Raw genomic sequence first — 60,948 nt, 5'->3', positions numbered from 1 at the left:
GAGTCTTAAAACAAATTTGGTTAAAAAAAAGGATTTAATGTGTGTGTGTAAAAGATCTGTATCGGAATCGGTCTATACAAAAATATACACCTCTTTGCAGTGGAACAGGCTCACTGAAGAAAATAACAACATTGCACAATATAACCATCAAAGTGTTCAACAACATCAATGCAGATATTCCCATAGAGATGGATAATCCCCATAATACAAGCCAGGTGTTTTGGGAAAAATAACACTATCTTTGGGGATGCCATCATAAAATAAAAATCCTCTTTACTCAGTACAGCAACAAGCATATGTCCATTGTCCCAACAACACCCAGTTTGAGAGGACAGCCTCGGACTTCTTCGAGGCCAACAAAGACCACTGGACGGTTCTGTAGGGAGCCATTTTGTCCCAGGCGAGCAGAAGGCACTTGGTTCGGGGGGGCTGCTGTGCCCCTAGTGGTGGATCCCAGGCACTGCAGGCCTGGTCCTCACCGGCACGGGACACAACAGCAGAGCCCCAGTAGGTGTCCACTCGTGAAGGCAACGCTCCTCTCTGTGCTGCACCCAGCCAGCTCTGGTCCAAGTCAAACTGGCTCCCTGTCCAGTGTGGTTTGAGCTGGCGGTGAGTGAGTTTCAGCCTCAACACAATCTCCTGGCCTCTGAGAAGTTATGGTGATTTCGGAGGAGAGGGTGAGGTTTACTGTCTGCATGGGCAGGTCTGCCACCGTGGGCACCGTTGGCAGCACTGCCTCGACTGGCAAGGTGGACGACACCGGCTCTTCCGGTGATGTGGTTGGCACTGATTCCGTGGGCTCTGTGTTTGCTACTGGCACTGATGACTGTGTGGGTTCTGTGGTGGACAGTGGCTGAGGCGACGCCCCTTCCTCCGACTGTGAGGAGGGTGGCGGCGATGTGTGCGTTGGCAAGGGTTGTGTGTGTGGCTCGTCTTGTCTTTGCAGGCCAGTGTGTGTGGAAGGGGCCTGTGTCCTGGCGAGCTGATCTGCACTGGGGTAGTAAGGCAAGAAGGGCCTCTTGTGGGCACAGGTGCGCATGGCCAGGTAGATGTGCTTCAGCAGGTGGGGAAAGCGGGAGGTGAAGTAGGAGACAAAGTCGTCGGGGATGGAGCCCAGCGTCTCCTGGACATCCGCAGGCAGCTCCCGGTAATGGTGTTTCTGTTGGGAGGCACATGGGTACAGGGTTGGAGAGGTTACTTCTTAGGCCCATGGGGGGGGCGGGGGGGGGGGAGAGACATGTTGCGATCCTTTTGACCGCAATTACAATATAATTGATGATATTAACTCAATCAGTGCCATCCACGTAATATTACGTGTTTGCTCGCCATGCGTTGGGTGCCAATCACGTTTTTGGATCATTTGATCTTTTTACTTTGATCCCCGCTCTACAGACTTGCCCGGAGCGATCTGCATCACGTTGGCACATCCACATACACTAGAACTGCAATGCCGATCGACTATCACCAAGTGGCAGTGTCGTCTCTGTCTGAACTGGAATGGCTTGGTGTTGATACGCGGCCTCTTTTTTTTTTCTTGGTAGGGGCCCCTCCTCCTGCTTGAACATGGATTCACATTGATCGCCCCGAAATTCCGTTGCCTAAGCGTATTTTACCATCGAAACGTGTATAGACATATACACTGGTAATTGCGATGGATTGGATTGGAATTATTGTTATTGAAATACCTTCTGGCTAAGGTAAGGTATATACTATGTCTATTTGACCGAATCTGAGACGTGTTTTTCTAACTACCGGTATCACAGTTATGTGTTTCACTGGATGAAAAACATGCTCGGAAAACACGATCACAGTTTTGATGATTTTGTGAAGGCACATATATACATGTTATATACCTTTGATTTGGGGTTTCAGGGGACCAACCAGAACGGTTTGGGCTTATTGCATATAACACGCTTTATCTCGCGATCTACGGAAAAAGACTGGATTATCTTGGAAATGCGCAATGTTTAGCGTGTAATAAACTACAAACTACAGCGTGTAGAAACAAACAATTTTTCCCATGTTGCACTACAAGTAATGTCTGTCAAAATGAGTCACACCATGGGCTAGATCCACAAAGAATGGATCACCGCGCATGTGATTGATTGAATGAAAATGTTATTAACAGATTGGAGAATGGGTACAATACAGTACGGCTCAATACACACAATTGTTAAGGGGATGCAGACCAGAGAAAGACTTTCGTCTTGTTTACATCAGGGTCCCCCATTTTCAATTCATAATGAATTGTAAGTAAGGGTGCAATTAGCACCGTGCAATCCATTCTTTGTGGATCTAGCCCCATGTCTCCACAGCTATAATACAGAGAACACACACAGCTTCAAAAACATAGTGAAACAACCGCGGAAACGACTATCAAGCTGGCAATCTAGCGGTAAAGATAAGAGATATGTGCGGCACTGAAAGAGTTAAGAGGAAATGGTTTTCGTCACGTCATTATTATCATAAAAAAAATAAGAGTAAACAAAGAGGCCTTTACTGAACAGAATGTGTCATCTTACGTCATGGCAACTCTGTAGCACCACAATACTTTTAGAATGGTAGTTTGACGACTTCCGGTTTGACCGCGGAAGAACATGGCTGCTTAACTCGCGAGCTCCCCGACAGCAAAATGATTTAGCCCCGGGAAACATTTATTAACAACACCAGGGTATATATTTAATAGGGATGACAGAAGGGGCTATCACGAGACGTAGGGCGACCACGATTACAACTGAAAAGGACGACGGAATGGCAGAGAATGACGAAGTAACGGGAGGAAAAGATGGCGACGATGACTGTGAACAAGAAGCCACGCTGTTGAACATATACAACGAGCTCAAAGACTTCAGAAAAGACAATGAGCGTCAGTTTCGGGAGATAAGGAATGACATGAACAAAATGAACGACAGGCTCGGTGAAACGGAGGGGAGAATTGGAGAAAATGAAAATGTGCTTGATGCGGCGACGGTTTTAATAAGAAAACTGATACAGAGGCAGGCCGACATGGAGGCTAAACTGCTCGACCAAGAGGGCAGAACGAGGAGAGAGAACCTGCGGGTGTATGGTATCCCGGAGGAGAAAGAGGGAAAAGACATGCATGGATTTCTAGAAGGCTTGTTTAAGGACGCACTCGGACTGCCTCATGACATGGACCTTCGTATCGAACGAGCACACCGGGCACTGGCCCCAAGGCCTAACAACCCACAGCTGAAGCCACGGTCAATCGTGGTTAAGTTTGGGAGTTACAAAATGAAGGAAGAGATAATACGCCGAACATGGCAGAAGAAGAACGTCTCATGTGGCAACGATCGCTTCTATGTCGACCATGACTTCCCCACTGAAATACTGAAGAAACGAGGAGAATATGCCGAGGCCAAGAGAATAATGAAGGAGAAGAATCTCAAGTTCCAGACACCGTATCCAGCGAAGATGAGGGTATTCTACGAGGATGGCACCCGCCTGTACCAGAGCGCGGCGGAGGCGACGGCGGATATGGCAAAACGTGGATTCAAGATCACCGTGGTGAACCCGACTACCGACCCGGACCGAGAGGAGATAATGCGGCTGTCTACCTGGCAGACAGTGGGAAGAAAACGGGGACCGGGGGACGACATGCAGGCAACGGGGACTGAACGCCCCACACAGCAGGGCAATGGTCATCACGGATACCGGGAGAAACTACAGGGATTCAGACGGGGACAGTCGGAGGCGGACAATTGAGCTAAAGTTCATGAAGCGCATGGAAACAGATAAGTCACGGGGGCATCGTCATAGAATAAATAACATCACAAAATGCCAATATGTATATAAAAGAAAAGACCAAAAAAAAAAAAAAAGGGATTGAAAAAAAAAAGAAATATAAAAAAAAAAGATGTGTAATGAGAATAGAGGGCAATAGATAGGAGAATATGATAAAACTGTGGGAGGGGAAATATCCCGGATGGATACAGGAAAAGTATAACGAAATGAACCACAGGCCATTATGGCTATGTCATAGAAGTTACAATATACCAATATATATCTGAGAGATATACAAATGTTAATTGTTGGAAACGTTACCGTTTTGTCAAGTTCAGTTGAATTGATCGCACTGTATATAGATTACAGTGTGAGCCATACGTTACATCAGGGTATACAAGATAGTAGGGGCACAGTTTTGGGCAACCTGCCTTGTGCCATATGCACTCCTCTGTTAGTCGAGGGGGACCAAGGTGCATGGGTGAGTATCGATCTCACACTCGGTACGACTGTTCTATCTGGGGTCATATCGAACGTAGCTTGGGTAAATGTGGGGGGGGGAAATGTATTTATGTTTTTTTTATATGTTCTTTTTTATTTCATTGTATGCTATACTATTGTATATATATCTTCACAGTCTCAGGCACTAGAATACGTCCTGGATTGCACAGGGGAGATGCATTACGAGGAATATGGGGCTGATTAAAATAATATCGTGGAATATAGACGGATGTCATCATCCCATTAAGAGAAAAAAGATATTGACGTTCTTGAAACAAAAAAAGACAGATATTGCACTAATTCAGGAATCACACCTGGATGAGGAGGAGTCGGCCAAGCTTAAAAGGGATTGGGTGGGACAAATATACTATAGTACGTTCTCTTCTAGGAAGAGGGGGGTGGCAATATTGGTGAGAAAAAACTTAGACCTAAAGGTGCACAATAGTTTCTCACATGATGAGGGAAGATGGGTTATACTGGATGCTGATTTAGAGGGACAGAGGACTACTTTAGCTAATATATATGCGCCCAACGGGTCATCCTCAGACTTTTTCCATGAGGTATGTGAGGTGATCAGGAAAATAGGGAATAGCAACGTAATCATAGGGGGGGACTTCAACTTGGTTGGAAACACCTTAATGGACAGATCGTATCAACCCAGGACCGCTGACAACACAGGGAGACTGGCGGTTGGTGTTCTGATAGAGGAATTGGGTCTAGTGGATATTTGGAGGGTTATGAACCCACAAGAAAGAGACTACACGTTTTACTCTCACCCGCATTCCTCATACTCTAGAATAGATTATTTCCTGATCTCTAGCGCACTGGTAGAACAGGTGGCAAGTACTGGGATAGGGAACATTGTAATATCTGACCATGCTCCGGTTGATTTAGTGATCACATCCATGGAAGAAGGGCAACGATCTCGGAGATGGCGATTCAATAACCTGATGTTAAATGATGAAGGATCGTGTGCGTACATTAGAACTATATTTAAGGAATTTTGGGAACTTAATGAAGGGTCAATAGATGATAGTGGCATAATGTGGGACACATGTAAAGCTTACATGAGAGGACGACTCATACAATACGGTGCGATACTAAAAAGGGCAGAGAAACAAAAAATGACAGCGTTAGATGAGGAAATTAAAATACTCTCGAAACAGCACAGTCAGAGACCAGACCCAGAAACGTGGAGAAACCTAAGCAAATCCAAATACGAATTGAACAACATATATCAAAAGAAGGCTGAATATGCGTTATTTAGGACCAACCAAAGATACTATGAACAAGGGGAGAGAGCGGGTAAAATACTAGCGAATCGGGTTAAACAAATGCATAATCAAAATATTATATCCTCGATTCGTAATAAAGATGACAAGATCATTACAGACAAAAAGGAAATTAATAATGTTTTCAGGTGCTTCTACCAGGACTTGTATACCCCACAGAAGGCGGTGGATCAGCTAAAAATGGACGCGTTCTTCGACAGAATCAAATTACCGTCATTATCGAAACAACAGGTAAAATCAATGGAGGGGGGGGTCTCGATAGAAGAAATACACGCGGCAATCAACAGCCTTAAATTGGGTAAAGCACCAGGAGACGACGGGTTTACTCCCGATTTCTACAAACAATTCAATGATATAATCGCTCCGAGACTATTAAAAGTATATGAGGATTCATTGTTAAAGGGGGGCTTGCCCACTAGCTTGAGATCTGCCACTATTACATTACTACAGAAAAAGGGCAAAGACCCTCAATGCTGTGGAAGCTATAGACCTATATCCCTGAGCAATTTGGAAGAAAAAGTATTGGCAAAGATATTTGCGAATAGAATAGAAGATGTATTACCAACTCTGGTACATTCAGATCAAGTGGGCTTTGTGAAGGGGAGAAACTCAGCTGATAATATCCGCAGACTCCTACACATAATGTGGAAGGTCAGGAATGATGTAGAACCTACAGTGGCCTTCTCATTGGATGCCGAAAAGGCCTTTGATAAGGTGGAATTTGCATTCTTATTTCACACACTAGAGCGCTTCGGGTTCGGACCATCGTTTACCGGGTGGGTAAAACTGTTATACACAAATCCGATGGCATCAGTATTGACCAACGGGATCGTATCCTCGCCCTTTAACCTAGGGCGGGGGACGAGACAAGGTTCTCCGCTTTCTCCCCAAATGTTTGCGCTCTTCCTCGAACCACTTGCTATCGCACTAAGGACTAATCAGGACATCAAAGGGATAATAGCGGGACAGGTAGAACATAAATTATTTTTGTATGCGGACGATATCTTATTGGTATCCAGCAATCCCCGAACAGCAGCTGGGGTCATTGGAACTATTATCGAGTCCTTCTCCGAAATATCTGGGTACACAATCAACTGGAGCAAGTCAGAAGCAATGCCTCTCTCTAAATGTTGTCCCCCTGATATCAGAAGGGGGTGGCAATACAGATGGATGCCGTCAGGGTTGATATACCTAGGAATAAAGCTGATCCCAGGTCTGAAAGAGTTGATGCAAACCAATATTGCCCCTATAATCGAACACATTAGTGCTCTGACCCAGAATTGGGCCAAAATGAATATGTCCCTCCTGGGAAAGATAAACCTAGTAAAAATGATATTGGCTCCCAAATTAAATTATATCCTATATATGTTGCCGCTGACTCTCCCGACCCAATTACTCAAACAGTATGACAAAGTCATTAATGTTTATCTGTGGGGGGGGCAAAAGGCCGCTATTTGGACGGGCCAAAATGTATGCAGCAAAGGAAAATGGCGGCTTATCCCTGCCTAAACTAGACTGGTATCACTATGCATTCTCGCTCTCCCAGCTCTCCAAACTGAATCACTCGTCTGAGGAGGCACCTGCTTGGGTCAAGATGGAGGAGGAAATGATATATCCCTCATCTCTGGAATCCTTCCTGACACAATCAGACAGACCTATACCTTTTAAAAACCCTTTAATGGCATTTATCAGGGAAACTTGGAATCAATCGCACAAAATGACTGGTGATAGCCCATATTTAACTACGAGAGCCTCTATATGGTATAATAAGAAACTAAAGATTGGTAAGAAATCAGTCATATGGGACGATTGGATTAAAAGGGGGATACATGTACTAGGGGATATAGCCGGGGAGGATGGGGTCTTGCCTTTTGAGGATATTAAAGAGGATTTTGATATAGATAATAAAAACTTTTATAAATTCCTACAGATTAGACATTGTATATCGTCATCAATAGGAGGACCAAAGTGTGGCCCGATTACTGCAATTCAAGAAATATTCTATAAAGGATGGCGTAGGAAAGGCGGTGCGTCAAGATTTTATGATGTTATAAGAGAATACAATGCACCCAAATTGGCGGGTCTGAGATTGAGCTGGGAGAACGATGTACGTGAGGATATTACTGAGGAAATGTGGGAAAAACTGGTGTCCAAATGGAGTAAATTCTCTAGGGAGGCGCAATCACAACTTATTTTTTACAAAGTGTTGAACAGAAGCTATTGGACGCCTAGTAAACTGGCCAGACTGAAATTAAGGGACAGTGACATCTGCTGGAGATGTGAGAAGGAGACAGGCACTTTACTGCACATGTTGTACGAATGTGAGAAGGTCCGGAAAATGTGGGATCAAATTGTGATATTCCTAAGTAAGGTCTTGAATGTGAAGATAAATAACGCCCCAATGGCATGTGTTTTGGGTATAGTACCGAAAGGGATTAAACTGCCTAAATACCGGGGAATGTGGTATAGAATGGCCATGATATCAGGATGTAGAATTGCATTACGACATTGGAAATCACCTGTTGATATTACTTTTAAAGAATGGATGGAACTAATGTTCCGGACAGCATCATATGAAAGGGTGACGTATAGAGTCGCAGGGAGAGAGGATATTTTCGCTGAGGTATGGGACAGTTTTCTACACCTGACTGAACGGTCTGGGGACAAATGATTAAGATGGGATTACAATATTATCAAGGATGAATATGAAAAAGGGGATTTGATCTGATGGTACTTGTGCTTTATAATGTATTGTGTATATATGTACATATATTTTATGTCCGGATGGTGTGTCTATGGAACGGTCACTGTCTCTATCACACTCACATGTGCGCAGGTATAGCCGCATACAAGTATCTAGGATACACATATTCATATGTGTACATAATAGGTTTACACACACTCATATACACAAGGATAAGGTATACACGTCAGGGGCACACATACATGCACATACTCATTTATAGGAAATAGGCATACACATACCTACATATACACATAGTTGAAATATAAGCTTTCACTGACACATAAGGGGGATACACATGTATATAGGAGACACACACATACGTAGCTGAGACGCACATATATATACACATCTGAGATATACACTCACATAGGGGGCAGAGGCACACATGGATACGAAACACACACAAGAGATAGGAGTACAGTCACATACCAGGAAGATGCACACACACACATATGAGGCATGTACACATGCTTACGTGATACACGTACCCACATACATGTGTCGGAGACATGCGTGCATGCATGTTATCATGCACAACTGCATATGTCTGGGGCGCTTTCTCTCACATGCAATATGGAGAAGGGTGGCATCCCGATAGAGGATGCAGCACATACCTGCTCGAAGGTAGTTCGGTCTACATGCAAGGTATATATATCAGGAATGTATACGCATAATGTATAGTATAGTATGTTTCTTTTTTCGTAAGTCTTTTTTTATTTTCCATGTCAGTTATTAATGTATTTGTATGAGTCCTTTACATGTTTTGTATGTTCTTACAAAAAAGAAAAAGGCAAATCCTGGAAATTGAATATGATGATGTGGAAAGAGATGTTTGGAATGTTGGAGAGATTTGTGCAAAAAAAAAAAATATAAAAAAAAAAAAAATTGTAGTTTGACACACATTTTGCCTTTATCGAATATCGCAGCCTCCTGAGATTTGGATATTTCACTAGGCCATATTGCGATTTCGATAAAACTTCCCAGTAATTGTTCACCCCATAGTAGGCACGCTCAGTTCAGCATCATCATCATATTAGACACAAACACTAGCAAGACAGACAATCACGAGACTGACACAACTGCTTGAGTGTAGGTATGACATCTGCGTTTGTTGTAATTGCAAGGTTGTCATATCAATTTGCTGTTGTCCCATTATGTCTACTATTGTTGTTGTAGTCGTTGTTGTTGATGCTGCTGCTTAGCCTCAATACATAGAACCATGGCAACCAAATACAAAGGGTTAGTATGGCATGAGGGAGTTTAGCATAGAAACCAAATTAGTAAAACAATTATAAACGCCTACAGACAGACTAGAATACACAACTGAACCACTGAACTATACAACACATCTGAACACAGCAGAAATCAAATTACCTTTAAACCAAATTACCTCTCAATATGTTAAATAAAAAAAGGGATAGCCCATTCTATCAGGCTCTCAAACAGCCCACATTCATGGGGATGTTTTAGATAATACGTATATGTTTTTGTAGATTTTTATTGGTTTGTACTACCGGGCAGTCCGGTAGAGAGAGAGGGAGAGGAGGAAATGGGAGACAGAGCAGGGGAAGACATTCGGCAAAGGACGCCGGGTCCAGGAGTCGAACCCGGGTCGGCCGTTTCGCGACACCGCGCGTTACATGGTGTGCTACTAGAGCGCCCCTAGATAATAAGTTTGCTGGACGGTTGAAGCTCAGTGAAGAGTTGAAACATTTCATGTTAATGTAATGTATGATGACTTTTGTGTTCTCATTATCAGAATGACTTTTCCCCTTTCAAAAATGCTTCAAAGATTTGTAATCCAACGAGTAATCAATAGTTTTCAAAAATTAAGTCTGTGTTTTTCCTCGGTAATTGATTACAGTTAACAAAATGTAATTACTGTAACATACTGTATATGACCATCAATCATGTTCAGGCTGTGTTGTCTGACTGTGTGTGTCTGTTTTCAGGCTGTGTTGTCTGACAGTGTCTGTTTTCAGGCTGTGTTGTCTGACTGCGTGTGTCTGTTTTCAGACTGTGTTGTCTGACTGAGTGTGTCCTGTCCGTTTTTCTTGCAGTTGGGAACATGTGCGTACCTTGTTTCTCATCGCACGGAGCAGGTCTCTGACGGAGCCACCCTTATAGGAGCGGAATTTACGAAGATCTGCCAAAGAAACAAACCAGAGAATACATTATCTACATGGAGCAGACACCACCCCAACACGGTATGCAGAGCAGACCAATCATTAACCAACACCACCCCAACACGGTATGCAACCACTTACATCAAGGCTCTCATCCACATTCATTCATTTGCTCCCCCCGCAATCTCCTCCATGATTTCAGAAGCCCGGAAGAGCTGGTTTAACTGGCTGGGGATCAACACTTTCATAATAGAGGCCTTGCATGGAATGTTTGTGTAGTTCTACGTCTTCCACCATAGCTGCCTGTAACACAGCAACCATTGGAAGCAATGGAAGAGACAACAATGCCATGTGTTGATATGAGAAATATATCAATAAATACATAATAATGTGGAGTCTTATTACTGGATCTTGTAAACAAGTCACAGTAATATACATTTCCAATGTTCTACCTACTCTACCATATTCCTTTTGAAAGTGTTTATCAATGGTTACAGGCAAGGCAGCCATGTTGGAAGAGACAGCTACATGGCTCAGTGGGGGCTATCAGGCTCACGTGTCTTGGCATTGTGCCCTCATCAGAGAAGCATTAAAAACATGACTTTGTGCCTTTTCCCTATCCGATTGCTCCATTGCCTTCCATAGTGAAAGTTGACACCAAAACCAAACAAAAAGAAAAAGTCTAAGAAATTGCACCCATATTAGTCTCTGCTTTGTTTGCAGGGAAGACTAACGTTAAATGTTACATTTTGTACATATTTTATTAATGAATGTTGTATTTTACTTTTTAATTATATTTTGAGCAATATACTGTTGGCTGATAATAATGTGTAATACATGTTTATGTAAATACCATGTGCTGCTGAGACTAAGGACCACAATGGAAATAACTAAGTCAAGACCACTTATGATTGCAAAGGAAAGGCGGGGACGACTATACTGACTTAAAGGGTCGGTTCAGAATTGTTTAAACCTAGCCCCATTTCTTATTTACCAACAATGTTGTTGATTATAATATTGAATGTAGATTCTCAGTAGAATCCATACTGTTCTTCATACTGGATGCCGGCAGCTCCGGCTAGGTACCCACATTTCTTTTTTGTGGCTTGTACTAATTGGAGCGTGACCCCATTGACTATTAATTTGTGGATAACTATCCTGAACTGCAGATTTCCATCCGGTGTGAAGAATAGCCGAGAAAGGATTCCATCTGTGGTTAAATAGGAAATAGGGGCTATGGTTCTTTAAAGTCATGTTCTTGTGGAGCAGTACTCCGTGGTGTCTGGTTACAGGACACAATGGTAGAGAGATTATCTGGTAATCGGAAGGTTCCCGGGTTCGATTTCGAGCAAGACACTCAACCCCTAACTGCTCCAGATGAGCAGGTTGGCACCTTGCATGGTTGCCTCTGCCATCTGTGTTTGTGTGAGACATATGTTGTAAAGCACTTTGGATAAAAGCGCTATATAAATGCAGTCCATTTACCATTTACAAACATACTATCTCTCTCTCTCCCTCTCTCTCTCGCTTACTATCACATATACACACACACACAATCACGTCACTCCCAGACATATCTATCTACACACACTACCCCCCTCTCACTCTACACATAGCCTTCAACTTGTACACCCCCACCCCCCTCTCTCTCTATCTCTCTTCACAGGCAAAGTTGTGTGTGGCCAGAAGATGCTGATTCTGCAAACACACACACAAAAAAAGACGATAACCGTCTGGACCGTCTGGTGACAGCTGTGGCCAGACTGGAAGTCTCCCACATGGAACTTGTAAAATCACTGTCCATCAATCTGACGAACAATTGAGAAATCAAGTCATGCTGGGGGTCACGCAGGACATTAAAAGCGCGACAACTCGAATTGAAATCAAATTGGAGCATTCAGGAATCATTGTCTGCCCTGATGCACCCCCCCCCCCCCCCCCACTCTCAAGTCTGCTGGAGCATGTGGAATGCACAAGGTCACGTCGGAGACACAGCGTTCCTTTACCCAACACCTGGCTCGTGCACTCCCCCCCACCTTTCCCCCCCCCCCCCCCCCCCCCGGTCCCATCCCCTGGCGCTGCTTGACGGCTGCCTCGGGTGAGGGATCACTCCCACCCCCCTTCAACCCTGTAACAACCCCATCCGACCCCCCCTCCTCCCGTTCATGGCGCCGCCTAGGCCGGCTGCCAGTCTGTTTGCGGTGGTGAATATGCATTATGTTTGTCTCAAGGCTAGCCCTACATGCGTCATCAAAGCGCATGTAGGTGTTTTTATGCTCTGTACCATTATTACTATCTAAACTGTAATAATTGTGGAATATTACTGTAATGAGCTGTATGTGTATGATCCAAGCGCCCTATGATCCTCATAGGAGGCAAAACAGAAAAAAGCATTCCATCCATGTGAAAGTATTCTGTATTCTTGCATGTCAAATAATAAAGAACCTTGAAATAGACATTGTGAACTACCTCTCATTAGTCTAGTCTCACAGATTATTTCTTTATTATGTACAATGACAATGTTCTTTATCGATTCCCTTATCGATTCCTGATACATTTATAATTTAAATAAATAATTGTAATAATAAAAGTAAATTGGAAATGCAACTGAACTAAGCTGGTTAGAATAACAATATGCAACTTGACATTTCTGATTGTCATTTATTGTTGAGCCCCCATGTCAGAAAAATACAAAAACTGTAAAAATGTTTTTATTAACTATACACTTAAATAAAATAATGTATTTGAGAACTAATTTAATCTATTGAACTGTAGTTGCATTCAACAGGTCGTTATTGCAAAAGAGAATTCGTTAGCAATAACCTACCTGTATAAATAAAAGGTTAAAAGTAAAAACATAACTGACGCATAAGTAACATCTAGGAAAGCAATTCACCTACCGAAATTCCGAGGCTTCTACCTCCTCTGTCACTCACACACACACACACACACACACACACACACACACACACACACACACACACACACACACACACACACACACACACACACACACACACACACACACATATCATGTACATCAATGCTCCACTTGTTTAGTCTACTCTCCTGTATAAATACTTTGTTAGCTCGCCATTCTACAGAGATCTAGGCTAGACAGTAACCTAGGTCTCTCCATGTTGCAAGTTCTTTCAACATGTCATTCTGTCAGTAAACTCTTATCTTTAATAAAGACTCTTGTCCACCTTCGTGAATAATATCTGGTCAAATTATTCCACATCAACTATCTTCGCACGTTATTTTCAGTGTCATCATATTTCTTGGCAGCGCTGGAAATCATCCACGATTCAGCTTCATTAATCAATAATCTTAAAAACAGTCATTATATTTCCAGCTGCTTCCCTGCCTTTATTTTTAACCACTCCTCTCCAGGTGATCATCAGGTTTCTCCTCTGCCCATATGAGACATCTGCGTGTGGGACTGAGTCAACTCAACATAGGCCTTTATTTAAGTCAGCAAGGGAACTCTCTATCGCCATCTACTGTGATGTGAAATGTAATTCTCCATGTCTCATCTTTGGAGTGTGGGCCACTTCCCCCAGCACTCTTTCCTTCATTAACACATCCAGTGCCGTTCAGAGGGCGCTGTGGGCCGTGAGTGCCAGCGCTTTGTTCAATGGGGATAAATGCCGGTGTTTGCAGTGCTAAAACTATATTAAACATTATAGCTATGGATCTAATAACATAGTCGATTGTCAGTGAGTTTCTTCCGGTCAACATCCAAAAAACAGATAATCTTTTCATCCATACATTTCCGTTTTATACCGTGGTGATTGGTGAATATGAGTATAGTTTTAGAGTGATTCTGTGTAATCCCAGGAAACGCAGCCAAACAGCGTTTTACTGCATTTCACTATAAATCGTGCCATTACTCGCCTGGATAAATAAATAAAAAATAAAACTCTTGACTTGACTGGATCAATAATCAATCTGAGATCAACGCTAGATTATCGGTATTATGTTTCATCATGGATGCATGAAAGGAGGGGGGGAGGGGGAAGCCGCCCCTCCGTGCTTTGATCGCAACCAACGGGACACCCCACACACACACGCTCTGATCGTGGGAGAAGAATTATCGGATCAACGCAAGATTGATAATATATAGCCCTTACCTTGTCTATGATGTACTGGAAAAAGAAGAATCCAATTATCTGATTGCCATTCCAAGTACTCATTGCGATCATGTTTCCAACGTAATCCAGCATTGAACATGAACGGGGGGGGGGGGGCCTCGTTGATGCAACTGTGGTAACCGCTTTTCTTGCCCGAGTGTTTAGACCCCGCCCCTACGCCGCAGCTCGGTCCAGACACCAAGCCACATCGTTTCAAATGGAGTGCAATAGCGGCCGCAAGGCGTTAGGCAGCGGTATTGGACGTTTGCGATCTCAGATACATTCAGGACAGCCTGCACAAGGTGCCTCGATGGATTATGAATGGCAATAGTGAATAAAAGAAATAACGACCCAAAAACGAGAATCTTCGTTTTTCGGCACTGAACCGTTGGGCCACAGAAACGAGAATTCTCGTGAACGGCAATTAATGTGTTAAGGCCGTGTTCACATCTGAAAGTCCACGGATAGTGCAGACTTTCTGGTGGACCAAATGTGAGAATGATACATTGTTTGATTTTGGTTTGCGTTCACACTGAAATTTTTTGAGCGAACCTAATTTGTAGTTGAGTTGAGAGCGAGAGAGATAGATACTGTCATTATGCGCGCGGCGCGACTACGGAGCGCACACTGCAATGCACTGTAAGGTACTTTGCTTCCTAGATTAGGTACTATAGTTCGATTGCGTTCACACCAACAGAAAAACGCACCATGCTCCACTTTGAAACAGACCAAGTCCCAACTTTTCAAGAGGACCATGGTTCGGTTGTTTGGTCCTCACAATAGTTTGGTTTGTGTTCACACCTCTCCAAACAAAACGGACTATTGATTTAACACTTTGAGTGCCACTCACGGCTTTTCTCGGGTTTACCCCCCGTTGAATGCCACGTCACGAGTATTCTCTGGTATTTTTAGCGATCTGAAATCATATTGCATCACGCGAGCCTACCGTTGGAGATCCAGGGACCGCCGGCGCTCAGATGTGAAAAAAGCGCCCCTATCGTCTCCCAGATGGTAAATCACCCTTTTGGAATGGACTCAATGAAAGTGAATGGGAGAACGGATGTCTGACTCCACATTTTACTTCTCACTGATGCAGCCGGGGTCTACCAGAGTTCATTCAGGAGCCTCTGAGCCACGGCGAATATGGGTTATACTGTACACACGATGGATCAATACAATTATCGATTTTTTCGAATGGCGATCGGAAATTGGAATAAACCATTTGGATACCATCTGACCTCAGGTAAGGAATCTATGTTATCAGTGTTAGGATAATCAGACTCGTTTTCACGGATATATAAGCGTTTATGTGATATGTGATATGGCTGTTTTGACTGTAAAAGCCATGAGGAAATAAGAGCAGCGATTATCAGCGTGCGGCACGAGCGTGCATGCGCACACATATACTATCGATCATCTAGCATTTATTTGAAAACGATTCATAAATAGGCAGACAAATGACAACGTTCTGGAATATTCCAGTAAAAGGCGATTATCATAGGCATGGGTTGTTTTTTCCGCGAAAACGGGTGATTTTCAAAATGCTATCAAACGGAAATGAAGCGATAAAAAAACAATCTGCCTTGACAATGTTGACTGGAAAATTATTCTTTGATAAGCGACGGGCAGATTAGACACATAGCCATAATTTAAAACATAGATTAGGCGATATTAACGTTAACATTGGAGTGGATGGTGGCATGCAAGGGGGTAAAAAGGAAAACACGGCGTGGCAGTGAAAGTGTTAAAGGGACCATGGTTCACTTAAAACGGACCAAACAGGGTAGGTGTGAACGCGCCCTAAGACACAGTACTAAGGCAGAGAGGTGGACAGAGCAGGGGGACACACAGGAGGTGAGGTCCCAGGGAGACCTGATCCCAGGCCAGCAGAGGCAGATCTCCAGACATCATTTCCCAAGTCATATTATATTATAATAATTTTTCCAGGCAACATTTTTGGGGAATAAACATAGTCTTATATTCTGGTTAATATGGTACTTACACTGTCCGACAACAAAAAGCAAAACAAGCTAGAATTTAACAGCAGGTGTGTAACATTGCACTAGTCTCATACCTGTCTGTAGAGGCACTGTGATGTGTTCTCTCCAGTCACTCTTGACAACGGCCCGCCCCCCTCTCTCCAGCTGTCTCACAATTGGTCCATCCAGCGGCTCCTTTTCTATTCTGTCACTAACATCCTGAAAGTGAACACAGATAATACTACATGTGAGTCAGTTGCCAGGCAACCTACTAGGCAGCCTACTGTTTCCTATTTTTAATACAACTAAAAACACACTTAAGATTAATCATTTTATACATTAATATTAAACCATCTACTTTTAGTATAATATATACAGTATGTAGCATGTATTACATAAAACATATACCCCAAAAGCAGTAAGCATACACATTATCCCAAAAAACACACCAGTCTAAATATAAGTTTTAGTAGCATATATATTTTACATTAGCTCCCAATCAATTTCTTGAGAATAACTTCCTTTTTATATATATATATATATATATATATATATATATATATAATAATAATAATAATAATAATATCTTAGATTTATATAGCGCCTTTCAGGAAACCCAAGGCACTTAAAGGCCAACTTGCAGGTTGTATTTTTGTTCAATAAACAATGTGACTAGGCCAACGGTGACTTTCATGAAGAGGGAAAAAAAATTATCGAAATTGACCCAGTTTTAGCGTTTTTAATCATACATTTTGTCGACCCAACCACAACCACCACGCACATGGATATCTTAATCCATGGTTCATAACGTGCGTGTGTCATCTTAATGATGACGTCACAGCAGGTGCAGGGCAGCGAGGGGCTCTGAGAGTCACAAGTAGGTAGTGGCAGGAAGCAGAGAGCCTTGCTACTACTAGCCGAGGAGTGAATGAATGAAAATGTATCTGTTTCACCTAACACTATTGCTCCGTGATCATAGCCATTAATCTCTAAAGCTAACCACTATTTGTAAAAGCCACAACCACGTTACCATATTTGTAATAATGTAAACCATTGTGTCGTTGTACATAGTGTATATAACGTTAGTAGCTAAGTTAGCTAGCTTGGTAGCCAGCATTCTCGAAACTCCTAACATGCCCCGATTTAAAATGGTTCTCTCCTCTTTGTATACCTTTGTCCTCACAAGTATTCTGCCAGGGAACTTATGGACACGACAATAGTAGTAGTTATAAGGTGTTTTAGCTTGTAACGTTAACGTTAGTTAGCTAATAGCTATCGTAGTAGCCCGTTTCGTGACTGTGATGCACCGAGTGGGGCTACTAGGGGGCTACTATCGTATCAACATGCCGTGACGTGTAGCTTGCTAGCCGGCATGATGCGTGCAGTGCTTTGCCCCACAGGTCTGAGAAGAGGACCTGCACATTTTACTCGTTCCCAAAACTCTTTTACATGCCCCGATTTAAAATGGTTCACGACAGTAGACATAATGCTAACGTTAGTGGGGTAACGTTAGCCAAAGCCATATAGCCAGTAGTACTATGACCCGGACGGGCATAAGGTATAAGTTGCCTGAAGTGACGTCACAGCCCTGCTAGCGTCTGATAAGCTTTTTCATTTGCTCCGTACATGTTATTCGTGCGTGGACCTTTTTAACCCTTTCTGAGTGGCATTTCCGGCGTCAAATGGAAATAAATAAATAATGAAATTAGATACCAATGATGTAAACTACCCATAATTGAAGAGTAGGGTTTAACCTGCAAGTGGCACTTTAAGAGGAGGGGGCAGCTAGGGGAAGGGGATCAGGGAACAACAAAGTAAAAAAGAAAAAATATATATATATATTTTTTTTTATTATATATAAATGCGGAAGACATTTATAAATGATAGAGAAATAAAGAAACCTACCTAAAATGATCTCCTGTTCGTGCTAACAAAGAGATAACTCCTTAGAAAGGACCTTTCTGGTCCAATGTGTGCATCGATTTCTTTGATAAGAGACTACCTCTTTGTTAGCCCGACCAAAAATAGATTAGATTAGGGTTAGGTTAAAGGACCACACAGGTATGGTGATAAACTTATACCAGGAGATAGATTTAAGCCAGGTTTATCACCAGCGTGGTATTGTCCTTTAACCAGATGAAGTCTTGAGTGTCCAAACACCCTTTGTCCAAATAAACTTCTGTAGTTTCTTCTAAGGGCATGGAGTAGGACACGTCCTCTCTGACCTGGAAGAACTGGAGCTCCCTCTCAAGGCTCCAGAAGAAGGGGTGTTTGAGAACGCTCTCTGCCGAAGGCCTCCTCTGGGGCTCCATGCTCAGCATCTGCTCCATCAGGGCCCCGTTCCATGTACCGGGATAACCGAGTTAGCCGGATAACTTTAGCTGGATAACTGGGTTAGCCTGACTTTCCGATTTCATGTACCTGGATTTTCCAAATCACCATGACAACATATCCAAAAGTTTGAGCCTGGTCGAAAGCAGAGTTCAAGTTCAAGTTAGCCTGAACTATCGCCACGCCCCCGCAAAGAAGTGACAGCCCGTTTCCTGAAACTATTCCCACAGTCTACGATCTGCATTATACCATTCTGAATTACGTTTTTGTGCTCCATTCTTCCAGAGGGGGCTTTTGAAATGTAAAATAGACCCAAAATGCTGATATTAAATTCACTTTGTCCTAAATAATGCACGTTATATATACCGTGGCGACGGTGGCGCTCGCTCGTGCGATGTACACATGATGTGGTTATTTTAATTGTAACTGGGATTAAGATGTCTGATGAGATGCGCTGTTTGACGGATTTGAGAAATTGAATGAGCCGTTGACGTCACATTAATGAATGAGGATAAAGAGATAAACTTCATTCAAAACAACGGATATTCTAAACACGGGTCTCTCGTTCATTAATGTATAAACAATGAATTTATCCCATCTGGCCCAGTGGCCCAGCGGTAGTGCTCATGCCTGCCAATTCAGCGACCGGGGTTCAAATCCCCGTGTTTCCAATATAATTTTTTTGAATATAATATTAATGATTATACGCCAAAGTAGCCTGGTTTTAAGTTAAAATATTATAAATCTACATGCATTGAGGATGTCATTCTTTATATAGCTCTCAACGTGCACCAAATTGAATTATTCCTATATTGCAAAAAGAAGGAAAAGACTAGGGCCTTGAACCCCGGTCGTCCGTGTGAAAGTCAAAAGAAGAACCCGTTACACCACAGAGAAGATAAGTAAAAGATTGACTATACATCAATCAATGGGTAAGAGAGCCGTATCGTAATTCTGTATAACAGTTAACTAATAACTTTCGCTAGCAAGATCTCATTTGATTATTCAATCCAGCAGGCAAGTTTAAAGAAATATAATCTGATTGATTGAGGTAATGAGGGACTTAGAATTAGCCTATAGATAACGCATTTAACTTGTCGGCGAGGCGATTGAGCCTATTGCAATCTGTCAATAAAGTCTTAAATCAATTAATCAATCAATGCCGTTGAGAATCAGGGTCTCTGCCATCGATACGTGCTGGCTTTCCACCTAAAACGGGAGCGCGCATCTAGCCTGACTTGAGCCTGACTCTCAAGTCTGGCTTGAGTTAACGAGACTGAATCCTCCTTTGTGAAACAGGAAAATCCCGGCTTTGAACATCGGGTTAACTGAAGCTGGATAATGGACATGTTGATCGACTTAGTTGAACCACGTACATGAAACAGGGCCCAGGTCTCTGGCCACAATGTCGTCTGGTGAGGAGAAAGGAAACGTAAGGCCTAGGGATGGGTACCGAATTAGGTACTTTTAAGGGTACCGACCGAATCACGTCGGTACTACCGAGTACCGATTCACGGAAGATATGCCGGTGCCACATTTCGGTACTATTTAAAAAAAAAATTGGCCCGACAACGTCAATGTTTCGTTTACCGCGAAACGAAACCTATGAAGTGTGCCGCACGTTCACGTCAACATTCACAATATACGCTTAGGCCTAAAATTAAAAAAATCCGGTTGCCGACCGACCCTGCCGATTTAGGTGCGACCCAATTTATTTTATGAGGTAAAAAGAATTAAGAATTTTATTCTTTTTTGAAATAATTACTTCTTTTTTTTTCAATAAAGTTCCATAGAAATCTTAGTCAAACCTTTAGTATTATGGATATTAAACACACTGGCAGAGTACATGCATCCATGTTGTTGTGAACATTTTAATTACCGGTAAATAAATAAATTCCCTATCCATAGTCGCCGTGGGAAAGAATAAAATAAAAAATAAAATAAAATAAATTCCCTACGGCCATGGCCTTAAAGGGGACATAGTCATAGCATCAAATTAGTATTTAGATAAACCACAGAAAAAAATCACGTTATAAAAATAAGGCGTTTCTAAGAAAAAACGATTTGTTATGTCCATTTATGTAGCATAAATCAACATGGGCGCCGCCATTTTGTTGCTGACGTCACGGAGATGGTTTCGCCCGGAGGCGGAGCCTCCCACCTCAGAGAATTGCACGCTGTAGCAATATTATTAGGCTCCTCAACTATCGTTATTCATAAAAACTAATTTATGTAATATTTTACAGCATTGAGCAACCCCAACAGGGGGGTGCTGCATATGTATGCTCTGTCATCTTTGAGATGGCGAGACATGCAGTTGGCACCTGAGATGGCGAGACCTGCAGTTGGCACCTGAGATGGCGAGACCTGTAGTTGGCACTGTGTGAGGCCACGACATTTGAGCAAATTAATAATACTGCATGTTCTGAAGGTCCAGATTAATAATTAGAATGAGTTCAACAGAAAGGTATAGATTAGGCTATCACTATCACCTAAAGTCTGTTGGTTGCTATATGAGTTCAGCCTCAACCGAACTCAGTCTAAAGGTCTATTCTGTCGCCGTTATCCCTTGCCCGTCGCCGTCGGCAGATCGATGCGGGAGTATGGTATTCCTCCTCTCCCTTGGCAACACCACAACACCAACGTTACACAGCGCTGTAGCAAAACACCGCTCTCTCCTCACTTTGATTCTCCAACTAACGCTTATCTTTTTCTCCATCCAATGCGCGCTGTAAGCATCGGCGATACAAGGAGCATATACGGGCGAACAATAAAACAATATCAGGTCAACAGTAAATATATATCTTACAAATAAAACAATATATATATATAGAGAGAAAATAATAATAGGGCTCGACGACCGCGTTACACTCTCCCAGGTCACACGTATTTTTCAGACGTTGCCCTGTACCCGAGCTCTACCAGGCAGTGTATTCGCACATTGATAGCCTTCTGAAAGAAGAAGTTTTTTCAATTAGCTTTACCAGTGATATTTGGAGCTCTGATGTCAGCCCCATGTCAATGCTGAGTTTGACAGCTCAGTGGGTTGACGCAGACTTCCAACTCCGTAAAGCGCTCCTGCATTCCCAAGAGTTCTCCGGCTCCCATACTGCTGCAGCGCTGGCATGGCAACAGCATTCGAGAATATGTTCCAAACGTGGCATATTCCGGAAGAAAATATTCATGTCATACTCCGAGATAATGCCCGAAACGTGGTCAAGACGCAGGATTACAACGTTTGGGATGTATGGCCCATGGCGCGCTTCAGCTGGCTGTCCAGTGTCCCCGCCAATGTTCCGAGACATATTTATATATTTGTATAATTGTTAGGCTATTTGAATCCACCATTTAGGGCTGGTGTATTCAAATAGCCTAACAAATACGCCAAAACGAAGTTTAGCCTGTTTTAAAAGGCTATAGCCTAAAAAAGAAAGTTGCCTTTTACCAACGCTTAGCCTATATTTTACGCAGTGTTTAGCCTATTAAATAGGCTAATTGTTTTTTTATTCGTTTTAACTTTCAGCCTGTTAATAAATGTGTCGTTAATTCAGTATTTAACTTCTTGAATTCATATTTATTTAGGCTATGCTAATTAAAAACACAAATGTTATGGACATCTAATTTAATTATCTGCTTATTTATTAATGCTTCAATTCATTCAGAAACGTTGCAGCAAACAATCCATATGTGCATTTGTTTACATAATGATAACGTACATAAATAACATTATTGAGGGGGGGGGGGGGTGTCTCGCAGATAATACAATAGTATAATTATATAATACATATTTTTTCTGTAGGTAACGTTACATTTGGTTGACAATTTACTGACTGACTTTCACGACACTCCATATTTACGTAGCTATCTAACCAGCACTGTAAACCGGACCCAGCCCAAACCATCACCATGACGTCACCATCCAGCTAAATCTAAAATGGCGGCGCACATGGCAAAAACGGGGAAATTGCATTTGAGTTTTCAGACAAATAAGCAGGATTTCACATTTGATTATAGGACCATGTCTTACCCAAGGTACACAACAAACAAACTAGGCTCATATTGTTTAACGCTTCATCTCCCCTTTAACACATTGTCGGCTATGCATTGTACCCATCCTTGGGCCCAGTCTGCCAGTGCTGTAACCCTATGCAGATGTTTACCTTCTTTGCAGGGCTATAACTTTTTAAATATTATAGCTTTATCGACATTACTATGGCCCTTTCAACATCGGGTATCTATCGTTCCGGATGTGGGAACGTTATATTTTTTCATTCATACATTGTCGTGTTAATACCGTTGTGAATATAAGTATGCTTTTAAGGTTTTCTGCAGTAATTCCTAAAACGTGAGTTATAGGCCCTGACGCATATGATAGATTATCAATTGGCGTTTCTTTCCTATACACGCTATATTAAAAAATTCAAATATATATGATCGGTATACATTATGCTTCATCATGCGTGAAGGAAAGGGGGGGGGGGGGTCGTTTATAATTACTTGATCGTCAGTAGCGTCTTTTTTTTTTACTATGGGTCGATACGTTGATCAGATGGATTGCCGTGAAATGAATAAACAATCGGGCTGAAAATAACGTTATATTCCTCTTACCGTTCGCCGATGAGACTGGAGGAAAAATATTCCAATTATTTGACGTCGATCTGCTAGATCCATTTCCCGTTTGTATGACGCAATAAACGCCGAAATCATATTGATTATTGCGTTTCGAAAGAGATCCCATGCACTCAAGTGTGTATCTAGACCCACGCTACAAGATATTACTGCCGGAGGAATTTCCTTGATGCACCGAGCGCCACTTCCGGTTTGGCTTGGAGTGTAACACGCCCGACATCCACCAGGCGGCGGTATTGAGGCGTTGCAATATCAGACAGGGTCCAGCTGCAGCAGCGGAGGGAGGCTGGATGAATTATGAATGCCATGGTGAAAAAATGAAATATTGATCCCAAAAACTAGTTAACTCGTTTCTGGTGCACAACGCATGGCGGGCAATAACGAGTATACTCGTTTTTGGCGTCCAATGTGTTAACTGACAACCAACAAACAATATCTTCTTTTATGCCCTACCTAGGATTTGACTCGATTCAACAACAAAGCAGTCGGGGCAATGGCAAGCCGAAAACAGTCGCAAGTGTAGTTACACTTTACAAAGCTAGCTGCAATATTATGATAATAAATTATTTTAAGTTTGGATTTTTATTTTATTTTTTTTAACAACTGAGGTAGGTAGATTACAATTTTAGAGACTAAAATACAGAAACAAGGTACCGTTGGCGTTGGGTACCGGTATCGATTCACAGGTACCGGTTCAAATGTGAAAGGTAACCAAACCCTAGTAAGGCCTAAAGTCGCTTTGAAACTTCTTGGTTAAAGTCTTGCAAATACATTTCTTGGTTTTGCCTACATGGTGTTTGGCACGGTCTGTAGACCTTTCCTCTTGTTTTAAGTTATTCTCCCACACAGTTTTAATCTGCATTCCTTTCAGACGACACAGAACCACTACTGACTAAGTATCTGCAGATGATCCATTGCCTCTTCCTGTTGACTCTTCCTCACCGTGTTTGTCTAGCTGAAGCTGGTCCAGGCTGTACGCTCCTAGCAGGATGTTGGCCTGCCTCTGTAGAGACTTGCCAAAGGGGTGGCTACCCTGGGACACCACATAGTAGAACACACAGCCGGCGGAGAAGATGTCAACGGTGCACGTCTACATGAGAGACACAAGGGAGGGAGTTCATGATCTGACATAGGGAGGACACTTTGAAAACAGTTCAGTGTTGGTTTAGAGATCGGCTTTGGGAATTAAAATGTTGTAAGGTAACCGCTGTCATGGATGAAGTATATTCCTAGTCGACCAACAGTCAAGGACTTTATTTGTTTATTTAATTGGCATATTTGCAAAAGTGTTTTTCCCCACATGCAGACATTTAGAACCTCTGTAAATGTAGTGCTTGTAAAAAATTAGCTTATGATTTTGTAAAAAAAATAAAATTGCCATCAAGCAACTTTTTAAAGCAAAACAAAACTTCACCAAAGACCATTATAGAGAAATGTTAAGGACAAATGTAGGCTTGCCCTCTCTTTTAGTAATTATGTTTTTCATGTTGAATGGTTTATTTGGTCAATTGTAAGCATATCTTAACCATAACAGATATCCATAAACGGGACTGTTTGAATAATAGTATTTTTCTAACTAATCAATTAAAATGTTCTTTAGAGTTCTTTAGTCGACGACAGTCCTGGAGTTTCATCATGTTACGGTGAAGGCCATGAAACTCCAGACCCCTGGTCAAAGACCCTAGAGCAGGGCTTCTCAAACTTTTTTATACCAACAAATTGAAATTACAGCACTATATTATCAATGAAATTAATGATTATTATAAAAAAAATTGTATAGCAAAATACAGGCTCTGCTGAAGTTTTTCCACAACTTTGTCCTTAACACTTTCCGTGCCGGAGCTCGGTGCCCCGGAAGCGTGTAGCATAATGACAAGCAAGCAGTGCAAAAATGCGGAAGCATTCGTCACCGCACGCCACTACGGTAAAGCGCCTTTCTTTTCAGGCCCGCTTTGGGAGCTGTCGCGCGGAAATAGGCTGTCTATTGCCATTCTCTTTGACAAACTCTAACCTTAACCAGCTCCTTAACAGCGCCTAAACTTAACCGTTCTAACCTTAACCAACTCCGAAACAATGCCTAACCTTAACCTTAACCTTAACCATGCCTAACCTTAACCATAGAAAGAATATTGCCATTCTCTTTGACAAACTCTAACCTTAACCAGCTCCTTAACAGCGCCTAAACTTAACCGTTCTAACCTTAACCAACTCCGAAACAATGCCTAACCTTAACCTTAACCATGCCTAACCTTAACCATAGAAAGAATATTGCCATTCTCTTTGACAAACTCTAACCTTAACCAGCTCCTTAACAGCGCCTAAACTTAACCGTTCTAACCTTAACCAACTCCGAAACAATGCCTAACCTTAACCTTAACCTTAACCATGCCTAACCTTAACCGGCGAAAGAATACACGTTAAAAAAAAAATCACGTTAAAAAAAAAATATTAGATGGGATTCGAACTCGCCAGCAACAAGCCATAGGATCCACAGCAATGCAGTCTTGCCAATTGAGCTATTTCTGGATACTGAATAAGGGGCGGTGACTTATATATATTGAGCATGCGCGGGCACCTCGCGCGAGCACGCCGGCGCACGCACGCACCTGGGCACTGGGCGAAGGAAAATGAAAGGCGCATTACCGCAAGCCACTACGGTAGAATGCTTCCGCATTCTTGCACTGCTTGCTTGACGTTAAGGAACAGGCGCCCCGGAACCTCCTTGAATGCCGCGACCCACTTCAATGTTGGCATTAAAAACGCCTAATCTATGTTTTAAATTATGGCTATGTGTCTAATCTGCCCGTCGCTTATCAATGACTCGTTTTCCAGTCAACATTGTCGAAGCGGATTGTTTTTTTATCGGTTCATTTTCGTTTTATAGCATTTTGAAAAGCCCTCGTTTTCAAGGAAAATATAAAAATTCCATGATAAGACATTTACTGGAATATTCTAGAATACACAAAAACTTGTCATTTTTCGGCCTATTTATGAATCGTTTTCAAATAAACGCTAGATTATCGATAGTATATGTGTACGTATGCACGCTATAGAGGCGATCTGAAAAATCGATTCTCTTATTTCCTCATCAGCGATCGTGCACAAACAGACACATCACACATAGGGCAAACGCTGAGATATCAGCGAATACAACTCTGATTATCCCAAGACTGGTAAAATAGATTCCTTACCTCAGATCAGATGTTCTCCAAAAAGATCATTCCAATTCCTGATCGCCATTCCAAATATCGATCACGCTTATTGATTGAGTATTGTCTGCTGTAAATATATATTCCAGGCTGATTCCTGTCCCGCGATGACTTCCATGTTGATCAGACTGCTCGCCAGCACAAGGAACCAGCTGGCTCCGCCCCTACATATCTACAGATCCCAGTTCAGTCTAAGCGACTGACCTGCAGTTACACAGGGATAGACGATAGGGGGCGCTTTTTTCCCATTCTGAGCTCCTGTAGGGGCTGCTGTACCAACGGGAGACTCGGTTGATGAAATATGATTTCAGATCGCTAATAAAACAATAAAACTATAATTGTCGTCATCGGCACTCAGTGGGGGGGCTAATAAAACGAGTTATGACGTCCCTGGCACTGAAAGTGTTAACACTTTGAGTGCCAGCGACGTCAAGCTAGTTTTATTAGCCCCCCCATTGAGTGCAGATGACGACAATTCTGCTAACGATTGCATGAGCAGCTGGCTAACGTGAGCTAACGGTAGCTACCTACCGTAGCTACCTAGCTACCAGACCCTGTTAGCTCAGAGCTCCTCTTTCAATCTTAACAAGCATTAAACAAAATGGCCCAGTCATCTATTCACCTTTGTTTAATACATGAGGCGTTGTCTAATGTTATCTAGCTACTGATAGCTCCTGATATCATCAGTTGGGTGCTGGCTGGCTAACGTGAGCTAACGTTAGCTACTTCCAAACCCTGTTAGTTGTTATAAGGAGCCCAGTCCAAGCTACAACAGTCTGCATACCCTTACAATTGTGTGTATTTAGCCGTATTGTATTGTACCCATTCTGCAATCTGTTAAATAAAGTTTACATCCATTCATTCTGCTAGCATTAACATTACCAAGCTGCTAGCCACAATGCTATACTGTTGTACTGGCATATTCCATTCACGTTAGCATGTAGCTAACAACATCGGAGATCTTTTTGAGAGACTAAACTATCCTCTCTTGGTGGTCAATTGTGTTGATGTTAGTTTAGTTTCATCAACAAATGAGGCAGAACACACAGTGAATGTATCCGTTTTGTTTATTGCACTTTTATTGCACTTTCTTTGCTGAAAAATAAATGCTACATTGGCTAAATGGCTCACGCGAGGCATTTAAAGATGGTGTTTTTTTTTTTTTTTTTGCAGGAAGTGTATTGGCACATTCAACTTCTGATTGGTTGAAAATTGCCTTCATGTTCGCCACCTACTGCCACCTACTGCTTTGGCATTGTACTACATCACTGTGCTCAGGAGGCAAAACCAATGTCTAACTTGCCTGCCATTACGTTGCGTTCTCAAAAGCTAAACGGACCCTGAAAACGAAACGAAAATACCCCTGTGTGTAACCGCAGCCTTAGGATAATCAGACCTGTTTTCACAGAGATTTCAGCTTTTGCCCTATGTGTGATGTGGCTGTTTGGCTGTGATCGCTGATGAGGAAATAAGAGAATAGACTTTTCAGCTTGCGTCTATAGCGTGCATACATACACATATACTATCGATACACATATACACATATACTTCCCTACTCTCTCTTCCCAGGAGCAGTCGCATTTTTATCTCCTCTCCCTCCTCCAGAGAAAACACCTCAAGGCCTCTCTCTTATCCGCTTGGAGACGTCCGTACCAGCCCTTACAGCTCGTTTTCACCGGAGCCTAGATCTGCACTCGCTGGAGAACGCTCAGACGTTTTGGCCTTTTTCTTCTTTCTTTTTACAGCAGAATCCTCAACTCAACTCGACTTTTGACCGTAATATGGATCTAATAAGCTGGGCTTTTACAGCGATTGATCGCATATTCTCTACAAGGAAGCAGAATGCGGATGACCCATTATGCCCTCTTGGGAGCTATCAGGCGGGATACACCATAAATTCTTACGGGACCTGGCTCGCAATATGCTTTTTCCCACTGGAGATAAACGACGTTGAGGACGTATATCTTCTAATTGTCATGCTGCTCGGCCTGGGCACCGTCAGCTGCTGGATCTGGTACTGTCTGAAGCTAATTCGGAAGAAGTTGATTTCCCTGGCCAGGGATCTGGCCGGGATCAAGGAAAACCTGATGGAACTGTTTAAGAAGATCGCTGATCTAAGTACCCTGCGCGGTGATGAACAATTGAGCTCCAAGACCATGTTGGAAAGAGGCGAACTCTATCATGTAGACGAACAGTCATGCTTGAAGACAATTCTTGAGAGACTTGCTTCTAACCATGCGGAGGAACTTTCGCGGTCACAGGCCATACTGGACATCACGTCGGAAATCAGGGACGTGAAAATAAAGATGCCACCGTACCGTAATAGGGGATACGACGATGGTGACGATGATTAGACAAAATTGACCTGATTTTAACTATATGCGGCATATCTGCCTCAAGCTGCATCTGTTATCACCCCCCCCCCCCTCCCCCTTCCCACACCCTCCTTATCCTTTCTGCTGTGGAACGGACCGAGGCCAGGGTCAACGCGGAGGAGTTGACTCGCCGGCGATGTGTGATTCTGGGAAAGAGGGGACGGTCTGTACTAGCTGAAAGCGATAAGATTGATGAGGCCCCCCCCTACCCCCACCCCACCACCCACCCCCCCCACCCCATCCGCACCTGCTGTTGTGACTCATCTGGCGCCACAGCCATACGTAGGCTGCCTCTGATGCTCGACGGTGGGGGCCCACCCCCCCCTTGACTGCTCCACAACCAAATTCCTTAACCGCCCCCCCCCCCCCCCCCCCCACTCCGCCCTCCCTCCAGTTCACCAGGCGCCACAGCCATACGTAGGCTGCCGGCTATCGCATACAGTGTCTCAGGCCTCCTGTAATGCTGACATGTGTCAACAAATGTACATGTCTGTTGAATTTATGCTGTGCCATTGTTACTGTAAAAATGTAATGATTGTGTTGTTGTTAATATCATTTATGAGACGTTGAGCTGTATGTGTGTGTCATGAATTTCCCCAAGGGGATTAATAAAGGAATATCTTATCTTATCTTATCTTATCTTATCTTATAATCTAGCGTTTATTTGAAAACGATTCATAAATAGGCAGAAAAATTTCAGTTTTTGTGTATTCTAGAATATTCCAGTAATGTCTTTTATCATGGAATCTTTATATTTTCCTTGAAAACTAGGGCTTTTCAAAATGCTATAAAACGAAAATGAACCGATAAAAAAACAATCAGTTTCGACAATGTTGACTGCAAACGAGTCATTGATAAACGACGGCAGATTAGACACATAATTTACAACATAGATTAGGCGTTTTTAACGCTAACATTGAAGTGAATGGTGGCATTCAACGGGGTAAATCAACGTTAATCAAAGGCACTGAAAGTGTTAAGCAGACTTAAAGGGGACATGCATTGCTATTCCTAGCACTATTTGGGCAACTTTACACAATTCCTGTGAGTCTATGGAAGACATCTGTAAGGTTTATTTAAAAAATAAATCATTGTTTTATATTTCTAATAGAGTACTCAAAAGCATCATTTTCCAGCCTCAAGATTTCAGCCTGTTATTGGCTGGGCTCCGCCCATAAGCACTTTCAGTGACAGTCATCCACACAGTCTGCGAGTGGCAGAGAGAGAGAGAGAGAGAGCACTGTGTAAACACAGCTGCATGCGAGATACGCAGGTCCCCTTCTCTTTCTCTCTCTCCCTGTCCCGTTTGAGGAAGTCTTCCACTGTGCCGCTCTGCTACAGCTATAGATGGGGCGTTTGTTATGCTCCCGAATCGAGAGAGAGATAGAGAGGGGGAGAGAGCACTGTGTAAACACAGCTGCCTGTGTGAGATACGCAGATCCCCTTCTCTTTCTCTCTCTCCCGTTTGAGGAAGTCTTCCACTGTGCCGCTCGCTACAGCTATAGACGGGGCGTTTGCTATGCTCCCGAATCGAGAGAGAGAGATAGAGAGGGGGAGAGAGAGAGACAGACCGAGAGACGACAGCACGACGCGTGTGTGTGTATGTGTGCTCTGTCGCGAGGGTCTATGTGTGCTCTGTCGCGAGGGTCTATCTGTTACTCCCTCTCTCTCTCGCTCTGTCAAACCCTGTTTGGTGCGCTACAACCACAGAGCCAATCGGATCACTATCCGCTCCATCCTCGCCACGTGACGTCACCATGCGAGTCAAATCAGAACGACCTGATTAAATGGAGCAGGAAATGAATGACCTGAATGACGGCAATCCTCCCAATATGGTATTTAGAGACAGACACATTGATACTAACTCCTATTACTATAATACAATGCTAGACACTGAAAAAAGACATTTATAATGCATGTCCCCTTTAATGATTTTAGAATATCATTAAGTCAACTATTCAGTTCGTTTTTCTAGTGTAACGTTCTACTTGAAGGAGAGAGAGAGACTGTGACTCGTTACACGCGACGCTAGTCAGTGACTTGCGGAGCGCGCACTGCGCTCCTCGTCTCGGAATGGATTTGGTAGCTTTTTTTCTGCGTCACCGTAGACCGTGCCGCGACACTGTTTTAAAGTCAGTGAAGATTGATTTATATGAAAACCGATTTATGTATAATTTAGCTAGCTCGCTAACGTTACTGGGATTAAGTAATAAAAGATAATAATATTTAGATTTTCTTTAAAAAATTTAAGCTTTCAGGAGGGGCGGGGGGTCCCGTTGGCGGGAGGGGTCGCCCCTTCAAGGCAATGGTAGGGGAAACACTGTAGGATCATAACTTATTTTACTCAGTTTCGTTTTAGTAGTGCTACTAATAGATTCTGCCTTTCTTTTGCCAGCATTTGGAACACACGGCCAACCGGCACCGCTCCCGACAACAAACTATCCATTGTGAGCGTCCAGGTTACACACAAAAGACCAGACGTGGCCTCCACGATTATACATGCACAGGATGTATTGAGATGTGTATTGGAATACTGTGTGTCGGCCTCCATTGATGAAGGGGCGAGACATGGCAAATACACACAGCTGCCAGGTGGAAAACTCTATCTGATTTGGACTCGTCGATTTTTCTCTCGATAAAAAAAGAACGAAAGTTAGCTGCCAATGCGCCTGTCACCTACCCGCGACCCCACTTTGGGTCGCGACCTGTAGTTTGAGAACCGCTGCCCTAGAGAAACACCCACCCTCTGGATATTTATCCCCCACCGACTCACCGGGTTGTCTTTGCAGTCTTCGCTCAGGACCTCGGGGGCGATCCAGCCTTCGGTTCCGGGCACACCGGACCTCCTGCTGAAGCTGTGGCGGCCCACTGCCAGCTTCTTACACAGGCCGAAGTCAGAGATCATGGCCTTCACCCGGCCGTGGGCGTTGGGCATGGACACCAGGATGTTGTGGGGCTTCAGGTCCCGGTGGACTGGGAGGTGGACAGATGGGGGAGGAAATGGAATGAAGTTAAGTTACTATGACATTTAGTCATTTTAGCTGACGCTTTTATCCAAAGTTCTGTACAACAGGTCAGCAGGAAGGGTACAACTCTGGCAGCTAAGTAACAATGTTCGTCAAACAGTGTTGAACTTGGGTGCTACAGTCTTGAGTGCATAGTAGTGAAGACATATTAACATAGTAGGTAGTAATATAGGCAAGGTAGATTACTTGGCAGCAAAGTGCATCCTAGTACTATTACAAAAGGTTTTTGTTTTTGAACATGCAGATGATGCAGTGTGTCCTCTGTGGCCATTCAGCAGTGGTGGTGGTGGGTCAAAACGGAAAGGAAATTAACGTTACCAAAACAACTAGAGGAGAGTGTGAATAGAGAAAGACAGAGGAACATTTACTATATATATATTTATTTATTTATATATTATATTTTTTTTATTTATGTTTTTGTAGATTTTTTTATTGTGTTTTTTACTACTGGGCAGTCCGGTAGAGAGAGAGGGAGAGGAGGAAATGGGAGACAGAGCAGGGAAAGACATTCTGCAAAGAACGGCGGGTCCAGGAATCGAACCCGGGTCGGCCATGCCGCGACGCAGCGTGTTACGTGGTTCACCACTTGGGCGCCCCATATTTATTTATTTTTACATTTTTTATTTATTATTCTTTTTTATTTCCATTAGCAAACTTACAGAGTCCCATGGTGTCCCACTGTATTAATATTCCATATTTATACCGCACACACTGTATAGCCTACGTGTGTAATGAATGAACAGTAGGCTTATAATATTCGAATTACTTGTTTTATCAGGAGATCGCAGATACTGTATGCACTGCCCTATAGTAGTAAGTCATACTGTAGAATGTACAGTACACATCTTAGTGTGACATCTTAAGGCCGCCACGAGTCAGGCGTACTGTGAGCGGACCACTCTGCGCAGCATGTCTGCAGTTGTTTGAGGTTTCATAGTCAAGCGTACCATCGCGTACCAATTTCCTACATTTCTCATGCCAGTTTACTACATTTAACGCAGGTCGATGTCAACCAACACGCCGAGCAGCCTTTTGTGTGACACCGGTGCGCAATGCGGACGTCCGCGCGTTAGACATTTTGAGCTTCACGCGGGCCTCTGCGGAGTCCGGTCCGCTCACAGTACGCCCGACTCTGTGGCGGCCTTAAGATGTCACGCTAAGATGTGTATTGTACGTTCTACAGCATGACTTACTGCTATAGGGCAGCACATACAGTATCTGCGATCACCTAATAAAACAAGTCATTAGAATAATATAAGTCTACTGTGCATTCATTACGCACGTAGGCTATACAGTATGTGTGTGTGTGTGTGCTGAGGCAGGTGGCCATTTGCAGTGTTGGTGTTGTGCTTTTATTTATTTTCAGACATCACAATACCTCTTGAGGCATGACTGTAAATGTAGAATGTAATTTTTAATGAGACAAAGATTGTCGTATTTTTTATTATAATTATTGAATTTTGATGATGTCTGTAGAATCTAAGTGAATGCAATCACCATGATTCCTCCCAAATAAAGCCATTGTCGTATATTTCTAAATGAAAACATGAATAAATGCAAGTGAAATGTACAAGGTAATGATTAGAAAAGACAAAATGCTGATTGAGAGAAGGGCCATTTAGGTACACCATGTGAAGTTATTTCTGAGACCCTAGGCTTGAGGCAGGTTGACTCCCCAGAAACAGATGGCTGACCTTAAGACAATAAAACTGACCCCTACCCTAAGTAAGGACTTTAAAGTTACGACATGGCAGAGTGGTCAGGGGACAGAGTGAATCGGACTGTAAAAAGAGCCTCTCAGATAGATGAGTCAGCAGCACTCAAGTGAGGCCAAATGTTCAAAATGCATCAAGGTTTAGCAAATCAGAAAACGGAAGAAACAATAAGAAATGCAGTTAATTGGTAAATATCAGAGGAGAAAGGTGACACAGACTATTTGGAAATCTCCCCTTACACAGTAGAAGGCCACGAGTTACACATTAACTCTAATAGTTAGACTAGACGGTTTTTAGACCTCAAGGATATAGAGAAAACTAATAAAGTTACATGTAGGCATAACTCTTAGAACAATTAGAATAACTTAGTCATAATAAAGAATAGAAACTCTTAAATACTAGAAGGTAAAACTATACAAATATTGGTCACATTATTTAATCAGTAAATAAAGTGTTCTATTAAAGGACGGATATATAGGGTTTGTTGTCAGGACACAAAGTAGTCTGTTTCCTAGTTACACTATGTAAACATTTTGTCACAAGCATAATGATGTATTACTCAGGGAAAAACTAATCCTCTCATTAAGTAATGATTAAAGTGTCAGCAGATTTAAACTGTGAAGCTGTTGTCACAAGACCCAGGAGGTTGTGTCAGCGAAACATGTGGTCACAGGACACCAGCAGACATGTTTCTGCTGGAATGTGACCAAAAATAAGGCAGATCATGGACGTGAATAGGCAGGCAGGGTCTCCCCCTCCCTCTCGCTCTCTGTCTCCCCCTCCCCCTCTCTCTCTCTCTCTCTCTCTGATAAAAAGGGCTGATGGCGACGGACAAGGACACACACACACCCGGTGACGGGAGCGAGGAGACAAGAGAGGATCCCTGGAGAGCCGAGGAAGAGACTCACACCCAGAAGGGACCTGGAGAAGCGCTGACACACCAGAAAGGACCTGAAGACACAGAGCCATGGGGACAGACGATGACAGAGATCGCATCGCAGCTGGAGCGCTGAAAACCTCCACCGACAGAGGGAGACTCGCCACTCAGGCTACTGAAAAGCCGATGGCACAGAGAGCCAATTGAGACCAGATGACCGAGCCGAGGCTCATAGCAGACTCCACCGAGGGTAGACGAAACAAGCGCTCCCAAACCGCAGAGGACCCGGAGGCCAGGTTGCCTTAACAACCAGACCCGCAAACCACTAAGAGAGGACTCGTTGTTGCCATGGACAACCTGAGACAACAACAGCCACATGAAAGAGACAATTAGATTTGAACCAAAGAGACGATGTACTTGTTGATTCCTAAGCTATGGTATTAATAAACAACCGCCGCCCGTTGATCTTGACCACGTTGTCCGTCTCCCCTCACTTGAACCGAACATCTGAGAAAAATACCTAACCAATGCAGAGGAAAAGGGTAATAGAAAACTATACGATCAATGAACTTAGATAGAGATAAATGAAGCTAAGAAAGACACTTCAATTGGTCCGTGACCCGTGCTGCATTCGGCCAGTACCGGCTGAAGACGACAGCAGCCACTTCTCAAGGACACGGAGAGGTTCTCTCCCCCTCATCGAAGCTCTCTACGACTGAAAACTGAAGGATCGTCACCATTTCGACCGAGGCCAGCAGGACTAGGTAAGTAGTGATGGCGTTTAAAATTGGTAAATGGTCGAAGCAGTCTCGCATTTTGGGGTTGCTATTGCATTAGGTAGAAATGAGATGGATCAGGTTATGTTGGTGTTGGAGGAGTACCGGGGTCTGGGGTTCACAACCTGGCTCTGGTCTCAGCCACGCACCGGCGCTGCATTTAGGAAGCGTAAGGGATTAGGGGATGTTCAGTTAGGATGCCTATAGTTGGTACAAGGCCAAGTGAGGAGAGGAAATAGATGTCTGTATTTAGTTATATCAGTTTAGGGGATAGGCTAGGGATTAGGTAAAATATTTGAGGGGACCGGCGTAGGAGCAGTAGAACGGAGATTAGTCACAGATAGCGGGAAGTGGGACTGTGCGTGACGTAGTGGTTCATAAGAAGGGTAAAGAGGAGTAGTCAGATCTTAAAGAGTAGAAAAAGAGTACCGTGGTGAAGTTCAGGGGTAGCCTGGTTCCGCGAAGAGAAACAGAGAACAGGGAGATAAGAAGAAGTTAGGGTTCGGGCTAGAATGCTGTAGAAACCACACTTAGAATCGGTGCGACGGAGTAATGGACTTTGGAAGACGTTCCATAAGCGAATTGCCACTTCTAGTCCGACGTCATTTAGGCTCAGATTGGCTAAGGTCGATATCTGAAGGACATCAGCCGCGTGGAGGAATGCAAGGGGCTCTACGGGTAGCGGGGAGTACGGTCGAACACACGATTTGGCCATATAACACTCCGATACAAGCCAACAAAGAGCGCTGCTGAAACCTCTTCACGGGCTACAATACATGAATGGAGTGGGTTTCTCAGGGGTATAGCAACGCGGACTCAGTAGATATATGAAGCACTTTGGAAGTAGATACTGCACATGGATTTAGAACATAGGAGGATATTGTGTGAAAAAAGCAAGGAAATGCGTTTGGAATGAATGTGTACAAATGAATGGTATGCTTATGAATGAGACATTGTTTTGCTAAGTATATGTGTTTGAATGGGTGAATGTTAGGAGCTCTGAGTGAATGTCAAGGTATTTTTTGTATTATTATGAACCAGGTGGCCAAGGCTGCAGCGGGGAGAAACCACACCCCTGTCCTGCCAGCATTAGCTGAGCGCGACGGGACTAGCGTGTGGTCGCTGTGTTGCGTTTTCGAGTGAATTGAATGAATGGCATGTGTGATGGAACCTAGATGATGTGAAGTGTGCGTTGAAATTTTTCATAACGGTGGTGTGGAAATCTAAAAGTAATGTAGTAAAGATCAAAGAAAACGGGGATTTGGAGCTGATGACGTCACTGGGAACGTCGGAGCTTGAGGTGCGTTTGATATACTGTGTATTTCGGTCAGGCGGGGCCAATCGGGCGAGAGCGCTAGGATAAAGATAATGATATATGTTCTGTGAACGGGGGCTAAATAGGATTAAGGTTGTGTTACGGGGTATAGCTGGGGTTGTGTAAACGTCGCGATGTGTTGTGCCGCTCGGATCAGCAGGAGACTGGGCCGTTTAGGAGGAGTGATGTTGGATGCTGAGCTAAGCTAATAGGAGCTAGCAGCACTGAGCTAACGAAGCTAATATGCTAAGCTACCTGTGCTAACAATATAGCATGATTGAACTCTCGGGGAATCTCGCGTGTTGCTACTCTTTGCTGGGCGGGATCTTAGAGAGGCGGTGGACAGGGACTTCCGGTGTAGAGGGTTCTGGGAATTGTAGTTTTGTGGTTGAGGTAGAACGTCAAGTTGACGTCTTGGGGTGGTTTACGTGATGACGCACTTGCGGGGGAGGCGTGGGCGCCTCCTACAGGAAGTGGTGAGTGCTGTAGTGCAATGGTGGTGATGGACAAGACGTTCCAGCGGAGGGCGCTGTTGCCTCTTTTATAGTTTCACCTTTACAGGTAAAACGAGGTGCAGTAGGCAGTAGAGAAGGGTTTGTGATTATTATAGGTTTGGAGTAGCGACCATTTGTGGGGATTTGTAAATTCTTTATGTTCGGTTTTTTCAGTTGTTGATGATGGATGTAAATACTTGTTTGATTATAAATCTGTATTTGTTATGGGCCAAGTATGGTTGAAGTGAGAGCAGCTGCGTTTTGTGATGGGATTTGGCGTGAACCCCCCCCCCCCCCCCCCTTTTTTCCTCTGTCTCTTCCTCCCTCGTTCACACTCTCTCCCTCCCTCCCTCCCTCCCTCCCTCTCTCCCTCCTTCCCTCCCTCCCTCCCTCCCTCCCTCCCTCCCTCCCTCCTTCCCTCCCTCCCTCCCTCCCTCCCTCCCTCTCTCCCTCCCCCCCCCCTCCACCCCCGCCCCCCTCCGCTCCATCCCTGTCTCCCAGCTTAACTTTGTGGGATGACAGGTGCACAAAGGGAGTTTTGTTTAGGATGGATTGCCTGATTGATTGAGTGATTGAAAATTTTATTAACAGTTTGTAGAGTGGGTACAATACGGTACAGCTCAGTACACACAATTGTTAAGGGGATGCAGACCAGAGAAAGACTTTCGTCTTGTTTACATCAGGGTCCCCCATTTTCAATTCATCATGGGCGTGGAGTATTGGTTATATTAAAATTGGTTATATTGGTTATATTAGAATAATGTTGCTTGCTAAAATAGGATTACATAGGATAAATAGAATATTCATGGTCATTCTTTTGGTCTAATTAAAGTTAAGGTTGATTTAGGCGGTTTTGGTAATAGTTAATGTTGCATTGTGTGCCCCCCCCCCCCCCCCCTTCCTCCCCTCAGTCCCTGTATCCCTGTATCCCTCCCTCCTTTTTTCTTTTCCCTTCGCCCCTTCTCTGTCTCTCCTTGTATTTCGCCATCCCTAGATTGCGGCGTGTGTTGTGGGCATTTGGTTGTAGGTTTATTTGAACTACGTTGTTATTGTGTATGTGAGGTAGGTACCGGATGGGCGCTGGCCTGTCTAGGTGCAGGTGGTGGTAGGATGATTTGTAATATTCTTGGTGTGGTAAAGCTTGGGGTGTTTCCGTTCAGGTTCGAAACTGAAGGGAGGACGCTTTGGGCTGTGAGTTGACGGTTCTTTGTGTATTCAGGGAACTGGGTGAATATTGCAGGTGGCATAGTGCAGGTGTCCGTGAATTTATTAACGTGGCCAGCTGTACTATGTGTCGGTCAGGGTTTTAGTGATTTAAGTTGCTAAAAGTTTATTGTTTTCCCTGATGGGTGGTTGGTAGCAGTAACAACACTGATTGATTTTTATTAAGTGTTGTGAGGGGGTATGGTTGTGTGTAAGGATGAATGAAATTGATGTGGTATAAGGAGTGTGTGAAGCGAAAGCGAATAATACATTTAGTCAATACGCGAATCGGACATTTAAAAGTAAGAAATAAGGTTAGGATGAACAGATTCATCAAGCAAAAAGAGGTTAGAATCAGATGAAGGACCAGGTTTACAAAGGATTATTAGACAATGGATAGAAAGGGGTCTAATGATTATATTTCCCAGAAAATCAGGTGGAGAGAGCACACAGGGGATTGGAAACCTCCAGTGTTCCTGTTGAAGGAACGGACAAAAAACAAGATAAGCTGTATCGTTATTTTTTCAAACAAATCACACTGTGTCTCTCTAAATATTTTAGTATAGTGTTGCCCGACATTTCCAATGCATAACGAATAGTGGGAATAATAGGGAAATGCCACTGTATTAAGTCTGGATGTTTCTGCTTTCTTTCTGTACAGGTGCTCGGCCGGACAGGAGCTCTAACGATTTCCATAACCAACTAGGGGAACGGCTATAATGAGCCTTGGTATAAGTATGAATGATAGGCCAGTTATCAATCCTTGTCTGCACAGTAAAATTTTGACAGTGTGAGTGTTTTAACTCAAGTAAGTAGAAAATAGTGTAAGACGGAGAAATTTGTTTTTTCAAACGGTGATTACAGGAGTGGTTGAAGGTGGAGTGAATGACAGTAACATAGGAAGTTCACCTTAGAGGAACATTAATAGGAACGACTGAAGCGTTAGATGCAAAAACAATAGAATAACAGTGACAACAATATGGAAAAGGGCCTTAGTGATCGGGCCATTGGGGGGAGTAGGCCGAGGGCCTCTGCAGACATTTCCCAGATAGACTTTACCAGTGATAATGATCTGATTGATTGGGACTTCTCTCATGTGACCAGTACGACAGAAGGACTTGATATGTTGACTTTGGTTCCGATACAGGGGAGTGAACCAGTGACAACGGTGTTACTCCAACCAGAACCGATTCAAGCTGGAGTGTCCATTGCAGGCGACTGCGGTTTAACCAAGGGGCAGAAAAAGAGACTGAGGTTACAGCCGTCCCACGAAGTCCACTCTGGCCGGAGGGCTGGAACTGAGACCGACAGCAGGTATGGAATACACGAACAGTTTCTACAGCCCACCCGTTTCCCATATCCACCCTGCCCTCAGCACCAAAGCCAAGATGAGAGGCGGAGCCCAACGATGGGACGTCAAACCGCCAGTGCTGAGATGGGGGAAGAGGCAGCATACTATAGACAACAGAGAGCGTTTGTGACAGCGTTCGAACAACACGAGGCAGTTCATCGAGATCTGATGAAGACACAGCTGGAGATCGGTCAAGCCGCACACGAGACACAGAGATTGGAACGAGAACTGGCAAGAAAGGCTGCGCTGCTAGAAGCGACAGCTGTTGAGATCATGCTTCGAGCGTCTGACCTAGGCCGCCGTGATCAAAGAGTGCCCTGTGCTCCGTTGCCCGGACAGGGAACTGGGCCGCGACAGGGTGAACAGAACCGCAGGAGGGGTGAGTTTCCAGGCCCCTCCCAACAAGAGAAGGCCCGAGGAGAGGCAGCAGAAAAGGACAGGTATGCCCCTCTCTCCTCCAGGCAACAGGACATGCGCCCAGAGGACGGGAGAGGGGTTGACCTGGCGAGGACTGTGGGAGGCCAGCCGAGAGACTGTGGGAGTCCCAGTGGTAAACTGGGTAAACTGGAACCCCTGGGATGGCCGGCGTCGGCTGTGTGCTGGAATTGTGGGGAGGTTGGCCATTTCGCTCGGTCATGTTACAAAGGGTGGCGGACTCAGCGAACGTCCAGTAAGAAGCAAGAGTCCAAACAGGGTTGCTGGGAATGTGGAGAGTTGGGACATTTTCAGAGGGGGTGTCTGCATAGGTCATAGGTTAATTAAGAGCAAAGCGGAAATGCACAAACAAAGCCTTTTGGGTGTTCGAGTAAATAAAGTTATTGATAAATTAAAATGGAAATAAGACTGATTAGAATAAGAATAGAGATGAGGATACATAGATAAGGTTTGATTAGGTGTGCAAGTTACTAAAATGGTTTGGAAGACTAACCAGGGTAAGTTGGGGCTGTTGATGGGATGAAGTAACTGGGAAAATTGCATGGATTAATCTAAACTAACAAAATTTATGGTTTTAGACAGGAACAATGGAACATATAATATTAGACAGAGTTAGAAACAAAGGACTATTTATAGTAGTGATTACAATACTTGATCAAAGGGTGGTCAAAGTTGGATTAAGGAATAAAAAAAAAAAAAAAAAAAAAAACAGAACAACAACAATATTATTATTTCATTACTTATTTTATTTCTTTTTGGATTTTAAATTTTGCTGTCTTAGTTTTTGCGGGGGTATTTATGCCTCTAGATGATAGTTAAGTTCTGTTTGATGGGTGTGTAGCATGTGGGCACTCACAATTTTTGTTTGTTAATTTGTTTGTTTTTGTTTGGTACTCTAATAGTTATAGGAACTGGCTGGCTGGGGGAGTTCTCTCGCCGGTCAGGGATAGCAGGTGGTGGTGACACAGCGGGACTGGTAGGAGGTCTGATATAATGAGCTGGAAACTGGGAATGGACGGGAGCTGGTTCATGGTTTGTTTTCCGCTCATTAAGACTCCAGATGTAGAATCTGGAGGGTTGTGTCACTTTTTGGGTTATGGTAAGTGTTGGGGGAACATATTTCTCTGTCTATAAGAAAGCTCTGTAGGTTTTTGGTCGCAAATTGGCCAGACGGTGTTCGTGTGGAGTGCAGGCATGTGAATTTGATGATTGACTTATGGAAGACTCTGCACCGGCTTGTTGAAAGCTGGCAGAGAGTGTGTGATGTGTGTTTAAAGGGACTGTGGTTTGTTGACCATGCACGTAGGTTCTGTTGGTGATTGGCCTCGTCTAGAGCTGACTGTCCGGACCGAGGAGCTGTCGGGAAACGAGGTATTTGATAGTGAAATAATGGATATTCCACTGTCAAGGGTGGAGGTAGTTGTGTTGATCTTGAGATATTGAATCTAGTAAAACAGTACAGCACAAAAAGAAATGAGACAAAGTTGATTTGATTGAATAAATAACTTAAGAAGCTGTGAAATACATAGATAAATAATTTGGAGAAAAATGTATTGTCAGAACAGTAGAGAATGTATCTGCGAAAATAAATGTTTCCAATCTATTGTGTGTTTTGTAAATAATAATCCAAAATGCAAAAAAGGACAGAGGGAAAATCGTTTCCTTCTGTGGAAAATCGGAGCAGTACCAGAGACCTGCATACAACGAAGAAGAGGCGGTGATTAGCACAAAATACAACAAGAAGAAACAAAACGGTCAAAAACAAGTTAGCAGTAAAGGCCTCAGGAGGTTTAAACAGGGATAACTGACAGGGATGAAAGCGAAGGATAATTGAGGCCTCAGTGGTCTTTTTAAGGAGAAGAAATAATTTATGTTGCTTGTTTGAATTTCCCTCAAATGTTTAGAGAGTTAATCTTTTAGTGGTGTGATGTATTAATCTTTTCTTGCAGAGTCCATTACACAAAATAGACATTTAAGCTAATTACACGGATAAAAAATAGTCTAAACAACAAAGCTATTATTGAAAGAGTGTTTCTTGTAAAAACAGGAACAGCTTTCTTAGACTGGATGTCATAATAATAACTGATAATGTGTATAAACTGCGAAAGGAGGAAAAGGTAGGTGATATGAGGATTTTGTAACTGTACAGATGGAAAAGGTTTTTGTAGTTCGATTTGGGTCAAATTTGGATTTTTTTGAAATTTTGGAAAATATTAGCAAAAATTATGATTATGATTTTTAACATGTTTTAATTTAGAAAATTAATGTTGTATAGTGGGTTATTAAACCCCCTAAGGGTGGATTGTCGTATATTTCTAAATGAAAACATGAATAAATGCAAGTGAAATGTACAAGGTAATGATTAGAAAAGACAAAATGCTGATTGAGAGAAGGGCCATTTAGGTACACCATGTGAAGTTATTTCTGAGACCCTAGGCTTGAGGCAGGTTGACTCCCCAGAAACAGATGGCTGACCTTAAGACAATAAAACTGACCCCTACCCTAAGTAAGGACTTTAAAGTTACGACATGGCAGAGTGGTCAGGGGACAGAGTGAATCGGACTGTAAAAAGAGCCTCTCAGATAGATGAGTCAGCAGCACTCAAGTGAGGCCAAATATTCAAAATGCATCAAGGTTTAGCAAATCAGAAAACGGAAGAAACAATAAGAAATGCAGTTAATTGGTAAATATCAGAGGAGAAAGGTGACACAGACTATTTGGAAATCTCCCCTTACACAGTAGAAGGCCACGAGTTACACATTAACTCTAATAGTTAGACTAGACGGTTTTTAGACCTCAAGGATATAGAGAAAACTAATAAAGTTACATGTAGGCATAGCTCTTAGAACAATTAGAATAACTTAGTCATAATAAAGAATAGAAACTCTTAAATACTAGAAGGTAAAACTATACAAATATTGGTCACATTATTTAATCAGTAAATAAAGTGTTCTATTAAAGGACGGATATATAGGGTTTGTTGTCAGGACACAAAGTAGTCTGTTTCCTAGTTACACTATGTAAACATTTTGTCACAAGCATAATGATGTATTACTCAGGGAAAAACTAATCCTCTCATTAAGTAATGATTAAAGTGTCAGCAGATTTAAACTGTGAAGCTGTTGTCACAAGACCCAGGAGGTTGTGTCAGCGAAACATGTGGTCACAGGACACCAGCAGACATGTTTCTGCTGGAATGTGACCAAAAATAAGGCAGATCATGGACGTGAATAGGCAGGCAGGGTCTCCCCCTCCCTCTCGCTCTCTGTCTCCCCCTCCCCCTCTCTCTCTCTCTCTCTCTCTGATAAAAAGGGCTGATGGCGACGGACAAGGACACACACACACCCGGTGACGGGAGCGAGGAGACAAGAGAGGATCCCTGGAGAGCCGAGGAAGAGACTCACACCCAGAAGGGACCTGGAGAAGCGCTGACACACCAGAAAGGACCTGAAGACACAGAGCCATGGGGACAGACGATGACAGAGATCGCATCGCAGCTGGAGCGCTGAAAACCTCCACCGACAGAGGGAGACTCGCCACTCAGGCTACTGAAAAGCCGATGGCACAGAGAGCCAATTGAGACCAGATGACCGAGCCGAGGCTCATAGCAGACTCCACCGAGGGTAGACGAAACAAGCGCTCCCAAACCGCAGAGGACCCGGAGGCCAGGTTGCCTTAACAAACCAGACCCGCAAACCACTAAGAGAGGACTCGTTGTTGCCATGGACAACCTGAGACAACAACAGCCACATGAAAGAGACAATTAGATTTGAACCAAAGAGACGATGTACTTGTTGATTCCTAAGCTATGGTATTAATAAACAACCGCCGCCCGTTGATCTTGACCACGTTGTCCGTCTCCCCTCACTTGAACCGAACATCTGAGAAAAATACCTAACCAATGCAGAGGAAAAGGGTAATAGAAAACTATACGATCAATGAACTTAGATAGAGATAAATGAAGCTAAGAAAGACACTTCACCCTCAAGAACATGCTGCACACCAGTCTGTCCGACTTATGACTGCTCTTCTGTGCTCGTAAATCCTGCTCTTAGCTACGAGCGAATCCCAGAGAAGGAACCGTTGGTGAAGGCCAAAATCGGCCCGAAAAGGTCTTACGTGGAGCTACGATGAAATTTGCTCTTAACTTTTATCATAAGTCGGTTGGTGAATGAGACCCAATATTTGAAGCCACATCACAACATGGAGGTTTTAACTATCCATAATGGAATACAACAGTACTTGTGCATTTCTGACACTTGATTATTCTCTCAGATCGATGCACGATTTGTCAATGGGCCCCATTTCGTACTAATACACTGCCATACGTTTATCTTATTTTAAAATATTGCGTGGGTCTGAGAGAAGAATAGAGCATCAGAAATACACAAGGACATTTGTTTGCATGTTGTGAGGTGGCTTCAAATATTTAGAGTAATGTCTACACAATACATTGTTTACTCTACTCTTACTTCATACCACTTTATGTATAAAAACATTATATATATATTTTTTTAAAGAAATAAGTCTGAACTATCCCTTTAAGTTAAGAACTAATATTTTTATGAGACCAATTTTTGGGGCTACAGACCTGCACTAAAACATAATCAACCCAAACCACCACAGCTACTAACAACTGTAGTGGAAGCACTGCGATGGGCTCCAACACACAGCCGGTAACCAATCAAAAGGGATGTCAGCATGACTTTGTATGGACTGACTAGGCTGGAAAAGCTATGCCTCCTAAAGTGTGAATCGGAAGTACAGAAATACCGGCTACAGGCTTTCCGTTTTCTGGGCACCCCCAGTTCTGTTTATAGTCCCCAGCGAAACAAAACAAGCAGACGCTCTTAAATCTCGAAAACAAGACAATGGAGTTATCAGCGGACATTTTCTACAAAACAATTATAGAAACGTGTGAATTGCACAATATTTCCTCGTTTAAGCCACTGCAACGGCTTTGCCTGAACAATTTGCTACATGACCGGGACGTTCTCGCTTGTTTGCCAACAGGATTCGGGAAAAGTTTGGATAGAGCAGGGAAAGACATTCTGCAAAGAACGGCGGGTCCAGGAATCTAACCCGGGGCATATTAGCAAAGACTTACGGCTATTCCAAATGGCACGAAGAGCCTATTGTTTTAGTGGTTTGTCCACTAATGTCTATTATTGAGGACCAAGTACGTGCCCTTAATAGTAAAGGGATAGCGGCAGCCTGTGCAGAAGTGGACGACCAAATCTGCTTCAAACCCCAATATTCCAGCAGCGGTTGATTGGAATGGCTATAGATGAAGTACACACTGTGATTAAGTGGTAAGTCAAATGATCTGATCTTGTTTTATATGATTTAACAAGTGGTGGTCACTGCTGTTTTCAAGTCCAATTGTTCTCTAAGATCGTCAAATGAGAGGGGAGCACACAAAATTATAAAGCAAGACATTAACTTTTAATGGGTAACATACTCCGTTATAATCCCATACAAATAGCAAATTGATGATTTATTGATTTTGATTTTGATTGATTTATTGATTGATTTATTGATGAATAGCAAATTTCTAATGACAAAGAAAACAACACATTTGGAGTACAGTCTTCCCTTGTACACATAAACAGTACTGTATATTTGTAGATCTGGTATGTCATAAATGTCTAGATGCTTCTACTGTAGATCCTTTTATTTCTAAAAGAGAGACCATGTTGAGTGGCTTGTATTTTCATTGTAGGCATGCAAGTTAGATTACTGTATCTATGGAGGACAAACATGTCATGTCCAAATGTCATATCTAGCTGTACAGGCTATTTAATGGCACATTTTTATATTATTCCTTGCACAAGGCTTAATATTTCTCTTTTCTAACAGGGGCGAGGGGGAAAAGCAGGAAGCTCAATTCTGGAAGTGGTGTGGACTGGTTGGAGAACTACGCTCAATCCTCCCAAAGTCTGTGCCAGTACTTGCGGTCACTGATGTGTCTGATAGGGATATATTATTAAAAGATTGTATAATTGGCTGATATGAACATAGATGATGTATGTAAAAGCTAAATAGTATATTATGCTGTATTGTATTATGAATTAATTATGAGTAGGTATTATTGTATTGTATTATGAATTCATAAGGCGTATATATATTGTTGTATTGTATTGTGAATTTGATTAGGGTTTTTATTGTTGTTTTAATTGTCTGTATGACATGTGAATGTTGTGAGTGTATAAGTCTGTAACTGTATTTTATGTGTTATGGACCCCAGGAAGAATAGCCCCAGCACTGCTGTGGCTAATTGGGATCCAAATAAACTTAAACTTAAACTGCTACCGCATCAAAGAGGACCAGACAGGACATCATCAAGCACATGGGACTGACCAACTGTGTAGAGATTGTCCAGTCTCCAGATCGGGCCAATATCAGGCTGGCATCAAAGAGGGTGGTGTCAGATCCAGTCAAGACATTCTCATGGCTCTGTAAAGAACTCATGCTTAAGGGACCCAGCACAGAGAAGGTCTTAATATACTGCAAGAGCATTTGACACATTAAGCCTTTAGCATAAAAAAGGAATAGGAATAACTTTGCACCCACTGATGTGTGGCATGTAAAATCAAGATATGTACATACATAAGCTTTCTAATTGACATTTGTCTAGTGTTTTTCTTTTCCTAAATCAAACTGACTTTTCAGGGATATTGATTGAAAATTATATTAACAGATTGCAGAATGGGTACAATACAGTACAGCTCAATACACACAATTGTTAAGGGGATGCAGACCAGAGAAAGACTTTCGTTTTGTTTACATCAGGGTCCCCCATTTTCAATTAATCATAACATATATGACATACAGGTAGACAGTACTGTTGCATCTAGACATTTATGACATACCAGATCTACAAATATACATTACTGTTACTATTTATGTGTACAAAAGGAGTATAAGAAGAGAGTATATACATTTGAGGGGGAAGAAACTATACATTGGAGAAGGTTTGAGTAGTTTAACATGATTTGTGGAGGTCCCTCTGGTGTTGTGGTCGTATAGCTATAATATAGAATATAGTTATAGCTCTACAAACAAGGTGACTCAGTCCTATATTTTAAAGCGTGGCAATGCGACCACAGGGCCATGGCTAATCCCCGGTACTGAATGAGTTAAAGAAGAAGGCTTTTCTCTGTACCTTCCACACAACACAAAAAGCCAGCTCCAAGCCAGCTCCAAGCCAGCTCCAAGCCAGCTCCAAGCCAGCTCCAAGCCAGCTCCAAGCCAGCTCCAAGCCAGCTCCAAGCCAGCTCCAAGCCAGCTCCAAGCCAGCTCCAAGCCAGCTCCAAGCCAGCTCCAAGCCGGCTTCATGGCTCAGTTGGCAGGTAGCTTATTTGATCAAAATACTGGACCGAGGCAGAGCACCAAAAGGCCCGGGACACACCTATGACCTGGAGGTACTGTCGGACCACGCTCTGGGGGTCCGGTCCCAGGAAGATATACAGGTCCAGGATTCCACCGAGGGCCACCCAGGTGAGCGCGGGAGCGGGCTGCAACGACACCTCTACACAACAGTCAAAGTGAAGACAATTAGCTATTACCATACATCAAGACACACTCGATATACAAGTATGCAGGACCAAACGTTGCATGCTGAGATACTATGGGTGCCTGTAAGGAATGGCTATCACAGGCCGTACCCATGGCATTGCTGTTGAGTAGGAACACTCCGTGTGCCAGGCCATCTCCCTCCTGTACCAGGTAGAATGGGTGGGAACCATACAGGTTGGCATTATCCTGGGAAAATACATCAATATTTACAATGGGCTTTGAAGACAAAACGGATGACAGGGACACAGACACATTTTTACAAACAAAGTATTTTTTCTATTTTTCATACGGAAATATTCTACACTCAAATGTTTTTTTTTGCCATGGGTCTCCTTCGTCTTGAATATCAGATGAACTGGATGGGGACTCACGTGGGGCGCAATGTCCCTGTTCCACAGGGTGAGGGAGGTCCAGTTGAGGTCCAGGCTGAGGAGGGTGTAGTGCTCCCCAGGCCAGACACCAGCGGGGCAGCCAGGGAGGTGGAAAGCTGCAGGTACTGGTCGGCATAAAGTAACGGGGCCACGGTGGTGTTCACACTGACGGGACGGATACAGGACACAGGGCCAATGCATATTATGTATTACCGGCTGTGTGAATGAATGAAAATGAATGAATGAATGAATGTCTCTTACCTCTGTGATGTACAGTATTGATTGATTGATTGATTGAAAACTTTATTTAACAGATTGCAGAATGGGTACAATACAGTATGGCTCAATACACACAATTGTTAAGGGGATGCAGACCAGAGAAAAAAACTATAATCAAACCAACCGATGAGGAAACCTATTCGGCTCCGTCAATAGTCTGGCCCGAGCAACTTTAGTAGATGAAGAAGACAACGGATGAGGGCTACCTAACGCTGGAGAGGTTCCCCTCGTGGAGTGGTGGCTTCTTATACCCTGCTCAGAGGGGTCTCAGTGGAGGACATTCACGCTGCAGCATCTTGGTCCTCCCCGGGGCCTTTCATCAGGTTCTATCTGATGGATATGGCTGACAGTTCTGTCTCTAATGCGGTCCTTAGTGCTGGGACCTCATCATCACCATACCACTATTAGTGTAATAGCTGGGATGTGTGATGTAGACTGTGGTTTCATGCACGGTTTACTCACATTTTGTGTGTTTTAGGGAGCTGCGCCCTGTTGCGCATGGTTTCAGTGTTCTATCCTTATGCTCCTCGTTAGGATGAGTGCGGGCCTAGGACCCTCCCTGCTTTTGATGTTCTAGAAGGGACCTCAGGGGGTACATTCATCAGGGCTATGTACTTGCTTTCCGCCCATTAGTCCATTAGGCGAAGCAAGATGCGCAGCCAGTATGAAATATAACAAAGGTTATCCCATAACCCTAGTTATATGATTACTGGCAAAGCGTCTTGCTTTTTTAGCCCTGAGGACCCCAGTCTGTTTTTCGCGTGAACTTCGGGCTCAGAAGGGTGAGCATGGCCACTTCATCTGGTTATATACTAGAGCGGGGGGCGTGGCTGATTGTTGTTGTTTTTCTGTTGAATAACAGCATATTGACCCAAGTGACACAGGACAGCAATTACACAAGACAGGACACAACATGAGTTACTGTTAGTTGTCAAAATATGACAAAAATGTATCAGGGCTCATTTCAATCTTAACCACCTGTAAAATGGTCAAGGAATGTAAAGTATATGGTGACACATGATATCCAATTTGGTATTCATTAGTTTGTCTTGCTCAGGTGGAAATCACACGTCTCTTCCGTTCCGTTTCTCTTCTGTTTAGATGTAACCATCTAAAATGTAAAAATAGGTTATATTTGAATAAGCGGCTCCGTCACGGACTGCGAGCAGCGTGCATACACACACACCATTCCCTTCTGTTATTGTACTGAGAACGTCAAACACCCCCCCATCATTAATTTCCTTTACCGTCAGTAGCACAACCAAGCGTGCACACCTGGGAGTGCTACATTCATTCATATTATCATACATACGTATACATTCATTCATCTTATCAATCATTCATACATACGTTTATTAGGTTATTATGGTTGTGGGTTTTATTGGTGTTGCTGTTTGCTTGGTTTAGGTTAATGAACACATCTAGTGTGTAGGAAATTGTTAATGAATTGATGTGTAGCACCTGTGTAGGTTGTTAATTAATTATGTGAGGTATACTGTACCAGGTGTACATGAGGGCTGCTTTGGCCCAAGGAAGTCGGTCTTCACCTGCTCAGTTACAAAGTAGGTAACATAGTGAAGCTCTGTATGTGTTTTGTTTGTTCTGTTTATTATTGTGAGTTGTTGTGGAACTCATGTTGTAGGTGTAAGTATAATAATAATATAATAATGCAGGACCTCTTTAGGGGGTCTTTAATCGGCATGCAACAAACTGGACATGCAATTGGAGCGGCACACACACACACCGGGATACACACACACACACACACACACATGCATTGTCTTTCCTCAGTCGCCGATGCGATAGAGTCTCTGCGCCTAACCCATCCCGTCGTCCTTCCCCCCATGAGCAGCCGGGAGCAGATAGGGCGTCAACGTGAGCCGCGCCCCGGGGACCAATCCAAGTGCTCCTGTCCGTCTTCGTCAAGGGCGCCACAGCATTAGCGATCTGTTGTTGTACATGTTTTTCCATTGGGTTTATCTTATCGGGGGGGAAACCCTTGCGAGCACGGGGAGAACATGCAAACTCCACACAGAAAGGCCTGGGAGATACGATACCCCACCTGGGTACCTGGCATCATGGAAACCTGGTCCCCAAGCGGGAATCGAACCCTGGACCTTCTTGCTGTGAGGCGACAGTGTTATAACCACTACACCACCGTGCCGCCTTAGTGGCAGTATTGTAGGTATAGTGTATTTTTGTTTTGTTATTGCGCTTGTGTCACTGTTTTTAAAAGAATGTCACCTCTGCACCGTGGGAGGCCGGCAAATAAAACAACACCAAGAAACAATACTACACCATTGTTTGTGGGAGTTTTTTGAGGAGTCTAGAAAGAACCCCGCCACAGCCTCATTGGTCACCACGACCTTATAATTATTCTCCTCCTCAGTCCATGGTTAACCTGGCTTACTTTTAACCCTCTGAGAATGATGGTGGATCATCTGGCATTAACATAATGTATTTTGTACGTTGTTGCAGGCTCAGGTGGTATCATATGAATCTTATATTATATGGGCGGCTACATGGCGTAGTGGGCAAGGCACTCGCCACGAAATGCTGGAGACGCTGGGCTCGTCAGTTCGAGCCCAGCGCTCCACATTTGCTTTCAGTTTAGCTGGTCGTCCACAGTAATACACATTGGCCGTATTACGGGGAGGGAAACTGAAGGGTGTGGACAGCGACTCCTACAGGTCAGTTGGTGCGCCTGCGCAGTAGAATCAGGAAGTGTCGGGGGCAGCGTGAGCCTCCCACGCGTTACTCCTCGCCACTGAGAGATCGAGCTGCGCAGGTGAAAAGATGCGACTGCTGTTACCTCAAGTACCGGAGGGGACTTGTGCTATGTATGACTTAGTCCACATTGCAGCCGGCTTGTGGGAGGCAAGAAACAGCGTCCGTGACAGGGGAGGGTTGAATTGGATGATACGAAATTGGGATGGGAGAAAAATATAGAAAAATGGGAGAAAAAGTGGATAAAAAAAAATGAATCTTATATTATATATATTGCATATTACAAGTGTTAGATTTAGTTGAGTTTCAATTACTGTCACTAACTTATCCTGTATTCCTTCAGGACAGACTCTGCTTGCCCCCTTGAGATAATATACGACACACAGGCTCCCCGGTAATTATTTTCTTCTAGACATTCTAGAAATCCTCCATGACTCCCCAAACTTTACTGATCATAGAAGACTGAACTCGTGAACATAATTTCATGGTGCTGTAATTAACACAACACATTGTAGCTTTCTTGTCAGTCAACATTGAACCATTTTAGTGGTATCCTCATGGTACATTAATGTACACACAACAAGAGGATCTTCTTCTTCTTCTTCTTGTATTTTTCCGGCAGTGTAAACGTAACGTGGCGTATTACCGTAGCCTCTGTTTGCAAAGACGCTTTCTGATTGGCTAGGCCGTGTACAGCGAAGAAGAAAAGACCCTCTCTGACTGGTTCAGCTCCGAAGGGTCTCTTCCGCCTTGTACATATATTCTCTGCTTCGAAGTGGTTATGCTTAGGCATTCTTTCGAAGTGGTTATGCTTAGGCATTCTTTCAAAGTTAAGTGGTTATGCTTAGGCCCTCTTTCGACGTCGTTATGCTTAGGCCCTCTTTCAACGTGGTTATGCTTAGAGTTAGGGTTAGCCAATCGGAGAACGTCTTTTTCTTCTTCGCTGCAATCAAAGAGCGTCTTCGCTCACAGAGGCTATGGAAAAAAAATCACGCTTACTGCCCTCCTTAGTTCTCAAAACGACATGAGTCGCATATTCTTCTTCTTTTGATTTTTATTGGCGGTAGGCACAACCTTTCCGGTGCACCACCGCCACCTTCCCCAGTCCGATGCGGTCCCAATGCTGCACCACCGCCATCCTCTGGCATCCCCTACCTCCTACAATGTCCATTCTGCGTTCGCCATCATGAAGTGCAGCTAATGCTGCTACTTCCTGACTGAGTCCCCCTCTGTGAGACACTCCTTGCCTCCTGTGGGCTGACTCTGGACTTCTTGATTACTCACAATCCCCTTATTTAACTCACTTACTACTTCCTCCCATGTCAGACCCGTCATGCCCATGTGCTGTACTGCCACTTTAACTATTAACTTGATCCTTTCCGTTTTACTCTTAACCATAGCTGTTGCATTAATCACTCCTGCCACAAAGGCCACCACATTCATCTTCTCCTCCCCTCTCTTTATCCTCCTGTACTACATTTACTGACAATTGCCCTTTTTTAAACCCCTGTTCCTTATCTTGCTTTTCCTGTCCTGCCATCCTAGCTGCGTCTGCATATGAGATTTTGCCTTTCATTCTCACCTGTTGAACCACCACCTCACATTTCATCACCTCACAACCCCAATACGCAACATTATGCTCCTTACCACAATTACAGCACTTTGGCTCCACTCCCACTCCACATTCCCCATAAGCACGCTCCCCGCTACATCTAGCACATCTTTTCCTCTTTCTACACGACTTGGCTATATGCCCGAATTCTTGACAGTTATAGCACCTCAGTGGTTTCGGTACGAACTCCCTAACCCTATACAGTACACCATATATCCTAAAAACATCTCCTTTGGAATATCCTCATCTCCAAATTGAATCACAATAGTCTCCGTCTCTTTCTTCTCTGCTCCTCTTTTCATCCTTTCAGCATTTTTATGACTTATACTTTATTGAGTTTTTTTCTCTTTTTGCCCACACAGGACATCAGGACAATAGAAAGTACCGGTAATCGGGGCGGCTAGGTGGTGTAGTGGGCAAGGCACTCGCCACCAGTGTGGAGACGCTAGGATTCGCGTGTTCGAATCCAGCTCTCCACATTGTTTTCAGTTTAGCTGGTCGTCCGCAGTAATACACATTGGCCGTATTACGGGGAGGGAAAACTGAAGGGTGGGGATCGAACGTTGTGAACAAGCGACTCGTACAAGTCGGTTGGTGCGCCTGCGCAGTAGAATCAGGAAGTGTCGGGGGTAGCGTGAGCCTCCCACGCGTTACTCCTCGACACTGAGAGATCGAGCTGCGCAGGTGAAAAGATGCGACTGCTGTTACCTCAAGTACCGGAGGGGACTTGTGCTATGTATGACTTAGTCCACATTGCAGCCGGCTTGTGGGAGGCAAGAAACAGCGTTCGTGACAGGGGAGGGTTGAATTGGATGATACGAAATTGGGATGGGAGGAAATATAGAAAAATGGGAGAAAAAGTGGATAAAAAAAAAAATAAGGTACCGGTAATGATGACATAGCTTGTGAATCAACATGGGTTGGTCCTGAAGGACAACACACACACCTAGATCACTAACATCCAGACTACAAAAAAAATTACTAAACCAAAAAATAAAATAAAGTTATAATAATGGCAAAAAAAAAGAAGAAAAACCAGCACAAAACTAAGAAAAATCTACTACATTAAACAAAAAATAAAGCATTAATACATAGAGCACCTCTTGTCGACATATACATAATACATTTGTCAGGTATTCTTTCACCTAAGTTTCCTTCTCCTTCTCTTGAGCCGTACCCTCCACTCTCACAGGTCCAGTGTGATACAAAATAACTGTACCTTCCCCACCTTTACGCCTCCGAAGCCTGTATGCTCACAGTTGTATTGAGATAATCATGTGCATCGCCGCTGTCTTAGGCCATGGTTACACTGGTGTAAAACAGCAACGTTTAGGCAAGTGTGCCCACCACCCCAGTTATAATGAGTGAAATTCCAGATATTTCCCCCATTTGCTAATGTATTTGTCTCCTTTCTCTCCTAAACTAAAAGATGTCTTCTCATAGGCAGCTACCCTACCCAGTTCGCCACTCCACTTTTGAAATGATCCATCCTCTCATTATTATCTGTCTGCCTATCATAATGCTAGTTTGTATCCAATCAGCTAGGGGCTTTGCGATATGGCTAAGACTGCAGGGATCCCCCAGGATATATAAACCAGAGCAGAACTCATACTCATTCCCGCTGTGACCTCTGTGATGTAGTTGTGGATGTTACTCCAGAAATCTCCGATTTTCGGACATGATCAAAGTGCATGGACTAGGTCCCCCTCCCCTGTCTGGCATTTCCAGCAGTCTGGATTCTCTTTCAGGCCCAGTCTATACATTCTAGAGGGGGTCCAATAGATGCGGTGGAAGATCTTGAATTGTATTAGCCTTGTTCTAATATCCCTGGACACCTGTTTGGGGATCCCCGAGATTCTATCCCAGTCCTCCTCCTCAAATGTGACCACTAAGTCCTTTTCCCAGACTATTTTGAGAGCAGAGGAGATCCCACTGCCCTCCCTGTCGATAAACATGGAGTAATAAACAGAGGCCTCATGTCCAAACCCAGAGATAGCCAAAATCTTTTTAAGCAGATCTGTACCCTGGGGGAGGGTCTGTGGAGAGCCAAATGTGCTTATGAGAAGATGCCTCAATTGTAAATATCTCCAGAATTGATTGTTGGCCAGATGATATTGTTGGATCAGTTTATCAAATGATTTGAATGCATCGTATTTCAGCATTTTTAACATTCCCATTGCGTTCGTCTCTCTTTAAATTTTCCACCAACTGCTCCATACTAACCTCAATTGGTATTCCAGCTATCCCCCCCTTGCACCCACCATCCCTCTTCTCCCCAACTCTTACTACTTTAGAGATATTAACTTTACCAATGCTACTCATTTTCCTTGCCTTCTCCACCTGCTCTAAACTTACACAACCTACAATCAAGTTTCCATCTCCCCATTCTTTTGCATATTTTACCTCTCCTAACTGCGCTCTTATGAATTTCGTTAACTTTAACGGCTCTATTTTCCTAACTCCCCCATCTACCTCAAATCTCACCACTATATTCAACACTTCTGTCAAATCCTTTCCTCTACCCTCATCCTCTGACCCACTTAAGCTACCTCCCCTCTCTTTCTTCCTCTTCCTCTCCTTCCCCTCACTTTCCCTACTCTTCTTCTCCACCTTTTTCCACCCTTCACCCCCGCTCTCCTCACCCTCACTACACTCGATACTGTCACCACCTGTCTCCTTTTCTTTGGCATGGCCGTTCTCAACCCTGTCGGTGTCGCTCTCGCTCAAATCTTGGCAACTGACCGCCCTGGCTCCCGCTCCCTTCCTCTCGAGACGACATACTTGCCATTGCCAAGCCGGCCCGGACTGGCCATCGGGACGAATCCCGATGGGCCGGAAGTAAAGTGGGCTGGTCCAAAAAAATATATAAAATTTTTTGATGGGGGGGTTCAACTGGCCCATTTAGTCCACTCCGATCTGCCCACTTTGGTAGGGTAGGGCTGAAAAAGTTAGATGTAAAAATGAAAATTGCCACAGAAAGATGCTTAAAAATAGCCTACTAGCTCTTGCATCTCCCATGAATTTGTGTCCCCTAGTCTATCTGTGACATAGAACGAGAGAAACTCAATGCCATTTGGAGCATACCGTAGCGTAGCCTAATTCTCCTAATTCTCTGACACTGTAGCCTATTCTCTGACAATATAAGCCTTCAGAGACGTTTTTTGTTGTCCTTTTAATGAAGGAATACTCTCCAAATCAGATAACACGGACGATTGCTTCTACTGTGTGAGCTGCCTGCCATTGCTGTTTGAATGAAGATTTGCTTCTGTGTCGTCAAATGTTGTGCTTAGTGAACAACGTGAGGCTGCCTGGAGATATAGCTCTAAGGTGGAAGAGCTGATCAGCAGAGGGAAGCAGTAATCTAACAACTGTGAGAATTTCAAACAGTAGGCTATCTTTCCTTCTTTCAGATTTTTGATACACTGTTTCTCCATCAAGAATGCTTTTTCATAATTCGGATGGCATTTGACTAACTTCAGTGTCAACCAAGAATGATATGCAATTCGAAATTGGCCCCTGTAAAAAAAAAAGAAACAGTGGAGCTGAAAAAGCTAGAATTAAAAAACAAAAATTGCTAATAAAAGACGCAGAACAATAACAAAAATTACAGACTTGTTTAGTAGAGGAAGGAACAAGTGACTTGCTGCAAAAAACATGCTGGTGATGTCGAGTAGGACAGTTTAATTGGGGGAGAGACAGAGAGTGACAGACAGACACAGAGACAGAAAGACACACACAGAGAGAGACAGAGAGAGAGAGTATGAGAGAGAGACACACACACACAGAGAGAGAGAGACACACACACACAGAGATACACAGAGAGGAAGACACACACAGAGATAGAGAGACACACACAGAGACACACACATAGAGAGAGAGACACACAGAGAGAGAGAGACACACACACACAGAGAGAGACACAGCGAGAGAGACACACAGAGAGAGAGACACACACAGAGAGAGAGACACACACAGAGAGAGACACACACACACAGAGAGACACACACGCACAAAGAGACACACAAAGAGAGAGAAAGAGACACACACAGAGAGAGAGAGACACACACAGAGAGAGAGAGACAGAGAGAGAGACACAGAGAGAGAGAGAGAGACCTGGAAAGCGAACAGGCTCTTGGAATGGGTGTCTGGGAGGAAGTGGGGGGTCTTTCGATGTTGATTAAACGGCAAGCTAATGTCATGAGTGCAAAATTAAAGGACAATAAATAGAATCTAACTGAAATTGTGTAGCACAGACCTTTCTATGGATCAAAACCTCAATATTATTATGGTGTAGTTAATACTTCATGTATCCTGACCTTAATCCCTAGGCTAATGAGGCGCTAAGATGTTAGTAAAAAAAAGAAAACGTATGCCAATGACAGGAAGTAACAGTATATGTGTGTGTGTGTGCACTGTGCACATCTAGGGGCGGGGTGTAGATTTGGTCTCCCTGATGTTGACTCCTTAGCCACAGCCTTGGGTTGTTTAATACTGGACAAGTGTTTCATAACGGCCGCTGTGTGGGCTGGTTTCAGGGCCGGTGCGTCTGAATGTCCCGGGCTGAATTTGTGTCCCAGTCCGCCATTATTTCGGTCCCATACTCATCTACCCAATACCCCTCCAGCACCTCAATGTGTCACACTCGGAATCCCGACCGTTTCGCTAACACGTCTGTCTGTCAAACTTTCATCAAACTTTTTCCTCATCCAAACTGCAGTCTCCCTCCGCATTGAATTGGGCCGAATCCTCTCGTCCCAACCAACCTTCACAAGAGGATCTGTTTAGGACTCTTTATATATAATAAAAATTATATTATTTTTTTAATCATTTTGTTTTTGCAATAGTGATTGTTTTTGTATGTTTTTTTGTGTGTGGACCCCAGGAAGACTAGCTGGTTGCTATCGCACCAGCTAATGGGGATCCCTAATAAAATCAAATCAAATATATATATGGCTGGTATGAGGAGCCACACCTGCCCTGGGTCAAGCTAATCAGACTTGTGAGCAGATGTGGCTGTGCACCTGTTGAAGTAATCAGTGTGCACACAGGTTAAATCAGCAATCCTCACACACACTGTAGAGAGCCTTTGTCATGAATCTGGGGGTACAATATTACACATCGTAAAAACAATGAAACATAGAAAATGGAAGTGTCAAACAGCAACCTCTGATGTGTGGGTTGGAATTTAGTGACTTCTTATATTGTGAGTTTCTCCAGACCGCCCTTGGCAGTCTTAGGTGTGGCCAGCAATAGCAACCCCTCAACTTCAGCCCAAAACAAAAAATCTAAATGCTAACAAAATGCAATACCCGGCAGATCTCTTTTGCCTAAAGCAGTGCTTCTCAAACTTTTTCTGTCAGTTCCCCCTTTGGCGGACCAAAATATTTTGGGCCCCCCCCCCCTCTCGCCCCAACAATATAGTCATGAAATGGGCCATGTTTAAATTGATTGAAATAACACCAATATCGTGACCTTTCAAATTGACAACACCTTCCCTCGCGAGAGCCACCTTGCCTCGCTGTGAAACAGCACTGCAGAATGGTCAGCTCCCATCTCCTCACACAGCGCAGAGAACAGGCGCACTTTCAGGGGTCGGGTTTTGATTAAATTTACCACGTTTATAACTTCTGTCAAAACCGCATTCAGCTCAGGGCTAAGCTGTCTTGACGCTAACGCCTCTCTGTGAATTTACAGTGCGTCCATTGCGAGTTTGGCGAGACCCCCTTGATGAGCGCCTGTAGCCCCCTTCTTTTCCCTGCCATGGCCTGCGCACCGTCAGAGCAAAAGCCCACACAGTTCTCCCGTTTCAGTCCATGTTCTGTCAGGTAACTGTCAATAATTTTGAAGAGCTCATCAGCCGTCGCTGTTTTTGACATAATGCAAAACAGCAGATCTTCACTCAGTGACTGGGAATTTACAAAGCGAACATAGGAAATAAGCAAACAGTCTTTATTGCTGTCAGTCTTTGACAAGGCAACACGCATGTCATCCTCAAGGCTCAACTTGGCCCTATATTTTGTTTTCAGAGCTGTCATGGATGAAAAGCCAGCTTCACACAGATATGTGGTGCTGAATGGTATCAACACCTTAACTGCTGCATCATGAGATACTTGGTACTCAGCACCACACTCTGAAACTAGCTCTCCAGGTGGTATCGGATGAGATTTCAATGAGTTATTCCAAGAGTTTGGATGGAGATGTGTCAGGAAGCTTTGTCTCAATGTTGTCTGTAAAGTTTTTTTTTATCCAGAGTAACTTGGTGATCCTTTTCTGTTTTATTAAATAATGATTTTGAGAAATGGTCAAACTTATCAAATGTTATTTTCATGGAGAACAGTGCAGCTGCAACAGATAGCACTTTAGTGATAATTTTCTGTAATCCAAAAAAAATAGTAAAAAAAAAAAAAAAAATTTAATCGCAAGGCCCCCCCTGTCATGCCTCTGCGCCCCCCTCGTTTTCATTGCAGATTTCATGTCTCCATCATCTTGGCAAGCAAAAGTAACATTTTATTAAATTGTGGGACGGCCAGGCAGACCAGCCTATACTACTGTAGCTACATGTCATGGCAAAATAAAAATATATATGGGCCAACGTGTCATTAAGATTCAAGATGAATTTATTTGAAGACTTTCATATTATAAAATACAAAACATTTGGTAGAAGTATACAATGATACACATCATACATTTTTTTTTCCTTTAATAATTTCAACAAAAAACAGGCATAATATCATATAATCAAATAATACACAAGTTACCAGTGGAATTGTGGAGATTAATTATCAAATTACTAGAACATTTATTTAGCATACTCATCTTCTTCAGGCAGTCTTAAACAGAGAAACTTAAGCTCTTAAGACTGTACGGCAAACTAATCTAAATGTTTAAGTACAATGAAGGTTATTTCAGTGTATTCTCCAAGATCAATATATAAGTTATATATGATCCAACATATGAACATATTTAAACCTTTATTTACACTAAAAGATTAAGCTCAAGGTTGGTGTCGAGCTTACAGTTCATCACAATAAATTATTTAAAAAAATAAGAAATAGATGAATATGAAAGTTAAAAAAAGTTAATAAATCGTAAAATAAAACAAGTACACAATGTTAAAATAGGCATCAATAAAAAACAATAAAACCGAGGCAAAACAGATTAAAAAAAAACATCAGTTTACACCGAATGTGTCAGGACGGACACATTTTCACATGCATTTATTTATACAGTGGTAGGTATAAAAGGGAAAACAATTACACAATGTACAAAAGGCTGGCTTTCCATGTTCAGATTGTGCACGAGAGACCGTAAGCATAAGTTAGCCATTTGAGCAGGTTAGATAGGGTCCAGAATTCCCATCTAGCATCGTTGCAATTTAAGGTGCTAGTTTTCTGATAATGGCCTTATAGATAAACAAATACCAGTGATTATTACGCCTCTCTACCAGAGAAGACCAACCCACCTTATCATAGAGGACACAGTGGTGAGTGGCATAGCTATCTATCACCAGTAATAAATCTGAGGGTCTGCTTTGTTGCAAAACTATTTTTTCACTGTGATGTCGTATGCAACAGGTCCTCTCAATGTAAATCCCAAGTAGAATGTGATGTTTTCGTTACCGTGAGGCACAGAGGGCACATAAAGAGGAGAGATACTGAAATTATTTTTCCGTGGACCCTCAAGGTACACTTCTCCATCTTTAGTCCAACCAGAGAAACGTTTTAACATCCTAGCTATCTCTGGCATTTTCCATACTTCCCCACTGAACCATTTCATTCGTTTCTCAGAGACCGGGAGCATCTTAGTATAGGTTTCAATCTTGCTCTTGTGGACAATTCTGTCCAAACCACTCCCATTACTCAGAAAGAAATGAGTGTAAATCCGTCTCTTTCGCTGAGGAATTTCCTTCATTTTTGTCCAGTAGCCTCTTTTCAAGTGTTCAACAGCTGATTGAACAACTTCATATTTGATTTCTTTCTCATGGTCTGTGTCATCGTCCTCTGGCCAGAACAGCAAGGTAAGCAAGAACAAGGCACTGGGAAGACACTTCCTTTTCTCCGCTGGGAATTGTTTACAGAGTGTCTGTAGATCCCTCAGGGCAGCAACCTTTGGAGACTGAGGTGACAG

The 60,948-nt window shown here is 43.2% G+C and overlaps 3 protein-coding genes and 1 pseudogene across 5 annotated transcripts in view; all 4 read right to left on the bottom strand.

The window, feature by feature from the left end:
• Positions 1-571: 571 nt before the first annotated feature.
• Positions 572-18,848, bottom strand: LOC311240562 (serine/threonine-protein kinase/endoribonuclease IRE1-like; the record flags this gene model as incomplete). Its single annotated transcript, XM_084329138.1, has 4 exons — positions 572-1,159; positions 10,359-10,426; positions 16,614-16,737; positions 18,744-18,848. The coding sequence occupies 4 exons, from the start codon at positions 18,846-18,848 to the stop codon at positions 572-574; spliced, it is 885 nt and encodes a 294-aa protein (XP_084185264.1).
• Positions 18,849-20,208: 1,360 nt separating this feature from the next.
• On the bottom strand, positions 20,209-46,849 carry LOC311240561 (serine/threonine-protein kinase/endoribonuclease IRE1-like; the record flags this gene model as incomplete). The annotated part of the gene is made up of 4 exons (XM_084329137.1): positions 46,615-46,849; positions 31,836-32,035; positions 24,421-24,568; positions 20,209-20,261 (listed from the first exon to the last, which is right to left on the bottom strand). The coding sequence occupies exons 2-4, from the start codon at positions 31,995-31,997 to the stop codon at positions 20,209-20,211; spliced, it is 363 nt and encodes a 120-aa protein (XP_084185263.1). The 5' UTR covers positions 31,998-32,035; positions 46,615-46,849.
• Positions 46,850-47,588: 739 nt separating this feature from the next.
• LOC311240560 (lysosomal alpha-glucosidase-like) lies at positions 47,589-52,347 on the bottom strand (annotated as a pseudogene). Its single transcript has 5 exons — positions 52,284-52,347; positions 48,689-48,734; positions 48,204-48,368; positions 47,922-48,018; positions 47,589-47,785 (listed from the first exon to the last, which is right to left on the bottom strand). The product of its transcript is annotated as a lysosomal alpha-glucosidase-like (transcript).
• Positions 52,348-59,485: 7,138 nt separating this feature from the next.
• Positions 59,486-60,948, bottom strand: part of samd9l (sterile alpha motif domain containing 9 like) — a 19,430-nt gene continuing 17,967 nt past the window's right edge. For both annotated transcript variants that reach the window (XM_084329518.1, XM_084329519.1), the window contains one exon: positions 59,486-60,948. This exon is cut by the window's right edge and continues 4,055 nt beyond it. In XM_084329518.1, coding sequence (XP_084185644.1) covers positions 60,364-60,948 — 585 coding nt within the window. In that variant the 3' untranslated portion in view covers positions 59,486-60,363.

Source organism: Notolepis coatsorum (assembly GCF_963971535.1).
Source record: "Notolepis coatsorum genome assembly, chromosome: 14".
Lineage (NCBI taxonomy): Eukaryota > Metazoa > Chordata > Actinopteri > Aulopiformes > Paralepididae > Notolepis > Notolepis coatsorum.
This window is presented reverse-complemented; position numbering and strand designations above follow the sequence as displayed.